The sequence below is a fragment of the Ranitomeya imitator genome, chromosome 5 (genome assembly GCF_032444005.1).
Source record: "Ranitomeya imitator isolate aRanImi1 chromosome 5, aRanImi1.pri, whole genome shotgun sequence".
Taxonomy (NCBI): Eukaryota; Metazoa; Chordata; class Amphibia; order Anura; family Dendrobatidae; genus Ranitomeya; species Ranitomeya imitator.
In genome coordinates, this window is record NC_091286.1 from 15,356,964 (window position 1) to 15,429,052 (window position 72,089).

At 44.2% G+C, this 72,089-nt stretch overlaps 1 protein-coding gene and 1 long non-coding RNA gene across 2 annotated transcripts; both read left to right on the forward strand.

Annotated features, from left to right (window-relative positions):
* The first annotated feature begins 10,582 nt into the window (after nucleotides 1-10,582).
* On the forward strand, nucleotides 10,583-22,781 carry LOC138637636 (processed variable antigen-like). Its single transcript, XM_069726475.1, has 4 exons — nucleotides 10,583-11,039; nucleotides 11,193-11,288; nucleotides 13,283-13,345; nucleotides 22,756-22,781. The coding sequence occupies exons 1-4, from the start codon at nucleotides 10,583-10,585 to the stop codon at nucleotides 22,779-22,781; spliced, it is 642 nt and encodes a 213-aa protein (XP_069582576.1).
* Nucleotides 22,782-25,334: 2,553 nt separating this feature from the next.
* LOC138681086 (uncharacterized) lies at nucleotides 25,335-27,048 on the forward strand. Its single transcript, XR_011321885.1, has 3 exons — nucleotides 25,335-25,664; nucleotides 25,762-25,912; nucleotides 26,342-27,048. It is a non-coding gene; the product is annotated as an uncharacterized lncRNA (long non-coding RNA).
* Nucleotides 27,049-72,089: the final 45,041 nt, after the last annotated feature.

Sequence of the window (72,089 nt, forward strand, 5' to 3'; positions counted from 1 at the left end):
GTACAAAAGCCTAACCATGACATATAAAGCCATCCACAACCTGTCTCCTCCATACATCTGTGACCTCGTCTCCCGGTACTTTCCTGCACGCAACCTCCGATCCTCACAAGATCTCCTTCTCTACTCCCCTATTATCTCCTCTTCCCACAATCGCATACAAGATTTCTCTCGTGCATCCCCCCTACTCTGGAATGCTCTACCACAACATATCAGACTCTCGCCTACCATCGAAACCTTCAAAAAGAACCTGAAGACCCACCTCTTCCGACAAGCCTACAACCTGCAGTAACCACCGATTGACCAAACCGCTGCACGGCCAGCTCTACCCTCACCTACTGTATCCTCACCCATCCCTTGTAGATTGTGAGCCCTCGCGGGCAGGGTCCTCTCTCCTCCTGTACCAGTTGTGACTTGTATTTTTCAAGATTATTGTACTTGTTTTATTATGTATACCCCTCCTCACATGTAAAGCGCCATGGAATAAATGGCGCTATAATAATAAATAATAATAATAATAATAATATAGTCCTCCATACAGTATAATGGGTCCCACATAGCCCTCTATACAGTATAATGGCCCCCACACAGCCGCCATACAATATAATGACCCCATATAGTCCTCCATACAGTATAATGGGTCCCACATAGCCCTCTATACAGTATAATGGCCCACACACAGCCCTCCATACAATATAATGGCCCCATACAGTATAATGGGTCCCACATAGCCCTCTATACAGTATAATGGCCCCCACACAGCCCTCCATACAATATAATGGCCCCATACAGTATAATGGGTCTCACATAGTCCTTTATTCAGTATAATTTCCCCCCTACAGCCCTACATACAGTATAATGGCCCCCACATAGTCCTCCATACAGTATAATGGGTCCCACATAGCCCTCTATACAGTATAATGGCCCACACATAGTCCTCCATACAGTATAATGAGCCCCACACAGTCCTCTATACAGTACAATGGGCCTCACATGGTTCCTGGCTTCAAATATAATCAACCTGAGGGTCAGACTTGGCCCACGGGCCAGAGATTTGACACGTGTGGTTTAGGGTGACTGCACACTCTGCAGGCCTATGGAAATGCTGCTAGAATGTGAAGAAGATATTAGTTACTTTGGAGAAGTCCTTGATGTCAGTCCTGCCTATCTTGGACGTGCAGCACGTGCAGATTCTTTGCTGAGTGTCGTCTTCCTCTTGGCCTGGAAATTGTGGGGTCGGTGCTCACGCGGCTCCACCAGTGTAATGTCCTGACTCCTGACATGTTCAATGATATTTCATGTAGTCAAGGTGAATGCAGACGCCGCTCACGTATTAGGAAACTGTGCGCGCTGCATTTTCCTAAAGTAATTCTATTATAAGCGCCGGTAAAAGGGAATCTGCATTTAGCTGATGGTCTTGACAGGGACGTGGACCTTTCGCCTAACGTCTGCTCATGGTGGCGGCTTTTCTAATCGTAGTTATTATCAGGGTTCCAGGGAAATGGTCGCGTCGTTCCAGTTTATACATAGAAACCATAAAGGGGCTGTTCACATTTAATCTTTTGCACCAACACTCAACGACATATTAAAAGAAAAGTCCACCTTCAATATTACCGCATATCAGACTGATTGCAGGGTCTGATGAAACAATCTGCTGACAAGAGGGATCACGATGCTTCTCCAATTGTTGCGTCTCTGGAAGTCCCAGGACCCCGTAATAATTGTATAATGACCATTCTGCAACTTTCTAATCTACTTTGTGTTTCCATTTCTCACCTGTTTTCAAGATCTTTGTTTTCTGCCAATAACTAGTTACATTTATTGTTTCTATTCAGCAAAGCCCGTGTGTCCCGGATAAGGTATCACAGCTGAGGGTTTGTTACAATTATTTCTGGTCTCGACAATCCATCGAGAGCCGTCGCATCGGCAGCAGAATTCTCTCTCTTTTCCTCATAGCTTGTTACTTTTAACTGCACTGATACATTGTATCATCCTGAAGTCCAGACTCTTTGTATCATAGATGATTGGATACAACGGTGACAAACCCTCAGCTGTGAAAGGTATCAGGTCCGGACAGATGCATTGCAACAATCGATTTGTGCTTCTGATGTGATCACAGACAATTGTCTGCACTGGATACGATTGTACCAAGTATTATGTTCCGGCCGTCATCCTCGGACTGCAAACAATAAGGCCCCGATTCACCGTCTGTGGGTTTTTAAGTCACTTTTTGGTCTTAACATATTACTCTCCGTTCTCATTATTGTGAAAAACGCGAAGCAAAAAGGAAAAGTGACTTTCAAAAATGTAAACGATGACTTGCATTATTGTATTTGTACCTTTTGTTGTATATTTTTTGCTGTTTTTTGCCTTAATTCTGTCCCCAGTTCTTCTGTTGATTTGTGACTTTTTAGAGTCTATATCCTTTTTTATTCGCCTGTTTGTTTTTTTCATATTCACCATTGTGGGCAGAGTTTTGCTTTTCTCCTGATTCAACATTTGCACCTTTTTGTTTTTAAACAAAAATTGTCTCCAATGCACCTCAGCTCCCTGGAATTATTTTATGGACTTCAGAAAAATTTGCCCAATTTTGTGACATTTTGAGAAAGTCACAATTTTTTGTAAAAAAAAAAAAAGTCACACCAAAGTTTGAAGACAGAAATTCATTTAGTTTCATCTGTTCTCCCCTCTGCTGTATGTCGCCCATACACAGCACACGCAGACATGAGGGATTCCTGCTCTACTTTTTCTTTATAGCACATGCTCAGAAGCACCAGCGGTATGTAGAACATTATACACCAGCATTGAATAGTGTAGCTGAAAAGGCAGCATTGGGAAGCAATAAAACTCTAGAAAGCAAAAGCATAGAGGACAGTATACTAGTGTACTGAGCAGTTTCACTGTGAATCCAACACTAGGATGAGCTAAAACACTTACCAGCAGCAGCATGGAGGTCACTACGCAGCAATACTGACAAGTATAGCTATAACTTGAGCTCTGGGGTGAGATAAAACCAAATGCAGCGAAATGGATGATTTTATGATGCATTATTGAGCAGTGTAAATGTGAATCCAACACTGGGGAAAAAAACTTAATAGAAAGCAGCAGCGCAGAGGACATTACACAACAGTGCTAAGTATCAGCCTTTAAAATAGCAGTACTAGAAAGAGGCAACAAGGAGGATATCACATAGCAATGCTGAGCAGTCTAGCTGTGAATCCTGCTCTGGGATGAGACAAAAACTTACTAGAAAGCAGAAGCTGCATGCAGGTCACTATGCAGCAATGCTGACAAATATAGCTATAACTTGAGCTCTGGGGTGAGATTAAACACATAATAAAATGCAGCAGCATGGATGATTTCATAATGCATAACTGAGCAGGGTAAATGTGAATCCAACACTGCGGAGAAATCACTCAATAGAACGCAGCAGCACAAAGGATATTACACAAAGTAATAAGTATCAGTGTTTAATACAGCAGTACTGGAAAGATGCAACAAGAAGGACATCGCATAGCAATGCTGAGCAGTCTAGCTGTGAATCCTGCTCTGGGATTAGACAAACATTTACTATTAGGCAGAAGCTGCATTAAGGTCATTATACAGCAATACTGAGCAGTTTAGCTGAAACTGGAGTTCTGTGGATAGATACACACTTAACAGAAAGCAGCAGCATGGAGGACATTATGCAGCAGTAGTATGCAGTGTAGCAGTGCATCCAGCTCCAGGGAGAAGTAGAAGAGGGCTGTACTGTAAACGTCTCTGTTTCTCTGTTGCTCTGCTCATCTTGTCTACATTGACTTTATTCAGTTTTGTTTAAAATTTATGTATTTTAGTGGCGTTTTAGGATCAACGATGAGTTCTGCAAGCGGGAGAAGAAAAGGAGGCTCATAAGTGAAGATAGAAGCAGATTTATCAGATAAGATTTATTACCATTTCTAAAGTTTCTTGTACATTTGATCGATGCTTCTTGCTGAAACGACAGTGGCCGTTTGTACTGACGGTCCTCCGGTACGGAGCTTGGCGATGTCTGCAGTGCAGTTATGGGTTAAGCCAATGCAATAAGGAAATGAAAGGTTTTTCCGCTACTTTTATTCTGTTTTGTTAAGCAGCACTTCACAAAAATGGATGGACGGTAAAGAATGTTTTGCTCCAGATTGTATTGTATTGTACAAAGGCCTTAAGCTCCGCTCTTTATTTGTTTGTTTGTTGTTTTTTTCACCCTCCATCGTTGGCCAAATACAACAGCCCCGGCCCCCGTAGAGCGACAAACACACAAAGCTTTGCAGCAACCTGCGCTTGGCTCCGTCTGAAAGGCCGGCTATAAAACACTGCCAGATCTGGCCATCAATATTTGTCGTGGCCTCAGGGTCACACGGATCACATTGCGCTGCGGACGATATATATGTGGCATATTAACAGCGCTCGTATAACTTTGACACGGGGGACAGAACAATAGACTGCGGCCTCCGCCAATGGAAACGTTTTCTCTTGGAAGTTCCATTTAAAAAAAGAGCTTTTACCGGCACTTCATCCATCTAAAGGCGAATGACAAGTACAAGCAACCGGAATGCGGGTGATTAATCTGCTTTGTTTACTGCAAATTGAAAGTGTAGCTGAAAAATGGAAGGTCAAGTAAATAGTGTACGGAGGGGAAGCAGTCAGCGCAGCCCGAGACGGAAGACTACGGCAGGTGAGCGAGCCAGGACCGGGTCAACAGAGTTAGATTCCTGGCCACGGCTCAGGTGGACTCCAGGCACTTGTAAGACAGATGGGTTCTTACAGCTAATATCAAGGGATAAATCAGAAACCGGAGCCAAAAAGTTGCTACTTTTCAACGTTAAAGGAAAACGCTCGCACTTTATAATCTTTAAAATGGTTGCTCTCGTTTTAACAAACGTTGCATAGATCAATAGTACAAGTAAACAGAAGAAACTTTGTAATAATACTCGCTAATATATAGTTTTCTCCACTTATGAGCCCCTTTTCGTCACCCCACATTTAAGGCTTAAAATCATCATCCCCTCTGAAATATGCTACAAACTTTCCTGCTCAAGACAATAGACTACCAACTCATTAAGAGATCGAATGACAACTGCCCCACAAACCTACGAAGAGATGGGGATGAAGGAGAAGAGTGTGAGAGAGAAGCAGAGAGTCACACGGAGACAGTGCAGCTGTTTTCTATTTCTATTCTAGGTTATTTTTATCTTACTGCGGATCATATGTTCACAGCTACACTGCACAGTGATTATTTACAACGCCCTCTGTGCTAGATGCGCAGATACACTGCTAAGAACTAAGAACTGAAGCATTATGTCCTCTGTGCTGGTACTACCTTTTACAAAATGTTCTATCCCGATGCAAAGATGGATTCACATCTACCATGCTCATTTCTGCTGTGTAATGAGCATGGTAGATGTGCCATACAATGGCATGGTAATGTCCTCTATGCTGATGCTCTCTGGGAAGTATATTATTTTACCCAAGGCTGTATTTACAACTACATCACTTAGTACTGGTGTATAATATCCTCCATGCTGTTGATATTTCGGCACATGTGCTACATGCAAGACAGACAGTAGAGCAGGAGTCTCTCGTATCTCTGTCTGCTGTGTATGAAAGACATCATTACAGATAGTTTCTACCCACCAGCTGAGAGACAACTGAAAATTAGAGACAGAAAAACTGGGAAAACTGCAGGATGCAAGTCATATAATGGCCAGAGAGAGACTTGTGCACACAGGACAGAGTGTCCTGAAAAGTTACCTGACAACCTTCACAGAGTTGTTCTATACAGCTTTAATCCACAGAGTAGATCTTAAATGCGTAATCACTAGAGATTGGGCTGTTAAGGCACCGCTGATCACAATAAAGGTTTCAAAGTCCCGTGCTGATCAAGCAGTCGTGAGCATGTGCGACCCCCGACTCCTGTAGACAAGGAATCAAGAAGTGGTCACTGGAACTGGGATTAAATAGGTAAGTTTTGCTTTTTTATCATTTTATACTATTTTCACTCCTTAACTTACTTTTGAAAAACTCTGGACTAGGGTTGGGTGAATCAAATCATAAAGTTCGTGGTCCATATCGAACATCTAGTGTCCGTGCACAGATCCCGAACACGGACGTCTTCCTGAAGTCTTATAGACACCTTTCCATTACTAATCCCTCGGCTTGATGTCAGCTGACATTGCAAAGCTGATATCAACCCCACAAATATTACCTCACTTGCCACCGCACCAGGGCATCTAATTTGTGTGACTTTTCTGTTGTGGCTTCAGGGTGCTATTTTTAGGCTGCGGATGGCCAATATCCACAGCCCCTTCACAGTCTCAGAAAACCAGCTTCATGTTGTCTGCTTTGGCTTGGCTGGTTATCAAAAATTGGGGTGACCCCATGACATTTTTTTTAATTGTTTATTTAAATAAACTGGAGCTGCAATTGAATTTATAGCATCTTGTTCTCATGCTACGCAGTGCCAGTACCGGACTGATAAACGACTGCAAGTCTGGCATTCATCAGTCCTGCACTCGAGTCACTGTTATACCCGGTGGCTGAGAACTTAGGTAACTTCAGAGCCACCGGGTCTCCCGGCATCTGCGAAGCCCAGAAACCTCATGGGAAACTTTGAGGGACACTTTATGGTTTCTGGTGGTTTCAGCTGCTGGAACACCTGAAGGCTGTGAACTAAGGTTACTTTGGGTATGTATTTTACTTTTCTTGTTAAAAGCTATGGACCACTCTGTTTTTATTAACCAGCCAAGATAAAGCTGACAGATACAGCCCACAGCTGTTTGCTTTACCTTGGCTGGTTATCAAAAATTATTTATTTAAATACACTGGAGCTGCACCTGAGTTCATAGCAGCTGGTTCTGATGCTATGCAGCACCAGTGCCGGACTGATAAACGACTGCGGGTCCGGCACTCGACTCTCCGGCATTCAACAGTGCTGCACTTGAGTTAAACCCAGTGGCTGTGAACTCAGGTAACCTCAGAGCCACTGGATCTCCTGGCAGCTGTGAGGTCCGGACACCTAGTGGGAAATTTTGAGGGACACTTTAAGTTTACTTGTGTTTTCAGCTGCAGGAACACCTAGAGGCTATGAACTAAGGTTGTATTTCATGTGCATTTAATTTTACTTGTTAATAAATTTAAAAAATGGTGTGGTGTCACTTTACTTTCTTAACCAGCTGAGTGAAAGCCAAAGGCTGGGGGCTGTTGTTATTATTCTGGGAAGGGGCCAATAGCCATGAAGGTTCCAAGGCTATTAATATCAGCTCACAGATGTTTGCTTAGCCTTTACTAGCTATTTTAGGGGAGACCCCCCAAAAATGATGTGCGGTCCAACCTACAATCACTAACCAGCAAAGGTCAAACAGACAGCTGCGGACTGATATTAGTAGTAGTGATGAGCGAATATACTCGTTACTCGAGATTTCTCGAGCACGCTCGGGGGTCCTCCGAGTATTTTTTAGTGCTTGGAGATTTATTTTTTCTTGCCGCAGCTGAATGATTTACATCTGTTAGCCACCATAAGTACGTGTGGGGGTTCCCTAGCAACCAGGCAACCCCCACATGTACTTATGCTGGCTAACAGATGTAAATCTCCAAGCACTAAAAATACTCAGAGGACCCCTGAGTGAGCGTGAGTATATTCGCTCATCACTAATTAGTAGCCTAGAAAGAGGCAAAGGATATTGGCCCCCTCTCAGATTATTTACTGATTTGTGACCTCTGTTCAACCTTACAGAGTCTAGTTTTTCAGGATTATATGGAAAATAGCATAGACAAACAACTTATTAAAACAAAACTTTTACTAGTGATACAATAAAATTCTAAGAAGATATTTGACCACCAATGACATAAATTAGATGCATTTTTTGCATGTATTGTTCAATAGCACTGTATGCCATCAATAATCTATGGAAAACAACATAAAAATAAGAACTTGCATGTGATTTTAAAATGAAAAAAAAATGCTTATAGCTCACCCATTTGAGCCAATGGGCCTCCGACTGTCACATTCCAGGGAAGTGACCCGTGAACTGTTGTGCCGCTTGTATTTGTTTCCACCCTGACAAGGGCAGTACCCAAGTTGGCTCTATAATAAAACCCCACATAAAATGTATCTTCAGGGGAGTGTTAATTGTATAAAGGGAAAAGAAGAAAAGTGAGGCATATTGCACATTGCCCCTTTTTATAGTAAAGTGCTGAGTGACAAAAGTTTTGTATATCCTCTGTAGGAGTATCTTACAGTGGACAGTGTTTCCTAAAGAAGCACAGAGTGCTACATCTTTTTCTTTGAAAACAAAGAGGAGATTAGGAACATCAGCCCTCATCTGCCCCAGAAATGACGTATCCATAAGATGCGCCAATTCTGGTGCTCAGCTTCGCTCATTCCATTGAACTCTGGTTTCCTTTTGATGTCACCGCTTGGCACTGGAGCGGTGTTCTCAGGCTCCGCTCAGTGTCTACTGGATTCACGGTTGATCCTGCCATCATACTACCTCTCAGCCATGCAATCCAGATGAAGCTGAATTGTCCTCTTCGTGGGACAAATGGATTGTTGTCGTAAAGGTAAGGAATATATTTTACCACTGGTCACAGCTGCTGGCTCGCATGCTGTGTCATCTGTTTGACAATGTGGGAACGCAGCGCTCTTGCCAGCGGTAAAGAACTTACCGCTGATCACAGCCAATGTTTCTCGTGCTGTCACACAGCGTGGGAAACACCTGATGCTTGGGTCTCCGTTCACTTGAAAGGGGTTTGAGTTTGGGTCCCGTTCTGGAACCTGAACCAAACTTTTTTTTTAAATGTTTGGCTGAACCTGCTGATCTAAAAACATCCATGGGTCCGCCCATCTTTACTCTGGACCATACCTTTATGTCCATGTGCCAACACGGTACCATGATCCCAAGTAAAGTCAAGCTAAAAGGGAATTCTAGACATCAAATATGACATACTAGCAAAACTGTTAACAGGCTGCAATTCACAATGGAAACACTTACTGCATAGACACATATAGCATAAACATCTCCTGACCGAGTATCAAATTATAGGGTTTTTCTTTGCATTTGTTTTCGATGTTGGTTAATTCATATCACGTTTGATGATCCAAAACCAAGAACTAACATTTATGTTTTTGGTCCCTTATCTGAGCATTATCATCACCTCCACCAAATCTACTGATTTAGGCTACTTTCACACTAGCGCCGGATTCGGACCGTCGCATTGCGTCGGGCCGAGATTCCGACGCTAGCGTTTGATGCGCCGCACAACGGGTGCAGCGGATGCATTTCTCCGGCGCATCCGCTGCCCCATTGTGAGATGCGGGAAGGTTGGGGCGGAGTTCCGGCTGCGCATGCGCGGTCGGAAAAAGCAGTCCGTCGGCAGCAAAAAACGTTACATTTAACTTTTTTGCTCCCGGCGGTCCGCCACAACACTGCGCAACCGTCGCACGACGGTTGCGACATGTGTCAATACGTCGCAATGTGTCGCTAATGTTAATCTAAACGACTCATTGCGACGTATTAAAAAAAACGCCAGTGTGAAAGTAGCCTTATTTGTGACGTTCGGTGCCCTGAGGTTTTCCTCCCCTGGGTTGCTCTGCTATGTTAATATTTCTTCACTTTTCTACATCAGTCCATCAGACATCTGGTGTGGATTCGTAGCGCGGCTACGAGGAGAAGAGCTGGGATTTATGATATTACTGTTACTTTGCCGGCAGTGTAATGTATGTACATATAAATGTGTCTGCGCGGTGCCGGTATTGTGCGCAACGCTTAATGCATTTCATGTTTGTGTTGTGAGAACCGACAATATTTATACAAAGCCTGAAAATGAAAACGGCGCCAAAACATCAGGGGTAAACGATGCCGCCAATAATAGCAGCTACCCGCTGTCTGAGTGCCGCTGCCTCTTCTGTTACAATGTATTTACAGAGATACAAATAATAAATGTTCAGTAAAACCAATACATGTGTTAAAACCTCTCGCGTCTCATCTTTATTTCATTACGCTGCTATATATTTTGTCTGAGCAGGCGGAGAAGTCACAGATGCCGCATTCTTTAAATTGCAGGCATGAAGTGAGCAGTCGCGCCACACAAGCTGCGCAGGAGCACTGCAGTAATGCCATAGCCGGTCAGTAGCTACCTGCTTCCTCACCAATGTCTTATTTGAGCTACATATCCCAGCATGCATTGGTTTTCTAATTAACCCTTTCTTGCACATTGATGTCGTGGCACATCGAAGGTCTCAGATCCAGATGAGCCAATTCGATTTGCTAGCTTTTCTCAAATTCGATTTATGACAAATTTATAGGACACAAATTGAATTGCTGTTAAAAGATGTTTATGAAGCTCTGAGAGCTCTCTGTATCCAAGAGCATAAGATGAAGGGGTTAAAAAAAAACACCATTATACTCACTTTTCTTTCACCTGCTCTGGTGCTCCAGCTCCCCACCTGGGTCCTGTTTTGGCTCATTTCCTCCCTCTGACTCCAGCCTTCTCTTCTAGCTTCACTTTTTGGTGTTTCTGATGCTAACTAGACCTCACACAATGTCACTCTGTGGCATCATGATGTCACATGATTCTAGTGAAGACCATAAGTATAAGGTCTGAAGAAGGAAGAGAAAACCAGATCAAGAGTAAGGAAGCGGAGGAAAGTAAAGGAGTGGAGGAGAGTAAGGAAGTGGAGGAGAGTAAGGAAGTGGAAGAGAGTAAGGGAGCGGATGAGAGTAAGGGAGCGGAGGAGAGTAAGGAAGCGGAGGAGAGAAAGGGAGCGGAGGAGTTTAAGGGTGCGGTTGAGAGTAAGGAAGTGGAGGAAAGAAAGGAAGCCAAAAAGAGTAAGGGAGCCAAGGAGAGAATGGAAGTGGAGGAGAGTAAGGAAGAAGAGGAGAGTAAGGATGCAGAGGAGAGTAAGGAAGCGGAGGAGAGTAAGGAAGTGGAGGAGAGTAAGGATATGGAGGAGAGTAAGGAAGCAAAGGAGAGTAAAGAAGCAGAAAAGAATAAGGGAGCGGAGGAGAGTAAGGATGCGGAGGAGAGTAAGGAAGCGGATTAGTGTAAGGAAGCGAAAGAGTCAGGGAGCAGAGGAGAGAAAGGAAGCAGAGGAGAGTAAGGAAGCAGAGGAGAGTAAGGAAGCGGAGGAGAGTAAGGGAGTGGAGGAGAGTAGATAGTTGAGGAGAGTAAGGAAGCAGAGGAGAGTAAGGAAGCGGAGAAAAGTAAGGAAGCGGAGGAGAGTAAGGGAGCAGAGGAGAGTAAGGAAGCGGAGGAGAGTAAGGGAACTGAGGAGAGTAAGTGAGCAGAGGTGGAGAAGGAAGCGGAGAAGAGTAAGGAAGCAGAGGAGAGTAAGTGAGCAGAGGTGGAGAAGGAAGCGGAGAAGAGTAAGGAAGCAGAGGAGAGTAAGGAAGTGGAGGAGAGTAAGGAAGCAGAGGAGAGTAAGGGAACTGAGGAGAGTAAGGGAACTGAGGAGAGTAAGTGAGCAGAGGTGGAGAAGGAAGCGGAGAAGAGTAAGGAAGCAGAGGAGAGTAAGTGAGCAGAGGTGGAGAAGGAAGCGGAGAAGAGTAAGGAAGCTGTGGAGAATAAGGAAGTGGAGGAGAGTAAGGGAGCAGAGGACCCGACAGGGAGCTGCAGTGCCAGGACAGGTGAGAGGCAATATGTTTTTTACATTTTTTAAGTCCATGAAAAGAATAAAACAACATGGGCGCCAGCATGCCGATATTTTGCTTGACTGGAGCAAATCAAATTGCAAAAAATTCAGGTTCTTGTGAATCTATATTTTTGTGAAATTTGAAGCAAATTCAATTTTTCTCAAATTGTTTCATCCGTGTTTAGTGTTTGGTAGTTGGCACATTTTGACATGTTGCTCTGCAATGGTGGTCATGTGAGAGCTGTAATAGCAGGTGTAGCTGAAGATCGCTGTGGTCTCATGACTATGACAGGCAGCCATGACATTGTATGAACATAAACAGACATGGACTGGCCTACAGGTGAGCAGGGGAATTCTCTGGTAGGCCCATGTGAAGGAGTACTGATGAGGAGTGTGGGGCAGATTTATATTATGTAGAACTCCCTGCCTGCAAATAATAATGCCAGGTAGGGTTGGCGGAAATTCACAGAGGCCGGGCCACATGAGGCTGTCACACCTTGACACGATCTGTTTCCTCTTGTGTCAAGATTATAGAAAGTGTAAAGCTTCTGGTCTTCAGCTAACAAGTTAATAAAGTGACAAACTATTCAGAATTTATTATGAACATAAATTATAAAAAATAATTTTCTTAACAATTGCTTTACATTTTAAAACTATTATTATTATTATTATTCCAAGAAATAGCCCTTTAAGAATTAAAAACTGTAGAATTAAAAACTGGTTCTTCTGGTCCAAAAACGCCCCCAATTAGAGTTAAGCGTAAGGATTTGCAGGAACTTGTCCTGGTGGCCAAGATGGTAGTCCATGGATGCTGAACCTCCTTCTACCTCCCAGCAGTCACAGCTTTACACCATGTTCATTTTGCCATAGTATTGATGTCATACTCGGCCACAAATTCGGAAGAGGCTCCAGGATGCCGACAGGTAGGAGAAGGCTTTCAAGGTCATGGACACTAAATTAGAGTCCTTGAAATCTTTTTGCTCAACTCTACCACCAATATCTCACAACAGCCTGTGCCAATCTTCAATGTTATCAGACCAACGGCAGACGACAAGAATTCAGCACTTTATGTTGCAGTATATTATATTTTTCCTCTTCTCGTGAAGCTCCACACGTTATAAAGAAAAGTTATGAAATGAATCAGAAGATTATTAGATAACGGACTTTCTCGAAATCTGTGGAGCTTCAGAGGTCTCCAATCCCACCAGGATGACATGTCAATAAACTCCGAGATGAAAAATTTTGTGTCTGGGATGATCCAATAGATCATGATCTTCTCCTTCACCCTACATCTCCAGGTTTTGCTTTCTTGTACATCAGACGCCTAAATAATAAGACTAAAACAAGCCGCTCACAAACAAGACTCCGATTATCTCCAGCTCTGTATGTAGCAGTACATTCTATTTTTCCCTCTTCTTTCGATCCCAGTTCTCTTGTCCGCACCCAGATCTTGAATTTTTATGGGAGGCGGTAAATTTGGCAATGGAGACACATAATGGCTGACTCCCCGGCACCACCGGCACATTCAGGGACTTCTGGGCAGACTTGAGCTTTTCTAAGTAACTAAACCTCAGTGAGTGAGAAGCACTGACCTCAGGATTATGTTAATAATTGTATTTGTCTTACATCTTCTTCTAGAAGCTTTCGTCATCTGGCAAAGGGCTCAGGAGTGCGAAGCTTTAGGGTTTGGATTTCAGGCAGGTGAGTGTAAAGGAAAAGAAATGGAATAGGATTCATTTTAGTTTTGTAGCTTTATGAACACAATAATAAAAAACATATATATGAGAGATCATCTGTCTGTCATGTTAGAAACCTCTACCCTATGGGGCCTCATGATGTTCCATAGACAGATAATATTGATAAAGAAGGAGTGACCGTGGAGAGTCTCAATGCCGATCTTTGCGACAGCAGGGAAAAAAAGAGGAAGGAAAATCCACCGCTCTAAAAAAAAAGTGACATTTTGCAAAGTAATTTTATTGATTAGCATTTTTACATGAGGTGAATCAGATGGGGTACATAAGCAACAAAATAAAGGACTTTTCGACCAGTCCCAGAAACGCCAAACATTTGAATGTGAACTCCCAAGGGAACGAAAGCGCGCGTCAGGTGTATCATCGGTGTCTCTGCCTGCAGCCCCTTTCCCCCTGCAGATACGCTCCTTCCGGATGTGCTGCTACCCAGGGTGCATGCACCACGTGCAGGTTCCCAGGCACTGTGCCTAGGGCGCGCGTGTGCACAATTCCTCTTTCTTAAAGGGGCCACGCTCGTTTCTATAAAGTGTCCTAGTCCTGGAGTAGCACCTGGATCACCTCCCTTTTCTCTCCTCGGATCTCGGTGTTGTACGCTGCTGCGTTTCCATGGTCAGATTAGGCGAGGCTCTAAATCATGCCCCTCCAGGTCTTTCTTGGGCTTCAGCACAGTGGTACCACCACCCAGCCTGTTACATCGGGGCGGTCCCTTGGGAGTTCACATTCGCACAAGCACCTTTGTATGGGCAGGTCTCTCTGACTGTGAGTGTGATATATGCAGTATATATACATTGGATTGGGATTGAATCCTAGTGATTGACTGGCAAATACTCTATGATAGCAGTGATTGGAGCTCTGGTAGACGCACATGCACTTTATTTCTTGTGTGTACAATAGGTGGTTCCTTATATCATACAGTGATACTAGTCACCCGGTTATTGGACCAAGCTTTGAATTTTCACACGTGATGTTATTTTGACTCTTGCTGCCCATTTATGACTCTGTTGTTTATCTAACTCCTCCCGAGGTAGCCTTCTTTTCTCTTTCATGTTCACCTCTTTTTTTTATCATGTTTACATTTTTGTGACTAATAAATGATTTCTACTTTATTACATTCGTGAGGTCAGCACTCTATTTTTTCCTATCGTTGAATATTAAGATAAGGGAGTTTCTTCTAATACGATCCATTAATACAAATTAGATAAGATTCTATGACATCTACATAATGAGACTATCTTCAGCCTATCATTTTTTTTATAAATTTTTCATTGCATTATCTGGAATGTTCATATGACGATGGTTATGGATATATAGATTTATTCCACTGGCCCTTATGTTTAATCACAGTAATGTATAATCCTTTTTATGTTCAGATATGGAGATCATTTATATTTTGTCCCCAATTCTTGTATATTCTGTATTATATACTATATTGTATTTTTAGATATTCTGCGTCCCGGGATGGGATGAAACGTCCTTTATTTTGTCGGTTATGTTCCGCATCTGATTCACCTTATGTATATTTTCTAATCAATAAAATTACTTTGAAAATTATTAATTTTTGAGATTGCGGTGGATTTTACTTCCTATGTGCATTGGGACTACAACCCACTCCTCCGAAATTTTTAGTGCAGACCATTTTTTAATATTGAGTCAGCATGGGGAGAAAAGGCACCAGCGGAAGTGTCTGGAGAAGGTCAGATGAGTCTGGAAGAGACAGTAGAGTCTGTAGAGTTTGTAGGAACCCAGGGGGATATAGAAGTCTAAAGAATGACTGATGAGTCCTTAAAGGAAAGAGTTGTCAGCAGGAGAAAGAGGAGTAAGGGGAAGGGCACCTTAGAGGAGACAGCAGAGTTAGCAGGTAACTAAGGAGTCTGGAGGGGACAGAGATAGTGCAGAGCAAGAGAGAGGAGTCCTGAGTGGTGTAAGGGTGTGTTGGGGTCAAGCCATGCCCTGCATCCCTTCCTGGTAAAGCGGGTATGTGTTACGTATAAGATGGTGTATTATGTGATAATGCTTTATTGTGTAGTAAGATGCTTTATGATGTATGTTGGGTACAGCCGGGACCAGCTGCTTCGAAAGCATCACCAAACCAGGGATTCAAGCTTCAGGAGGCTAATTTGCATATTCCAGGTGCCTTCTGGGAGAAGCGAAGTCTCCCTAAGCTAGAAGATCGTTGGGTACAGCCGGGACCAGCTGCTTCGAAAGCATCACCAAACCAGGGATTCAAGCTTCAGGAGGCTAATTTGCATATTCCAGGTGCCTTCTGGGAGAAGCGAAGTCTCCCTAAGCTAGAAGATCGTTGGGTACAGCCGGGACCAGCTGCTTCGAAAGCATCACCAAACCAGGGATTCAAGCTTCAGGAGGCTAATTTGCATATTCCAGGTGCCTTCTGGGAGAAGCGAAGTCTCCCTAAGCTAGAAGATCGTTGGGTACAGCCGGGACCAGCTGCTTCGAAAGCATCACCAAACCAGGGATTCAAGCTTCAGGAGGCTAATTTGCATATTCCAGGTGCCTTCTGGGAGAAGCGAAGTCTCCCTAAGCTAGAAGATCGTTGGGTACAGCCGGGACCAGCTGCTTCGAAAGCATCACCAAACCAGGGATTCAAGCTTCAGGAGGCTAATTTGCATATTCCAGGTGCCTTCTGGGAGAAGCGAAGTCTCCCTAAGCTAGAAGATCGTTGGGTACAGCCGGGACCAGCTGCTTCGAAAGCATCACCAAACCAGGGATTCAAGCTTCAGGAGGCTAATTTGCATATTCCAGGTGCCTTCTGGGAGAAGCGAAGTCTCCCTAAGCTAGAAGATCGTTGGGTACAGCCGGGACCAGCTGCTTCGAAAGCATCACCAAACCAGGGATTCAAGCTTCAGGAGGCTAATTTGCATATTCCAGGTGCCTTCTGGGAGAAGCGAAGTCTCCCTAAGCTAGAAGATCGTTGGGTACAGCCGGGACCAGCTGCTTCGAAAGCATCACCAAACCAGGGATTCAAGCTTCAGGAGGCTAATTTGCATATTCCAGGTGCCTTCTGGGAGAAGCGAAGTCTCCCTAAGCTAGAAGATCGTTGGGTACAGCCGGGACCAGCTGCTTCGAAAGCATCACCAAACCAGGGATTCAAGCTTCAGGAGGCTAATTTGCATATTCCAGGTGCCTTCTGGGAGAAGCGAAGTCTCCCTAAGCTAGAAGATCGTTGGGTACAGCCGGGACCAGCTGCTTCGAAAGCATCACCAAACCAGGGATTCAAGCTTCAGGAGGCTAATTTGCATATTCCAGGTGCCTTCTGGGAGAAGCGAAGTCTCCCTAAGCTAGAAGATCGTTGGGTACAGCCGGGACCAGCTGCTTCGAAAGCATCACCAAACCAGGGATTCAAGCTTCAGGAGGCTAATTTGCATATTCCAGGTGCCTTCTGGGAGAAGCGAAGTCTCCCTAAGCTAGAAGATCGTTGGGTACAGCCGGGACCAGCTGCTTCGAAAGCATCACCAAACCAGGGATTCAAGCTTCAGGAGGCTAATTTGCATATTCCAGGTGCCTTCTGGGAGAAGCGAAGTCTCCCTAAGCTAGAAGATCGTTGGGTACAGCCGGGACCAGCTGCTTCGAAAGCATCACCAAACCGCGCGCCGTAAGAATTTTTGCCTGTAGGACATTATTGCAAGAGAGCTTGGCTGAGTAGATTACACAAGAAGGAAAACACACAGCAAGTCAGCAGGATCTAGGAGCAACATAGCAGATGTGACAACCTACATGGTGAGCTGCAGCATGTGCTACATGTTCACAGATCGACGAGAAGAAGAATCCAATTTCACCTGTCAGAAGTGTAGACTAGTGGCCCTTTTAGAAGAAAAGGTGCGGGGTCTGGAAGAAAGAATAGCAACTTTGAAACTCATCAAAGAGAATGAAGACTTTCTAGACAGAACAGAAGCATCTCTACTGGTCACAGAAGGTGAAAAAAGTGTCAGAGAACCTCCAAAAGCAGATGAGTGGAAGCATGTAACCAAAAGAAGCAAGAAGACCATGGAGAAATCACCAACCACACAACTGAAGAACCGATATCAAATCTTTGTAGAGGATGAAGATGGCACACCTAAGAATGAAGCAATACCAGCAAGCAAAAAAGAAAAGGGCACACAGCAACAAGTGACAGCAAAAAGTACAGCCAAGAAGCAACGAAGAGTGGTGGTGGTGGGAGACTCACTACTGAGAGGCACAGAAGCAGCCATCTGCAGACCGGACATAACTGCAAGAGAAGTATGCTGCCTTCCAGGTGCGATGATCAAGGATGTGACCGATAGGATACCAAAGCTCTTCAGCTCCAAGGACGTCCACCCATTTCTTCTGATACATGTTGGCACCAATGACACGGCAAGGAAGGACCTACCGACAATCTGCAAGGACTTTGAAGAGTTGGGGAAGAAAGTAAAGGAACTGGATGCACAGGTAGTTTTTTCTTCTATCCTTCCAGTAGATGGGCATGGCACCAGGAGATGGAACAGGATCCTTGATGCAAACAACTGGCTAAGACGATGGTGCAGACAACAAGGATTCGGATTCCTGGACCACGGTGTGAATTACTTGTACGATGGACTCCTCGCCAGAGACGGACTACACCTCAACAAACCTGGGAAACACACATTCGCCAGAAGACTCGCTACACTCATCAGGAGGGCGTTAAACTAGAAGAAGAGGGGACGGGAAGAAAAACATTAGGCTCGAACAAAGACGACCCAGGAAAACATACTCAGAAGGGAGGTAAGAACATTTCTAAAACAATCCACAGTGAGGAGATTGGAACAAAACAAAATCCTCTAAACTGCATGCTCGCAAACGCCAGAAGCCTGACAAACAAGATGGAAGAACTAGAAGCAGAAATATCTACAGGTAACTTTGACATAGTGGGAATAACCGAGACATGGTTAGATGAAAGCTATGACTGGGCAGTTAACTTACAGGGTTACAGTCTGTTTAGAAAGGATCGTAAAAATCGGAGAGGAGGAGGGGTTTGTCTCTATGTAAAGTCTTGTCTAAAGTCCACTTTAAGGGAGGATATTAGCGAAGGGAATGAGGATGTCGAGTCCATATGGGTTGAAATTCATGGAGGGAAAAATGGTAACAAAATTCTCATTGGGGTCTGTTACAAACCCCCAAATATAACAGAAACCATGGAAAGTCTACTTCTAAAGCAGATAGATGAAGCGGCAACCCATAATGAGGTCCTGGTTATGGGGGACTTTAACTACCCGGATATTAACTGGGAAACAGAAACCTGTGAAACCCGTAAAGGCAACAGGTTTCTGCTAATAACCAAGAAAAATTATCTTTCACAATTGGTGCAGAATCCAACCAGAGGAGCAGCACTTTTAGACCTAATACTATCTAATAGACCTGACAGAATAACAAATCTGCAGGTGGTTGGGCATTTAGGAAATAGCGACCACAATATTGTGCAGTTTCACCTGTCTTTCACTAGGGGGACTTGTCAGGGAGTCACAAAAACATTGAACTTTAGGAAGGCAAAGTTTGAACAGCTTAGAGATGCCCTTAATCTGGTAGACTGGGACAATATCCTCAGAAATGAGAATACAGATAATAAATGGGAAATGTTTAAGAACATCCTAAATAGGCAGTGTAAGCGGTTTATACCTTGTGGGAATAAAAGGACTAGAAATAGGAAAAACCCAATGTGGCTAAACAAAGAAGTAAGGCAGGCAATTAACAGTAAAAAGAAAGCATTTGCACTACTGGGGGCGGCACGGTGGCTTAGTGGTTAGCACTGCAGCCTTGCAGCGCTGGAGTCCTGGGTTCGAATCCCACCAAGGACAACATCTGCAAAGAGTTTGTATGTTCTCTCCGTGTTTGCGTGGGTTTCCTCCGGGCACTCCGGTTTCCTCCCACATTCCAAAGACATACTGATAGGGAATTTCGATTGTGAGCCCCATCGGGGACAGTGATGATAATGTGTGAAAAAATGTAAAGCGCTGCAGAATATGTTAGCGCTATATAAAAATAAAGATTATTATTATTATTATTACTAAAGCAGGATGGCACCATTGAAGCTCTAAAAAACTATAGGGAGAAAAATACTTTATCTAAAAAACTAATTAAAGCTGCCAAAAAGGAAACAGAGAAGCACATTGCTAAGGAGAGTAAAACTAATCCCAAACTGTTCTTCAACTATATCAATAGTAAAAGAATAAAAACTGAAAATGTAGGCCCCTTAAAAAATAGTGAGGAAAGAATGGTTGTAGATGACGAGGAAAAAGCTAACATATTAAACACCTTCTTCTCCACGGTATTCACGGTGGAAAATGAAATGCTAGGTGAAATCCCAAGAAACAATGAAAACCCTATATTAAGGGTCACCAATCTAACCCAAGAAGAGGTGCGAAACCGGCTAAATAAGATTAAAACAGATAAATCTCCGGGTCCGGATGGCATACACCCACGAGTACTAAGAGAACTAAGAAATGTAATAGATAAACCATTATTTCTTATTTTTAGTGACTCTATAGCGACAGGGTCTGTTCCGCAGGACTGGCGCATAGCAAATGTGGTGCCAATATTCAAAAAGGGCTCTAAAAGTGAACCTGGAAATTATAGGCCAGTAAGTCTAACCTCTATTGTTGGTAAAATATTTGAAGGGTTTCTGAGGGATGTTATTCTGGATTATCTCAATGAGAATAACTGTTTAACTCCATATCAGCATGGGTTTATGAGAAATCGCTCCCGTCAAACCAATCTAATCAGTTTTTATGAAGAGGTAAGCTATAGACTGGACCACGGTGAGTCATTGGACGTGGTATATCTCGATTTTTCCAAAGCGTTTGATACCGTGCCGCACAAGAGGTTGGTACACAAAATGAGAATGCTTGGTCTGGGGGAAAATGTGTGTAAATGGGTTAGTAACTGGCTTAGTGATAGAAAGCAGAGGGTGGTTATAAATGGTATAGTCTCTAACTGGGTCGCTGTGACCAGTGGGGTACCGCAGGGGTCAGTATTGGGACCTGTTCTCTTCAACATATTCATTAATGATCTGGTAGAAGGTTTACACAGTAAAATATCGATATTTGCAGATGATACAAAACTATGTAAAGCAGTTAATACAAGAGAAGATAGTATTCTGCTACAGATGGATCTGGATAAGTTGGAAACTTGGGCTGAAAGGTGGCAGATGAGGTTTAACAATGATAAATGTAAGGTTATACACATGGGAAGAGGGAATCAATATCACCATTACACACTGAACGGGAAACCACTGGGTAAATCTGACAGGGAGAAGGACTTGGGGATCCTAGTTAATGATAAACTTACCTGGAGCAGCCAGTGCCAGGCAGCAGCTGCCAAGGCAAACAGGATCATGGGGTGCATTAAAAGAGGTCTGGATACACATGATGAGAGCATTATACTGCCTCTGTACAAATCCCTAGTTAGACCGCACATGGAGTACTGTGTCCAGTTTTGGGCACCGGTGCTCAGGAAGGATATAATGGAACTAGAGAGAGTACAAAGGAGGGCAACAAAATTAATAAAGGGGATGGGAGAACTACAATACCCAGATAGATTAGCGAAATTAGGATTATTTAGTCTAGAAAAAAGACGACTGAGGGGCGATCTAATAACCATGTATAAGTATATAAGGGGACAATACAAATATCTCGCTGAGGATCTGTTTATACCAAGGAAGGTGACGGGCACAAGGGGGCATTCTTTGCGTCTGGAGGAGAGAAGGTTTTTCCACCAACATAGAAGAGGATTCTTTACTGTTAGGGCAGTGAGAATCTGGAATTGCTTGCCTGAGGAGGTGGTGATGGCGAACTCAGTCGAGGGGTTCAAGAGAGGCCTGGATGTCTTCCTGGAGCAGAACAATATTGTATCATACAATTATTAGGTTCTGTAGAAGGACGTAGATCTGGGGATTTATTATGATGGAATATAGGCTGAACTGGATGGACAAATGTCTTTTTTCGGCCTTACTAACTATGTTACTATGTTACTATGTTACTATGTGTAATGAGTAGTCATGCATCTTTATGGACCAGGGATAGAGTTAGGAAAATACAGTATAGGGTGAGAGTAATAGTAACGGTAGTATAGGGTTTAGTACAGTGAGGGGCACTGTAGATTAGGAGATTAGATAAGGTTAGGATAAGAACTGGTTAAGGAAATAGGGGATTTCCAAGTTAGGAGGGGCCAGAGTAGTGTTAGTTGAGACACTTCCTGGTTTTAGTCAGGCTATATTCACACGTTGCGGTTTTTACCGCGGAACCGCAGCGATTTTGCCGCTGCGGGTCCGCTGCAGTTTCCACAGCGTTTACATTTACATGTAAACCTATGGAAACCGCAAACCGCTGTGCACATGCTGCGGGAAAAACCGCGCAGAAACGCAGCGGTTTTCATTCCACAGCATGTCACTTCTTTTTGCGGAACTGCAGCGGTTCTGCACCCATTGACCTCCATTGTGAGGGTCAAACCCGCAGTAAAACCCGCAGATGAAAAAATATCTGCAGGTTTTCTGCGGTTTTGTGGTGCAGAAACCGCTACAGCCGGAAGTGCGGGGAAGCAGGAGGAAGTGCGTGGGCGGAAGTGCGTGGGCGGAGTGTGGCTGTCATGATGGAGGCATATCGTCGCATGGGGATCGATGTCGGTCGCTTGATCGATTTGGTATGTATGTGTATATGTGTGTCCCCATGCGACGATAGTGCCACCCAATTGTGTTAAATCACCGTATGGGACTACTACTCCCATCCGATATTAGGATGGGAGAGTTGTCCCTGTGTCCGGCGACTTTAGCACAATTGTACGGTAAAACAAAACACATCACACATCACACACAATACACACACAATAAACGTGACATACATGACACACAGTACATAAAACATAGAGTATATACTCACCAACACCACACTTGTAGGCGAAGCCCTCGTCCATAGAAAAAAATCCAAAAATAATAAACCAAATCCATACTCCCTGTCCGCAGAATCCATAAAACGATTGTCCCACGACGATCGGCTGCTCTCCGGCGATACACTGCCAGGAGCGGAGCTCCTAGCAGTGTATCGCGTACTGTCCCGGAGCTCAATGGCGCCGGCGTCTCGGTTACCGGCAGTACAGCTGCGTTGAACTTTCCCACGCAGCACTGCCGGTAAGCGAGAGTGCCGGGGTCAATGACCGCCGGTAAACTCGCTCGCGCATGCGCAGTAACACACCGACAGGAACTATGGCTCCTGTCAGTGTGTTGCTGCAGCCATGGAGAGCAGACACATCTCTGGATGTGTCTGTTCTCCATGGAAGATCTTCGTGGGACCCTCGATGGATTTCTGCGGACAGGGCCAGGGAGTATGAATTTGTTTTTTTGTTTTGCTTTTTTTTCAGGTCGAGGGTCTTCAGGACGGATTTAAGCGTGCAATAAATTATGGTCAAAAAGTGTGTGTCTTTTTTTTAACCCTTTCATTGGCTTAATAATGGATAGGCGTCTTATTGACGCCTCTCCATTATTAACCGGGCTTAATGCAATAGCAAGGTGGCATTAACCCCTTATTACCCCATATCCCACCGCTACACGGGAGTGGGAAGAGAGGGGCTAAGTGCCGGAATTGGCGCATCTTTTTGATGCGCCTTTTCCGGGGCGGCTGCGGGCTTATATTTGTAGCCAGGGGGAGGGCAAAAATCTATGGCCCCTTTCCTAGGCTATGAATATAAGCCCACGGCTGTCTGCGTAGCCTTTCTGGCCTAAAATATAGGGGGACCCCAACACTTTTTTTTTTTGGGGCCCCCTATATTTTAGGGCCAGAAAGGCTACGCAGACAGCTGTGGGTTAATATTCATAGCCTGGGAACAGCCATGGGTATTTTAACCCCTTCCCGGGCCTCAAATATTGGCCCACGGCTGTCTGCCTAGCCTTTCTGGCCTAAAAATATAGGGGGACCCCAAAACTTTTTTTTTTTGGGGCCCCCTATATTTTAGGGCCAGAAAGGCTACGCAGACAGCTGTGGGTTAATATTCATAGCCTGGGAACAGCCATGGGTATTTTAACCCCTTCCCGGGCCTCAAATATTGGCCCACGGCTGTCTGCCTAGCCTTTCTGGCCTAAAAATATAGGGGGACCCTATGTATTTTTTTTAGGGGGTCCACATATATTATAGTAACCCTTTAATAGGATTAATAATGGATAGGCGTCTTATTGACGCCTCTCCATTATTAACCGTGCTTAATGCCACCTTACAATAGCAACCCTATCATTAACCCTAGGATCCCTTTAGGGTTAGGGTTAGGATCCCTTTAGGGTTAGGGTTAGGGGTAGGGTTAGGATCCCTTTAGGGGTAGGGTTAGGGTTAGGATCCCTTTAGGGTTAGGGTTAGGGTTAGGATCCCTTTAGGGGTAGGGGTAGGGTTAGGGTTAGGGTTAGGATCCCTTTAGGGTTAGGGTTAGGATCCCTTTAGGGTTAGGGTTAGGGGTAGGGGTAGGGGTAGGGTTAGGATCCCTTTAGGGTTAGGGGTAGGGTTAGGATCCCTTTAGGGGTAGGGGTAGGGTTAGGATCCCTTTAGGGGTAGGGTTAGGGGTAGGATCCCTTTAGGGTTAGGGTTAGGATCCCTTTAGGGTTAGGGGTAGGGTTAGGATCCCTTTAGGGGTAGGGTTAGGGGTAGGATCCCTTTAGGGTTAGGGTTAGGATCCCTTTAGGGGTAGGGTTAGGATCCCTTTAGGGTTAGGGGTAGGGTTAGGGTCCCTTTAGGGTTAGGGGTAGGGTTAGGATCCTTTTAGGGGTAGGGTTAGGGGTAGGATCCCTTTAGGGTTAGGGTTAGGATCCCTTTAGGGTTAGGGGTAGGGTTAGGATCCCTTTAGGGGTAGGGGTAGGGTTAGGATCCCTTTAGGGGTAGGGTTAGGGGTAGGATCCCTTTAGGGGTAGGGTTAGGGTTAGGATCCCTTTAGGGTTAGGGGTAGGGTTAGGATCCCTTTAGGGGTAGGGGTAGGGTTAGGATCCCTGTAGGGGTAGGGTTAGGATCCCTTTAGGGGTAGGGTTAGGGGTAGGATCCCTTTAGGGGTAGGGTTAGGGGTAGGATCCCTTTAGGGTTAGGGTTAGGATCCCTTTAGGGGTAGGGTTAGGATCCCTTTAGGGGTAGGGTTAGGGGTAGGATCCCTTTAGGGTTAGGGTGCCCACGGCTGTCTGCCTAGCCTTTCAGGCCTAAAAATATAGGGGGACCCTACGTATTTTTATTTTGGAGGGATGTCCGTGTGTCTGCTTTTGTGTCTGTGTCCTTGCATTGCAACAATTTTTTCAATGTTAACACTATGACAGAAAAAATGCACACGGATGGCACACAGACAACATCCGTGTGCGGTACGTGTTTACACGGACCCATTGACTTTAATGGGTCCGTGTAATCCGTGCGCTCCCACAAACACTGACATGTCTCCGTGTTTTGAAAACGGACACACGGTCCTTGAAAACACGCTGACATCTGTAGAGATACATTGATTTTAAAGTGTCTACGTGAGTCAGTGTCTCAGGTACGTGATAAAACTGTCACCTCACGTACCGGAGCCACTGACGTGTGAAATGCAATGTCAAATTTTTAAACATTTGTGCTGTAAGGAAACCTCTTAACTCCAACATGGAAGTTGAGCTTAGCCCACCGGCATCAGGGGCTTATCTACCCATTCTGGTATACTGTAGATAAGCCCCCGATGTATCCTCAAAGATGATTAAAAGAGGTTAGATTATACTCACCCAGGGTCGGTACCGGTCCAATGAGCGTGGCGGTCTGGTACAGCCCCTCCCATCTTCTTATGATGACGTCCTCTTGTATTCACGCTGTGGCTCATCTCCCTGGTGAGGGCACAGCAACGTACTGCAGTAATGCAACGTAATGCCCTCAACAGGGCAGACAAAGTACGCCTGCGCAGGAGCCGCAGTGTGAATACAAGAGGACGTCATAACAACAAGATGGGAGAGGATGGACCGGACAGCAACGCCCATCGGTCCGTTACCGCCCCTGTGTCACTATAATCTAACCTCTTTTGATCATCTTAGAGGAAACATGGAGGGCTTATCTACAGTTCCCATTTTGGGGGTGACAGGTTCCCTTTTAGATTACTTATCATTTGGATATAGTATGTAATGACACTATTCTATTCATTGTAGGTTCGCGATATACCTTGTATATGGGATGCCGCTGATGTGTCCTACAAGGACAAATATTTCCGAGACCATTGCTGGACCAAGATTGTGAGGGACCTCTATCCGGAGTGGGATTCCCTGTCCATTGCAAACCAATTGGAAATTGGTAATTATATTGTTACCGATTATTATTAATATTATTATTATTAGAGTTTATGATACATTTACTTTGAAAAATATATATATATTTTTTTGTTTCTTAGAAAAAAATGTCAAGCAGAGATGGAGGTCAGTTCGTGACCGGTACAATAAATTCATCAATACATGTGACCGGAGTGGATCTTCTCCAAGTCGAATAACCTTTCCTTTTTACGATGAACTGCAGTTCCTGCTCACAAGCCGGACTTTGCGGAGGTAGGTTATAAACCACTAATATATATGTAGCCTCATCAATGTTGCCATGTGGTGTAGCACAGTTGACTGCGTATTGAACCCTGTGTCCTGCCGCAGCGTTCAATACACAGCATCCAGAATTTATACCATAGTGAAGAGAGCATTTTCCAAAATCCTGTCTGCGCTATCATTCCAAAGATGGAGTTGTGATAGCTATGGCACTACACCGTGTCTATTTATCTTGTGTTGGCACTTTGACTGCGCAAGATAACTAGCACATTGTTTGGCTAGCATGTTGTGATAACGCATGTGTTAAATCAAAACATGCATTATCAGCACACATGCAAAAAAATTAACTGCGTTTAGGAGTAATCGGCCTTTATGCTGTTCCTAAAATGTTGCTCCTCCGCAGCGGTCATGATTAATAATTTTTTTCCTTTTCTCACACAGGACTGAGGGAAACCTTTCCAACCCGCCTCCTGTGGATGACCACTCCGAAGATGGAGCAGGCACTGATGGAGCAGGCACTTCCTCGGGAGCGGGAGGGACAATTTTTCCATCTCTTACCACAGCTTCTGCTGAGGCCGCATGTCCAGCAGCTGCTGCAGGCACATCAACTGCAGCAGCTGTTGGATCATCTGGTTCGTCAGAAGCTGTGGTAACAGAGAAGAGAGCTCCCTATCTGGTGGCAGGAGAGTCCATTAAAAAAAAAAAAAAATGAGGATAAAACTGAGAAGATGGCCAGTGACACACTTGATTTACTGAAACAATCCTCAAGTGAGGACCAGTGTGACTTTTTTGCATTGACCATTGCCCGAAAGGCACGCTCACTGCCACCGGATAGGCAGTCTCTCTTCATGTCTCTGTGCCAAACATCCCTCACCGCTCTGGAGGACCCTGCTCCAATTGAGTCATACGAGAATGTTTTGACGGGGGTTTTCGGACTCTTTCGCCCACGACCGAAACCCAGTGAACCGCACTATAGAGTGTCTTCCTACACCCAACCGGCACAGAATTTTTCTGGAGGAGGAAACACAAGCCTGGGACCATCAGCAAGTCAATCTTTCATGACTGACACAAGTAGCTCATATGGGTGTTCCCAGGAATACACCTACTTGCATTAAGATGCAATTGTTTTTGAAAAAGTTAGTTCAGTTTTTCATATTGAAAAATTTTTTCTCAAGTGTTTGGAAAAATTTAGTTGCTTGTTAAATAAATTAATGTTGATCAAATGTCATCTCTGATTTTTAGATACTTTACATACTTAGCTGACAGGTGTACGGTGTCATGGCTATATGGGGGCTGGACTATGGGATGGACATAGTGTGATGGCTGTATGCGCACTGGACAATGGGATGGAGAATAATTCTTAGTTAAGAATTTTATATATACAATACTTATTCAATCCAAAAACAACCAAATTAAAATAAGAATTTTTTTATTAACCATAAATAAAAATTACAAATTATTTTGTTCCCCAAAAAAATACAACAAACAAAATTGAATATCGATGTTGAATTCTCTCCTGTGGCCAAAAATCTGCAAAGAAACAAAAATGAATATTAGAAATGTCACACAAAAATACAATAAAACATGTCAGCAGTTATGGGCGCTATAATATGTGTTCAGCCCCTTTCATGTTTTATCTAAAGTATTCTATAATGCTGCCCTTAGTAACACGGCACAACACAAGGGTATCAATAAATAAACCACCAGTCACATCAGAAGGGACTTGCAGGTCCGTGTCCAGCCACTCCAATGTTTAGCCAACGACACCACCCTCCTACTTCCTTCAACGCACTAATCCGGCCTGTTGAGGGCAGAAGTAAGTCCTGCAGTGAGCGAAGGCAAGAAAAGGAGACAGGCCCAGCGCATGCACATCTGCGCACTTTGCTCTATCCTCATCAGGACCAGAAAGTACATCTGCGCAGAAGAGAGGTATCGCAAGAAGGGAGGCGCACAAACTGGACACAGCAAGATGGGATAACATTACAAAACACACACACGGGTATGATGTATCTCCACTGACCCAGGGCCCAAATTATAGAATTCTGTAGATAAGGCATAAAATACAGTGGGCACATCTGGTAGCACACAAAAATGTTTACATTTTCCTGGCGTGTTATAAACATGATATTTCCGGTAAAGCATTTGCCCGTAAAGTATTTGCCCGTAAAGCAGAGCACAGTGGTGATGTCACCGCTCTGCTTTCCGTCCAGCGCACTTACTGCAGGGAAGCTGACGCTGCGGGACGCGACAGGAATGGATTTTTTTTTACAATTATACAATGGTAACTAGGGTAAACATCGGGTTACTAAGCATGGCCCTGCGCTTAGTAACCCGATGTTTACCCTGGTTACTCGGGGACTTCGGCATCATTGGTCACTGGAGAGCGGTCTGTGTGACAGCTCTCCAACGACCACACAGCGACGCTGCAGCGATGGACATCGTTGTCTAGATCGCTGCAGCGTCGCTAAATGTGACGGTACCTTTATTAGTTTGTCAGTGTCTCCGAGACATGTGAAAACTTTCATCACACATACCGGACACACGGACATGTGAAAGAGCCCTAATAACATTCAACCCAAAAATTATTTACTTACCGCAAGGTGATGAGCAGCCTTTCCTCAGCAGAGATGGCCTTCCTCATAAAAGTGTCTTGCAGTGTGAGATGGGGGGAAACTATTGCCAGAAGTCGGTCGAACGCCAGGATTGGCAGACGGCAAAATGAAACAAACTTTTCCGGGTATCTGAAAATGTAAAAAAAAAAAAAATTGTTACATAACATATCATAACATTTGTGGAAAAACATTACTTTGTATTTTCATGAATTTCTACTTACTTCCGCAAATCATTATAAAGCACATAAAAGTGGCCTTTTTGTGTACGTTCTGCAACAAGCGGGTGCACCCACAGTCTTTTCCGTCTTCTCTCCTGCTGCTGCCTCTAAAATAAAAAAAAATACATTTTTTTTACAACACAACACTGTGAAAATTAAGAAAAATCAAGATGTCGGTAAAGCGCTGTAGAATATGTGTAGCGTAAAAAAAAAAAAAAAATGCACTTCAGCTTACCTGCTGTCTATGCATATTCAAGATTTGCAGCAGCAACCCCAGCATAAGTATCCGGTGCGGCCTGCGGACGTGTACCTGCGGCATATTTTGGTAACTTCCACTCATGTTTGCACAAAATGGAGGATGAAAGAAGAAGGGGATGGACAAGGAAATGACATCATTATTTTTTTTTTTTTGTAACTGAAGTTTGTCAAGTTTCCAGAGCTTTATTTAGGTTAAAAACGCAGACAATCTGCACTAAAAAACGCACTAAAAAACGCACTGAAAAACGCACCAAAAACGCACCAAAAACGCACCTGCGTTTTCTGCCATGAGCTGCAGATTTTAGTGCAGAAAAAAAAGCTGGAAAATCTGCAATGTGTGCACATAGCCTAAGAGAGTTGGATGGAGAACAGTAAGGTTGATTCAGGGACAAGTTTAAGAAGAAGAGTCCAGCATTTCAGGGCCTCAGAGATGGAAGTCCCATGAGTATGAGGGAACAGGAGCAGCATGAGAGTGGCAGTGACTAGGTTCAGTGGGAAATCCCGGAACGTCCGACTCATACGGTCTGGAAAAGGTTTGGAAGAGCCACCCTTTATTTCTCCCTTGGAGGGAAAATGGGTGGGGACCCCCACGCAAGAACTAGTTTGGCTAGTGGGTAGCTGTGGTACCGGAGGGTACATTACCGGAACAAGGATTGCCAGGAGAGCAAGGGACATCACAGAGGAAAGGATCTATGATCAGTGAGAATTACCGTGCAATGTCAGTGACTGAACTGAATTTGCTGAGTAAAGTTGTTTTGTCAAAAATGGACTTGGACTCTGTCAATGAGAGTGTGATGACACCAAGAACTGGGACCGGGCAAACTGAGGAGAACTCCAATCTAAAAGTGAGTGACTTGCATTGCACACAAATCACATAGATGGGAAATTGTGTTTTCTTTGTGGGGTGCCAGGGTGTGCCGAAACAGCAGCCCCTTGCCATGACTACCACCCACCCTGGCCATCTCACAGTGGGGCAGAAGTGGCAGGAGGGACACAGAGGAGACAGCAGAGGCAAGAGGTAACTGAGCAGTCTGGAGGGGACAGAGATTTCAAGAGCAGGGCAGAGGAGTCCTGAGTGGGACAGAAGTGGCAAGAGGGATGCAGAGGAGAAAGGAGGGGGAAGAGAAGCCCAGAGAGGCGTCTGGAGGGGACAGAGAAGTCTGGAGGGACACATGATAATCTAAAGGCAAATAAGAGACTGGAGGAGGACAGAGGTGTTTTGAGGACACTGGGGAGTGGTACAGAAAAATAGGTGCACAGAGATGTCTGTAGGGGACAGAAGAATGTTTAGGTGACACAGGTGTCTCAAGAAAGAAAAAGGAGTCTGTAAATGGGAAGAGGAGTTTGAGAAGAAGGGGCGGCATGGTGGCTCAGTGGTTAGCACTGCAGCCTTGCAGCGCTGGAGCCCTGGGTTCAAACCCCACCAAGGACAACATTTGCAAAGAGTTTGTATGTTCTCTCCGTGTTTGCGTAGGTTTCCTCCGGGCACTCCGGTTTCCTCCCACATTCCAAAGACATACTGATAGGGAATTCAGATTGTGAGCCCCATCGGGGACAGTGATGATAATGTGTGCAAAATGTAAAGCGCTGCGGAATATGTTAACGCTATATAAAAATAAAGATTATTATTATTAGAAGACAGAGAATTCTGCATTAAACAGAAGAGTCTTGAGGAGAATAAAGAGGATTTGGGAGAACAGAGAAAATTGGAGAACACAGAGGAGATTGGAGGGGACAGAGTGAAGTTTAGGTGACAGAAGGGTCCAGAAGGGGACCAGGAAGTCCAGAAATTACAGAGATATCTGGAGAGGACAAAGGATCTGGAGGATGCTTAGGTAGATGGATAATCAGATTTTAATTCTCTTTATTTATTTCTCTGATGGATTTGTAGGATTTCCCTTTTTTTCTCTGATGTGTTGCTCACACAAATACCAGGTGATATACTATGATGCTATAACTGTCCGCTTGTCTTCAAGACCGTCACTTCTCAGGTGATATACAAGGACACTATAACTGTCGGCTCATCTTCACTGTCGTCACTGTCCAGGTGATATACTATGACACTATAACTGTCTGCTCGTCTTCGCTGTCATCACTTCCCAGGCTATATACTATGACGCTATAACTGTCTGCTCATCTTCTCTGTCGCCACTTCCCAGGTTATATACTATGACACTATAACTGTCTGCTCATCTTCTCTGTCGCCACTTCCCAGGTTATATACTATGACACTATAACTGTCTGCTCATCTTCTCTGTCGCCACTTCCCAGATGATATACTATGATGCTATAATTGTCTGCTCATCTTCACTGTCGTCACTTCCCAGGTGATATACTATGATGCTATAACGGTCTGCTCGTCTTCACTGTCATCACTTCCCAGGTTATATACTATGACGCTATAACTGCCTGCTCGTCTTCACTGTCGTCACTTCCCAGGTGATATACTATGACGCTATAACTGCCTGCTCGTCTTCACTGTCGTCACTTCCCAGGTGATATACTATGACGCTATAACTGCCTGCTCGTCTTCACTGTCGTCACTGTCCAGGTGATATACTATGACACTATAACGGTCTGCTCGTCTTCGCTGTCATCACTTCCCAGGCTATATACTATGACGCTATAACTGTCTGCTCATCTTCTCTGTCGTCACTTCCCAGGTGATATACTATGACACTATAACTGTCTGCTCATCTTCTCTGTCGCCACTTCCCAGGTGATATACTATGATGCTATAATTGTCTGCTCATCTTCACTGTCGTCACTTCCCAGGTGATATACTATGATGCTATAACGGTCTGCTCGTCTTCACTGTCATCACTTCCCAGGTTATATACTATGACGCTATAACTGCCTGCTCGTCTTCACTGTCGTCACTTCCCAGGTTATATACTATGACGCTATAACTGCCTGCTCGTCTTCACTGTCGTCACTTCCCAGGTGATATACTATGACGCTATAACTGCCTGCTCGTCTTCACTGTCGTCACTTCCCAGGTGATATACTATGACGCTATAACTGTCTGCTCGTCTTCACTGTCTTCACTTCCCAGGTGATATACTATGACGCAATAACTGCCTGCTCGTCTTCACTGTCACCACTTCCCAGGTTATATACTATGATGCTATAACTGCCTGGTCGTCTTCACTGTCGTCACTTCCCAGGTGATATACTATGATGCTATAACTGCCTGCTCGTCTTCACTGTCGTCACTTCCCAGGTTATATACTATGATGCTATAACTGTCCGCTCATCTTTACTGTCGGTAACTTTAGATCAGTGCTCCCCAACTCTGATCCTCAAGAACCACCAACAGGTCAGGTATTCAGGATATCCTTAGTATTGCACAAGTGATGGAATTCTTGCCTTTCCAGGTAATGTAATTACGGTATCACCTGGGCAATGCTAAGGAAATCCTGAAAACATGACCTGGTGGTGGCTCTTGGGGAATGGCGTTGGGGAACACTGCTTTAGATTGTTGCCCTCAGCACATTTGGCAGCAGATCAGCAGTAACTTTCAGCACATTTATGGATCTCTCTTTTCCAGTGACTGTCTGATCCCAGCGTCGTCTTTGGATGCTAAATGTTCTGACTCCCCGGAATAGCTTAGTATGCAAATAGCTGAGAAACACATCAGCATCTTCTGGGCTCTGCTGTATTTGCACATTTTATTTTTTGCAAAGAAAACTAACCACATAATAGACCTGAAATGCATATTCAATGATTTAATAGAAATCTAATGAATCATTATGCCGGGTGGATGTCACTGAGGTGGTAATGGACTCATTATGCGAGTATACGGCAGAGAGTTCTAAACCTTCAACTGTATACTCAAGACACAGCCACATTTATTTATTTCATTTCTTAATGTTCAGCAATAATTCACAGACGTATCTCGGGGATTCAGAAGTTTGGACGTTCTACTTTGCTTTTCTAATAAAGTGAAAAATGGTGCTTTAAGGGGAATTCCACTTTTAGTAACCTCCTTGCCAGGATCATTATTAATGAGGTGACCATGACCTGTGAATCTGGGAAAAAAATGAAAAATTGTAATTATTTGATCTCGAACACTCTGGTGACTTGTGACTGTTTCAACTGTTGGACTTTCATTGACTTCTTGACATGAGAATTTTGGTTATGGGGCTGGCATTGATGTAATCAACATATCATCCAGTAGGAAAAACTTGCAGAAAACTGGTGATCTTTACAATGAGCAGTACAAAAAATATATATATATATATATTTATAAAGGTCTAAAAACAATGCGTTTCGAGGTATCTACATATTACGATAAAAGACAAAGAGTATGAATAGCTCAGGGTGATAAGTTTTAAATAGAACAAAAGGCAGCACAATCAGCTGGAATTAGTGTATGTACAGTAGATACTGGCGAGTAGATGTGATACACAGACAAATGATTAATGCAACATGTTCCCCCGAAAAAATAGAAAAAAGAAGGATATTCGATACACTGAGACACAGGCATAAATCAATAATTCAATACAAAGTATCGTAATTATAGAATCTGTTGGTTTCCAGGTGACACCGATGCTAGAAAATGATTGGTGATAACAAACAATCACCAACCAATCAGGTGGTAGGAGGCAGTGTGATGTAAACACTGGCCATCTTGACAAAGGAGTTGCACATGCGCGTCAACAAGAGGTTGCATGCACTGGAAGGATCCCACCAAAATCACTATAACAAGAACGATTCCACTCAAAACATCACAAATGGCAACTCCAGTCCTTCAGATATTATTATTATTATTATTTATTGTTATAGCGCCAAATATTCCATGGCGCTTTACATGTGAGGAGGGGTGAACATAATAAAAACAAGTACAATAATCTTAAACAATACAAGTCACAACTGGTACAGGAGGAGAGAGGACCCTGCCCGCGAGGGCTCACAATCTACAAGGGATGGGTGAGGATACAGGAGGAGAGAGGACCCTGCCTGCGAAGGCTCACAATCTACAAGGGATGGGTGAGGATACAGTAGGTGAGGATAAAGCTGGTCGTGCAGCGGTTTGGTCGATCGGTTATTACTGCAGGTTGTAGGCTTGTCGGAAGAGGTGGGTCTTCAGGTTCTTTTTGAAGGTTTCGATGGTAGGCGAGAGTCTGATGTGTTGAGGTAGAGGGTTCCAGAGTAGGGGGGGATACGCGAGAGAAATCTTGTATACGATTGTGGGAAGAGGAGATAATAGGGGAGTAGAGAAGGAGATCTTGTGAGGATCGGAGGTTGCGTGTAGGTAAGTACCGGGAGACGAGGTCACAGATGTATGGAGGAGACAGGTTGTGGATGGCTTTGTATGTCATGGTTAGGGTTTTGTACTGGAGTCTCTGGGTAATGGGGAGCCAGTGAAGGGATTGACAGAGGGGAGAGGCCAAGGAATAGCGGGGGGACAGGTGGATTAGTCGGGTAGCAGAGTTTAGAATAGATTGGAGGGGTGCAAGAGTGTTAGAAGGGAGGCCACAGAGCAGGAGGTTGCAGTAGTCAAGGCGAGAGATGATGAGGGCATGGACTAGGCTTTTTGCAGATTCTTGGTTGAGGAATGAACGGATTCGTGAAATATTTATGTGAGATATTGTATATGGCAAATAATTTGTAAAAGTTTTGGTGGCATGAGTTTTTGAGTCATGGACATTGAAATGTCAATGGTGTTTCATTTTTGCCAGCAGAAGTGATCTCCACTTTATGAACTTCCACTAATGACTTTTCTATGTGGCATTGTTACGGTGTTCTGTCAGTGATCACCTTGCAGATCTAAAAATGGCTACGACGTATAGACTTAGTAAATTTATCCCCGTTTACCAGATCGGAGGCATTTGCTCTGCTTGCCACCCTTTAACCCCTGTAAAGGGATCTGAACTTATACAGGGGTCCCTAGGTTGGCACCACAGAGTCAACTGATGGTCTATGGTGCAGGTTCACCGAAGTAGTCAGGTACTAGTGTCAGAACCAGTCAAGGTTCAAAATCAGAAAGCAGAAACGAGCCGAGGTCGTATTACCTGATGAAGATATTGTTATGCTATCAAAATACATTGTGGAGTTCGAAGGGTTAATAAGGATTTGTTAACCAGATTGCTGTCCCTATAATTATCCCTTATCTCAGTGTTCCATAGACCGCTACAACTTTTTCTCCTTCATCATTCTATATGCCTCCTCCTGAGGGTTTGCAGCAGGAGCAGATACGAGCATAGTCAATTCCATTGAGAAGCTTAAGGACCTGCGGTGCCCGGGCAATGCTGGATCCACACTTCCCAACTTAAGGACCTGCGGTGATGCGTATCCCTGTTGTGAATTCTGTGGCTAAGCTCCCTCCTGTGGTCGTGAGTGGTACTTCGGCTGGTTCTGTCTATGAGCTTCCTTTGGTGGATGAGAGTGGTACTGCGGCTTCTGAGTTTCCTTCCTCAGGTGATGAGGTTAAGTCGTTAGGTGCTGCTCTATTTAACTCCACCTAGTGCTTTGATCCTGGCCTCCAGTCAATGTTCTAGTATTGGTCTTGCTTTCTCCTGGATCGTTCCTGTGGCTTGTCTATCCTGCATAAGCTAAGTTTTGCTTGTGTTATTTTTGTTTGCTATTTTTTCTGTCCAGCTTGCTATATCGGTTTTTCTTGCTTGCTGGAAGCTCTGGGACGCAGAGGGAGCACCTCCGTACCGTTAGTCGGTGCGGAGGGTCTTTTTGCCCCCTCTGCGTGGTTGTTTGTAGGGTTTTGTGTTGACCGCAAAGCAATCTTTCCTATCTTTGGTCTGTTCAGTAAGTTGGGCCTCACTTTGCTAAATCTATTTAATCTCTGCGTTTGTATTTTCATCTCAACTCACAGTCATTATATGTGGGGGGCTGCCTTTTCCTTTGGGGTATTTCTCTGAGGCAAGCTAGGCTTATTTTTCTTTCTTAGGGCTAGCTAGTTTCTCTGGCTGTGCTGGAGGCGCATAGGACTGGTCAGGAGCGCTCCACGGCTACCTCTAGTGTGGTTGGATAGGATTAGGGATTGCGGTCAGCAGAGTTCCCACGTCTCAGAGCTCGTCCTATGTTTTTGGTAATTGTCAGGTCACTTTGTGTGCTCTGAACTTCAAGGTCCATTGTGGTTCTGAATTACCTGTTCATAACAGTACTGGAGGCCCAAAGTACTAATGCTTCTCAATAGAGGGAAAAGAGAAGTTCTGAGACCATTTTTTTTTCTTTGCACTGTGTTCTGTCTTTCTTTTCCCCTTTACATCAGGGTGGTTCAGAACACAGGTGTGGACATGGACATTCAGGGTCTGTTCTCTTTGATGGATAATCTCGCTATAAATGTACAGAATATTCAAGATTTAGTGGTTCAGAATCCTATGTTAGAACCTAAAATTCCTATTCCTGACTTATTTTCAGGAGATAGAGCTAAGTTTTTGAATTTTAAAAATAATTGTAAACTATTTCTGGCTTTGAAACCCCGCTCCTCTGGTGACCCAGTTCAACAAGTTAAGATCATTATTTCTTTATTACGTGGCCACCCTCAAGACTGGGCATTTTCCCTTGCGCCAGGAGATCCTGCATTATGTAATATTGATGCGTTTTTTCTGGCGCTCGGATTGCTTTATGATGAACCTAATTCAGTGGATCAGGCAGAGAAAAAATTGCTGGCTCTGTGTCAGGGTCAGGATGAGATAGAGATTTATTGTCAGAAGTTTAGAAAGTGGTCCGTGCTCACTCAATGGAATGAATGTGCGCTGGCAGCTATTTTCAGAAAGGGTCTCTCTGAAGCCCTTAAGGATGTCATGGTGGGATTTCCTATGCCTTCTGGTCTGAATGAGTCTATGTCTTTGGCCATTCAGATCGGTCGACGCTTGCGTGAGCGTAAATCTGTGCACCATTTGGCGGTATTATCTGAGCATAAACCTGAGCCTATGCAGTGCGATAGGACTTTGACCAGAGCTGAAAGGCAAGAACACAGACGTCAGAATGGGCTGTGTTTCTACTGTGGTGATTCCACTCATGCTAGCTCCGATTGTCCTAAGCGCACTAAGCGGTTCGCTAGGTCTGCCACCATTGGTACGGTACAGTCGAAATTTCTTTTGACCGTTACTTTGATCTGCTCTTTGTCTTCCTATTCTGTCATGGCATTTGTGGATTCAGGCGCTGCCCTGAATTTGATGGACTTGGAGTTTGCTAGGCGCTGTGGGTTTGTCTTGGAGCCCTTGCAGTGTCCTATTCCATTGAGAGGAATTGATGCTACGCCTTTGGCCAAGAATAAGCCTCAGTATTGGACCCAGCTGACCATGTGCATGGCTCCTGCGCACCAGGAGGATATTCGCTTTTTGGTGTTGCAGAATCTGCATGATGTGGTCGTGTTGGGGTTGCCATGGCTACAAGTCCATAACCCAGTATTAGATTGGAAATCAATGTCTGTGTCCAGCTGGGGTTGTCAGGGGGTACATGGTGATGTTCCATTTCTGTCTATTTCATCATCCACCCCTTCTGAGGTCCCAGAGTTCTTGTCTGATTACCGGGATGTATTCGATGAGCCCAAGTCCAATGCCCTACCTCCGCATAGGGATTGTGATTGTGCTATCGATTTGATTCCTGGTAGTAAGTTTCCTAAGGGTCGACTGTTTAATTTATCTGTACCTGAGTGTGACGGGGTGTACGGCAGAGCAAGAAGGGACAACAGGCCGAGGGACGATTCATCAGATTTATTATCAAGAACGCTGGAACAACACATGCAGGTAGATTTACAGAGTCCACAATTAGTCCAACAGAACAGGTTTGGGGCACCTCCCGATAATCCTTGTGCCAGGTAACAAAGCAATAGTCCACAATTAGTCTAAGGGATCCCAAAACAATCTCACGAACGACGAGATATGTCCTCAGCTCAAGTCTCGCCCCGTTCGCTTCCGCAGTCCCAGATGGGTGTGGGGTCTTGCCTCAGCTAAGAATCCCCACTCCTTCTCCTTCAAGGATCAACTCACATCTGATCTCAAAATAAGAATGGATTGTCTGAGCTCCTGGGATCCGCCCATGAAGGGGGTAGGGGTTACACCTTCTATTCAATGGTTGGGTCCACCAGAAGATTCTAGACTGGTGGGCTCCAGGCAGTCTATGTAATATGTACATTTGACTAGCCACCTGCTGTGAGAAAGAATGGCTATTCCTCCACTAGTGATGTTGACAAAGCTTAATTACATTAGAGCTTAGGGCTGCAAGTATTGGGGGAAGGAGACATTGTTACAGGTGAACTCCCAGCCAAGAAAATACATAAATTACAGCTAATAGAAACCAGAGAACAGTTACATACATCAAATGGCATATTATTCAAATACAGGGCAGGGCAAAAGTACAGATCATGACAATCCCTTCCCCTCCCAATTTGTGTACGTACCAGGGACCTCTACAGGTCACTGGTTAAGTATACACAGGCAGAGCGTAACTTACATGTGGCTTCATGCAGCCACAAATTGGCATCTTAGCTCTCCCACATCATTGCCCAGGAGAACATCTGCAGGCAGACCACCCATCACCCCAACCACACATCGCCTGACCCCAAAACCAAAGTTCAGATCCACAGTGGCTGTGGGAATAGTCCTCCATTGTCCACCAGCCAGTTCAATGACAATCCCAGGTCCTCGATGGATTGCCTCAGGCCGAACCACTCGGGGATCAGCCAGTGTGAGGAAAGCCCCTGAGTCACAAAATCCAATAAGTCTCTGTCCATCCAGCACGACCTCCTGCAAGTGCTTACCTCGATGAGCAGAAGTCGTCATAGCTGCAGGTCGCACACCATAAACTCCTAGTGGTGCAACATGGGTGGGTGAGGCACTAGGCCAGTCCTCACGTAGTGGTGACACGTCGTCCTTCATGGCACTTGGGTGTACATAATTAATAATACGACTGGGTACAGGATTAATCCTCATTTGAACAGCTGGGCAGGAGGCTTGCAGATGCCCCGGCTGTCCACATCGATAGCATCTCTGCTGGGTCTCACTCCATCCAAGGCGTCCTCTTGGGCGAGGGGTAAGGGAACCTGGAGGCCGGCCCCCACTTGAAGGTGCTGTAGGGTTTTGAGGACGACTCCTCCATGGGCTGGCTGGGCATGAGGCCTGCAGATGCCCCAGATGCCCACAACCATAACACCTGCGCTCTGCTACTTCCTCTCCTCGTCGTATTCCAGAATACGCAGTAGAAGCAACTGGAGGCACATTTACACGAGTATCAGCATGAGGTGGTGGCTTAGAGGAACGGGGAACAATGGGGACAGAAGAACAGGGGGCCACCGGTGTTGTGGAGCTGGTAGGCCTCTCTTCATCCTCCAACAGAATCCTCCACTGAGGCTTGATGGTGAGAGCCTCATCAGCTAGTGCTGCAGCTTTCTCCACAGTGGCTGGTCTCCTCTCACACACCCATTCCCGGATCTCAGCAGGGCACTTGAAGTAAAACTGCTCTTTTAAGATAACCTGGAGGAAGGTCTCCCAGGTTAAGGCCTCCTCTGCCTCCAGCCAGCGATGACATATTTGTTTGAGTCTGTGGGCATACATCTTGAAAGACACTTCCTCATCACAGGCTAAAGTACGGAACTGAGTCCTGTAAGTGTCTGGGGTAACAGCATAATGTTCTAGAATAGTCTGTTTAATCTCCGCATACTCACAGTTTCCCTGAGGGTCCATAGCTCTATAGGCTGCGGCAGCTCCACCCTCTAAGAGCCCCACCAGATGTCGGACTCGGTCCCTTTCCGGGACTTCCATTAATAGACACTGATGCTCAAAGTCCTGGAAGAAGCCCTCAATGTCGCCTGCAGCCTCATTAAAAGGTTTGAAGTCTTTGCGGGACATTCTGGGGAGTTCCCTCATGGTGGGTGCTGGGGTTAGAGTCTGTCTGGAGCTTCTAGCTGCTTCCAAAGCGATCTGCCTCTCCAGCAATGCCATCTCCTGAGCTTTGTGAATGGCCTCCCTCTCCCTCTCCTGAGCTCTGTGAATGGCCTCCCTCTTATCGTCCATGGTGGCCTCTTCTCCCAGCAATGCCAACTCCTCCTCGTACCACACAACCCACTGACTCCTTTGGGCATTTACCTCCGGCTGCAGTCTTTCCTCCATTTGCTGTGAGGATCCTTCCTCAGCGTCATCTTGCAGGCGAACTCCTTCCAAAGCCTCAATGAGCTGCTCCTTGGAGAGTCCTTTAAAACGGACTCCTACTTCCCGGGCCTTTGATTGTAGGCTCCCCAAACTCCAGTTCTTGTACTCTGTGGTGCTGGTTCTCGATGTTGATGGGCCGTTGTCCTCCATTCCTTCTGCTCTGATCCCACTGCTTGCCACCAGTTTGTGACGGGGTGTACGGCAGAGCAAGAAGGGACAACAGGCCGAGGGATGATTCAACAGATTTATTATCAAGAACGCTGGAACAACACATGCAGGTAGATCTACAGAGTCCACAATTAGTCCAACAGAACAGGTTCGGGGCACCTCCCGATAATCCTTGTGCCAGGTAACAAAGCAATAGTCCACAATTAGTCCAAGGGATCCCAAAACAATCTCACGAACGACGAGATATGTCCTCAGCTCAAGTCTCGCCCCGTTCGCTTCCGCAGTCCCAGATGGGCGTGGGGTCTTGCCTCAGCTAAGAATCTCCACTCCTTCTCCTTCAAGGATCAACTCACATCTGATCTCAAAATAAGAATGGATTGTCTGAGCTCCTGGGATCCGCCCATGAAGGGGGTAGGGGTTACACCTTCTATTCAATGGTTGGGTCCACCAGAAGATTCTAGACTGGTGGGCTCCAGGCAGTCTATGTAATATGTACATTTGACTAGCCACCTGCTGTGAGGAAGAATGCTATTCCTCCACTAGTGATGTTGACAAAGCTTAATTACATTAGAGCTTAGGGCTGCAAGTATTGGGGGAAGGAGACATTGTTACAGGTGAACTCCCAGCCAAGAAAATACATAAATTACAGCTAATAGAAACCAGAGAACAGTTACATACATCAAATGGCATATTATTCAAATACAGGGCAGGGCAAAAGTACAGATCATGACACTGAGCACGCCGCTATGCGGAGTTACGTGATGGAGTCTTTGGAGAAGGGTCATATTCGCCCGTCATCGTCGCCATTGGGAGCGGGGTTCTTTTTTGTGGCCAAGAAGGATGGTTCGCTGAGACCTTGTATTGATTACCGCCTTCTAAATAAAATTACGGTCAAATTTCAGTACCCCTTGCCGCTGCTGTCTGATTTGTTTGCTCGGATTAAGGGGGCTAGTTGGTTCACCAAGATAGATCTTCGTGGTGCATATAATCTTGTGCGTATTAAACGGGGCGATGAATGGAAAACAGCATTTAATACGCCCGAAGGCCATTTTGAGTACCTGTTTATGCCATTCGGGCTTTCTAATGCTCCATCAGTGTTTCAGTCCTTTATGCATGACATCTTCCGAGAGTACCTGGATAAAGTCCTGATTGTATACTTGGATGATATTTTGGTCTTCTCGGATGATTGGGAGTCTCACGTGAAGCAGGTCAGAATGGTGTTCCAGGTCCTGCGTGCTAATTCTTTGTTTGTGAAGGGGTCAAAGTGTCTCTTTGGTGTTCAGAAGGTTTCATTTTTGGGGTTCATGTTTTCTCCTTCTACTATCGAGATGGACCCTGTTAAAGTTCAGGCCATTTATGATTGGACTCAGCCAACATCTCTGAAGAGTCTGCAGAAGTTCCTGGGCTTTGCTAATTTTTATCGTCGCTTCATCAATAATTTTTCTAGTATTGCTAAACCGTTGACTGATTTAACCAAGAAGGGTGCTGATGTGGTCAATTGGTCTTCTGCTGCTGTGGAAGCTTTTCAGGAGTTGAAGCGTCGTTTTTCTTCTGCCCCTGTGTTGTGCCAACCAGATGTTTCGCTTCCGTTCCAGGTCGAGGTTGATGCTTCTGAAATTGGAGCAGGGGCTGTTTTGTCGCAGAGAAGTTCTGATTGCTCGGTGATGAAACCATGCACCTTCTTTTCCAGGAAATTTTCGCCTGCTGAGCGAAATTATGATGTTGGCAATCGAGAGTTGCTAGCCATGAAGTGGGCATTCGAGGAGTGGCGTCATTGGCTTGAAGGAGCTAAGCATCGCGTGGTGGTCTTGACTGATCACAAGAACTTGACTTATCTCGAGTCTGCCAAACGGTTGAATCCTAGACAGGCTTGTTGGTCGCTGTTTTTCTCCCGTTTTGACTTTGTGGTTTCGTACCTTCCGGGCTCTAAAAATGTGAAGGCGGATGCCCTGTCTAGGAGTTTTGTGCCCGATTCTCCGGGTTTGCCTGAGCCGGCGGGTGTTCTCAAAGAGGGGGTAATTTTGTCTGCCATCTCCCCTGATTTGCGGCGGGTGTTGCAAAAATTTCAGGCTAATAGACCTGACCGTTGCCCAGCGGAGAAACTGTTTGTCCCTGATAGGTGGACGAATAAAGTTATCTCTGAGGTTCATTGTTCGGTGTTGGCTGGTCATCCTGGAATCTTTGGTACCAGAGATTTGGTGGCTAGATCCTTTTGGTGGCCGTCTCTGTCGCGGGATGTGCGTTCTTTCGTGCAGTCCTGTGGGATTTGTGCTCGGGCTAAGCCCTGCTGCTCTCGTGCCAGTGGGTTGCTTTTGCCCTTGCCGGTCCCGAAGAGGCCTTGGACACATATCTCTATGGATTTTATTTTGGATCTCCCCGTCTCTCAAAGAATGTCGGTCATTTGGGTGGTTTGTGATCGCTTCTCTAAGATGGTCCATTTGGTGCCCTTGTCTAAATTGCCTTCCTCCTCTGATTTGGTGCCATTGTTTTTCCAGCATGTGGTTCGTTTACATGGCATTCCAGAGAACATCGTTTCTGACAGAGGTACCCAGTTTGTTTCGAGGTTTTGGCGAGCCTTTTGTGGTAGGATGGGCATTGATTTGTCTTTTTCCTCGGCTTTCCATCCTCAGACAAATGGCCAGACTGAACGAACCAATCAGACCTTGGAAACATATCTGAGATGTTTTGTTTCTGCTGATCAGGATGATTGGGTGTCCTTTTTGCCTTTGGCTGAGTTCGCCCTTAATAATCGGGCCAGCTCGTCTACTTTGGTTTCGCCATTTTTCTGCAATTCTGGGTTCCACCCTCATTTGTCTTCAGGGCAGGTTGAGTCTTCGGACTGTCCTGGTGTGGATACTGTGGTGGATAGGTTGCAGCAGATTTGGACTCATGTAGTGGACAATTTGACTTTGTCCCAGGAGAAGGCTCAACGTTTCGCTAACCGCAGGCGCTGTGTGGGTCCCTGACTTCGTGTTGGGGATTTGGTTTGGTTGTCATCTCGTTATATTCCTATGAAGGTTTCCTCTCCTAAGTTTAAGCCTCGTTTCATTGGTCCATATAGGATTTCTGAGGTTCTTAATCCTGTGTCTTTTCGTTTGACTCTTCCAGCTTCTTTTTCCATCCATAACGTGTTCCATAGGTCATTGTTGTGGAGATACGTGGCACCTGTGGTTCCATCTATTGATCTTCCTGCTCCGGTTTTGGTTGAAGGGGAGTTGGAGTATATAGTGGAGAAGATTTTGGATTCTCGTGTTTCGAGACGGAAACTCCAGTATCTGGTTAAGTGGAAAGGTTATGGTCAGGAAGATAATTCCTGGGTCTTTGCCTCTGATGTCCATGCTGCCGATCTGGTTCATGCCTTTCATGTGGCTCATCCTGGTCGGCCTGGGGGCTCTGGTGAGGGTTCGGTGACCCCTCCTCAAGGGGGGGGTACTGTTGTGAATTCTGTGGCCAAGCTCCCTCCTGTGGTCGTGAGTGGTACTTCGGCTGGTTCTGTCTATGAGCTTCCTTTGGTGGATGAGAGTGGTACTGCGGCTTCTGAGTTTCCTTCCTCAGGTGATGAGGTTAAGTCGTTAGGTGCTGCTCTATTTAACTCCACCTAGTGCTTTGATCCTGGCCTCCAGTCAATGTTCTAGTATTGGTCTTGCTTTCTCCTGGATCGTTCCTGTGGCCTGTCTATCCTGCATAAGCTAAGTTTTGCTTGTGTTATTTTTGTTTGCTATTTTTTCTGTCCAGCTTGCAATATTGGTTTTTCTTGCTTGCTGGAAGCTCTGGGATGCAAAGGGAGCACCTCCGTACCGTTAGTCGGTGCGGAGGGTCTTTTTGCCCCCTCTGCGTGGTTGTTTGTAGGGTTTTGTGTTGACCGCAAAGCAATCTTTCCTATCTTCGGTCTGTTCAGTATGTTGGGCCTCACTTTGCTAAATCTATTTAATCTCTGCGTTTGTATTTTCATCTCAACTCACAGTCATTATATGTGGGGGGCTGCCTTTTCCTTTGGGGTATTTCTCTGAGGCAAGCTAGGCTTATTTTTCTTTCTTAGGGCTAGCTAGTTTCTCTGGCTGTGCTCGAGGCGCATAGGACTGGTCAGGAGCGCTCCACGGCTACTTCTAGTGTGGTTGGATAGGATTAGGGATTGCGGTCAGCAGATTTCCCACGTCTCAGAGCTCGTCCTATGTTTTTGGTAATTGTCAGGTCACTTTGTGTGCTCTGAACTTCAAGGTCCATTGTGGTTCTGAATTACCTGTTCATAACATATCCCGTTCCCTGATCACGTGACCAGAACCTGGAAGTGCTGACCAGCAGCGTCGGTGCACAGCAGTCTCCAACGGTTTTCAGGGATCATCCCTTCAAGCACAATCTGGGGTTGTGCAGGGGTGCCCCATTAGGTGAGTGGCCATTTGGCCCCTGTTTGATAATCCACTTAATCACCAGGTTTTACACATTTTGCGCTCCTTGTTTATTGACCTCATTAGAGGGAGGAAAATAAGAATACAACCAAGCTAAGCAGGAGCTGAAAACACAGGCCTGAACCAGAGTAGATAAACATATAACTGGCAGTGGGAGTCAGCGGTTCAGGAGATTAAATAGAAGACAGTTCCACCCAGGACTCACAGAAAGGAGCAATCTAAACAGCCTGGAATTAACCCCACATTTCCCTGACAAAGAACAAGGGGCACATTTTCATGCAAAATACTCACCTAAATTAAACCAAGCAAGAGATAGAGTATTAGAAAATTATCTAGCAAGACTTGACAATCTGCGACTGAGAGAAGTTTGCTGCTTCTTCGGACTGTCTCACTTCGTTTGAAGCTATCAAACTTTACTACGGCCTTAATAAATTTGCTCTGTCATGTTTTCTTACAGTTTCAAGTGCTGCCAGGTTCCGATCTTCGCACATTATGTCCTTTCTTTTGCAATTAAAAGTAGAGCAACTTGGTGGCCACCGGGGAATGCACAGCCGCGATCATAAGACGGAACTATGACAATTAAATTCCGTGTTCTGGAAGCCACAAAGCTTTATTCCTCGGACTTTTTGTTTTCTAAACGATTGTTCAAAGAGAAATAATCCTTTTTAGACTTTAACGCGCTTTCAACATGAAGGGGATTTATACAAAGTTATGTAGAAAGTAGACATTTAATGCGGAGAGAACTGAAAAAAGGCCGAGGTTGGAAAGCGGAGAATATGAATATGTATAGTCACACCGCCGAACGTCAGGGCAGAGGATTCCGGCTGTGCAGTCTCTGCGCCAGCTCATAAAACAATATGTCAGATACCACGGAGGCAAACAAGACACCTGAGCGGAGCAATCACAGGGGTAACGACACCTCAAAACCAAGAAGAACCTGCGTCTACACTGATGAGGAGCAACAACTCCGAAAAAGAACTGTCTACAAATAGTCTCCAAGGGAATACTAACTGGAGAAAACAAATAACAGTATTTTTTTTATTTTTCTTCCATTTTTTTGGTTGTGAGGGTTTTTTCTTGGGAGCAGCCTGTGGACAATAGGATTTTGCAGTCTGGAGACGTTCATTGACTTCTATAGGAGAGTGTTGTGAGCATGCTGTGCTATCTGCGCAGAGAGGAAGAGGGAGGGAGCTGTGACACCACCTAATATATTCTATGGGGAGTGACCCCTCCAGCATCAAATGTGCTCTGGACTAGTCTGATGCGGTGTGTCTCCTTTTTTTCATTGATTACCAAAAATGAATTTCATCTAGAATTCATCTAGACCAGAGCTGGGCAAAGAGCGATCAGTGGGCAACATATGGCTTTCTAGCTGCTTCAGTCCGGCCCCTGGATTGAGAGCGCCGAAACGCTGAAACAGTGGCCCACGGGCTGCACCTCGACCGCCGCCAGTTCATTGCAGAGAGTCCGTGCACCAGAGGTTGGAGCAGAGTGCCCGGGGTACGGAACCAAAGAGAGTGTTGTTTTTTTTTTAATTTGTGTGTGGGATGGTTGCATGTATATAGGAGGCTATGTAAGGGCTCATACTGTATATAGGAGGCTATGTGGGGCTCATACTGTATATAGGAGGCTATGTGGGGCTCATACTGTATATAGGAGGCTATGTAAGGGCTCATACTGTATATAGGAGGCTATGTAAGGGCTCATACTGTATATAGGAGGCTATGTGGGGCTCATAGTGTATATAGGAGGCTATGTAAGGGCTCATACTGTATATAGGAGGCTATGTAAGGGCTCATACTGTATATAGGAGGCTATGTGGGGGCTCATACTGTATATAGGAGGCTATGTAAGGGCTCATACTGTATATAGGAGGCTATGTAAGGGCTCATACTGTATATAGGAGGCTATGTGAGGGCTCATACTGTATATAGGAGGCTATGTGAGGGCTCAAACTGTATATAGCAGGCTATGTGAGGGCTCATACTGTATATAGGAGGCTATGTGGGGCTCATACTGTATATAGGAGGCTATGTGGGGCTCATAGTGTATATAGGAGGCTATGTAAGGGCTCATACTGTATATAGGAGGCTATGTGGGGCTCATACTGTATATAGGAGGCTATGTGGGGCTCATACTGTATATAGGAGGCTATGTAAGGGCTCATACTGTATATAGGAGGCTATGTGGGGGCTCATACTGTATATAGGAGGCTATGTGGGGCTCATACCGTATATAGGAGGCTATGTGGGGCTCATACCGTATATAGGAGGCTATGTGAGGGCTCATACTGTATATAGGAGGCTATGTAAGGGCTCATACTGTATATAGGAGGCTATGTGAGGGCTCATACCGTATATAGGAGGCTATGTGGGGCTCATACCGTATATAGGAGGCTATGTGGGGCTCATACCGTATATAGGAGGCTATGTGGTGCTCATACCATATATAGGAGGCTATGTGAGGGCTCATACCGTATATAGGAGACTATGTGGGGCTCATACTGTATATAGGAGGCTATGTAAGGGCTCATACTGTATATAGGAGGCTATGTGGGGGTTAATCTGTATATAGGAGGCTATGTGAGGGCTCATACCGTATATAGGAGGCTATGTGGGGGCTCATACCGTATATAGGAGGCTATGTGGGGCTCATACCGTATATAGGAGGCTATGTGAGGGCTCATACTGTATATAGGAGGCTATGTGGGGCTCATACTGTATATAGGAGGCTATGTAAGGGCTCATACTGTATATAGGAGGCTATGTGAGGGCTCATACTGTATACATGAGGCTATGTGGGGCTCAATCTCTATCCAAAGAGGCTTTGTGGGGCTCATACTGTATATAGGAGGCTATGTGAGGGCTCATACTGTATATAGGAGGCTATGTGAAGGCTCATACTGTATATAGGAGGCTATATGAGGGCTCATACTGTATATAGGAGGCTATGTAAGGGCTCATACTGTATATAGGAGGCTATGTAAGGGCTCATACTGTATATAGGAGGCTATGTGAGGGCTCATACTGTATATAGGAGGCTATGTGAGGGCTCATACTGTATATAGGAGGCTATGTGAGGGCTCATACTGTATATAGGAGGCTATGTGAGGGCTCATACTGTATATAGGAGGCTATGTCGGGCTCATACTGTATATAGGAGGCTATGTGGGGCTCATACTGTATATAGGAAGCTATGTGGGGCTCATACTGTATATAGGAGGCTATGTGAGGGCTCATACTGTATATAGGAGGCTATGTGAGGGCTCATACTGTATACATGAGGCTATGTGGGGCTCAATCTCTATCCAAAGAGGCTTTGTGGGGCTCATACTGTATATAGGAGGCTATGTGAGGGCTCATACTGTATATAGGAGGCTATGTGAAGGCTCATACTGTATATAGGAGGCTATATGAGGGCTCATACTGTATATAGGAGGCTATGTAAGGGCTCATACTGTATATAGGAGGCTATGTGAGGGCTCATACTGTATATAGGAGGCTATATGAGGGCTCATACTGTATATAGGAGGCTATGTGAGGGCTCATACTGTATACATGAGGCTATATGAGGGCTCATACTGTATATAGGAGGCTATGTGAGGGCTCATACTGTATACATGAGGCTATGTGGGGCTCAATCTCTATCCAAAGAGGCTATGTGGGGCTCATACTGTATATAGGAGGCTATGTGGGGGCTCATACTGTATATAGATAGGCTATGTGGGTGCTCACATTGTATATAGGAGACTACATGGGTTCTCATACTGTATGTAGAGGCTATGTGGGGCTCATACTTTATATAGGAGGCTATGTGGGAGCTCATATTGTATATAGAGAAGCTATGTGGGGGCTCATATTATATACAGAGAGGCTATGTTGGGGCTTATGCTGTATATAAGATGCTTTGTGGGGGCTAATATTTTATATAGAAAGGCTATGTGGGGCCCACACTGTATATAAAGAGGCAATGTGAGGGCTCATATTGTATATAGGAGGCTATGTGGGGTCTCATACTCTGGTTAGGAGGATATGTGGGGGCTCACAATCTACAGTATATAGAGAGGCTATGTGGGGGCTAATTCTGTACATAGGGGCAATGTGGGGTTTCATACTGTATATAGAGCAGGGGTGTCAAACTGCATTCCTCGAGGGCTGCAAACAGGTCATGTTTTCAGGATTTCCTTGTACTGCACAGGTGATTATTTAATCACCAACTCATTATTTGTGTAGGTGATTAAATTATCACCTGTGCAGTACAAGGAAATCCTGAAAACATGACCTGTTTGCAGCCCTCGAGGAATGCAGTTTGACACCCCTGATATAGAGGAGCTATGTGGTGGCTCACAATGTATACAGGGGGTTTGTGAGGGCTCATACTATAAATAAATAGGCTATGGGGGCTCATACTGTTTGTAGGGGGCTGTGTGTTTGTGCTTACTGCATAAAGGGGGCTTTGTGTGGGGTCATACATATATAAGGTATATTGGTATACTTAGTTCTGCTCAATATTAACCCCTTCACCCCACAATTCTGACCACTGCCACTTTATGTGGTAATAACTCTGGCACACTTCAAATGGATCCCAGTGATTCTGAGATTATTTTTTCATGACGTACTGTACTACGTGATAGTGGTAACTTTTTTTTTTATATAGCTTTTTTTGTGAAAAAAATGGGAAATTTGGCGGAAATTTTGAACATATTGCAATTTACAAACTCTTAGTTTTTATCCCCTTAAACCAGAGCATTATGTCACACAAAATGGTTATTAAATAACATTTCCCACATGTCTATTTTATATCACCACCATTTTTGAAACATTATTTTTTTTGTTATGAAGTTAGAAGGGTTAAAGGTTGGCCAGCGATTTCTAATTTTTCCATCAAAGTTAACAAAACCATTTTTTAGAGACCACATCATCACATTTCAAGTGACTTTGAGCTAATTATATGAAAGATAATGCTCAAAAGTGACATCATTCTAAAAACTTTACCGTTCAGGTGCTTCACAAGAATAAATGGAATGTGGAAGGAAAAACTTAACATTTACATTTTTTTCACAAAAAATTTAATTTAGACCCACATTTTTTTAATTTCACAAGGGTAATAAAAGAAAATGGACCCCAATTTTTTTGTGCAATTTCTTCAATCTAGATGTGTGGTGAACCACCTTGAACCCAAGGTGTTTCACAAAAATGTACAACATTGAGCTGTGAAAATAAAAAATCACTTTTTTTCCACAAAAAAGTTTTTTAGCCCCATATTTTATATTTTCACAAAAATAACAGGAGAAAAGGGACCCCCAAAAATTGCTGTGCAATTTCTCCTCACAACACTGATACCCCATATGTGGGGAAAAACTATTGTTTGGGCGCATGGCAGGGCTCAGAAGATAAAGAGCACCATTTGACTTTTTGAAAGAAAAATTAGGTGGAATCATTTGCGGATCCCATGTCTCATTTGGAGAGCCCCTGACATGCCTAAACAGTGGAAACCCTCGACAATTGACCTCAATTTGGAAACTAGACCACTCAATGAATGTGTCTAGATATGTGGTGAGCACTTTGCTTCCTCGGGTGCTTCACAGAAGCTTATAACGTAAAGCCGAGAAAATGAAAAAAAAAAATCAAAATTTTCCCACAAAAATGTTCTTTTAGCCCTAAATTTTGCAATTTCCCAAGGGTAACAGTAGAAAATGAACCATACAATTTTTTGGGAAATTTCTCCTGAGTACGCCAATACCCAATATGTGGAGGAAAACTACTGTTTGGGCTCACAGCAGGGCTAGACTTTTTGAACACAAAATTTGATTAAATCATTGGCGGACACCATGTTACATTCAGAAAGCCCCTGATGTGCCCAAACAGAGGAAACCACCGACAAGTGACAAAGTGCCCTAAAGGAATGTATTCAGATGTGTGATGAGCACCTTGAACCCCAAGGTGCTTCACAGAAGTTTATAAATTTCAGTGAAGCACCTTGGGGTGAAAATAAAAAAATCATATTTTCCCCACAAAAATGTTATTTCAGCCCCATTTTTTTATTTTCACAAGAAAACAGGGGAAATTGCATTATTCGATTTGTTGTGCAATTTCTCCTGAGTATGACGATACCCGACATGTGGGGAAAAACTACTTTTGAGGCACAGTGCAAAGCTCAGAAGGGAAGAAGTGCCATATTGGAGTTCAGATTTTGCTGGAATAGTTTGCGGGTGCCCTGTCACATTGGCAGAGCCCCTGAGGTGCCAGAACAGCAGAAACCCCCTATAGGTGATGTCATATTATAAACTACACCTCTCAATGAATTAATCTACGGGTGCAGTGATCATATTGACACCACGTGTGTCTCACAGAAATGTATACCATTGGGTGAAGAAAGAATGATTACATTTTACAGCTAAAATGTTGATTTAGCCCCAGATTTTTTATTTTTATAGGGCCAATAGGAAAAAATGGACCTTACAATAGGTTGTAAAATTTCTCCTGAGTGCGCCAATTCCCTTCATGTAATCGGGAACTAGTTCTGAGGCACAGTGCAAAGCTCAGATGGAAGGAGCACCATAGTATAGTGCAAAATTTACTGTTATGGTTTGGGGGTGCCATGACCAACTGGAAGAGCCACTAAGGTGCCAGAACAACAGAAACCTCCTATAAGTGGCCCTATTGAATGCATCTAGGGATCCAGTGATCATATTGACACTATAAGTATGTCACAGAATTTTATACCATTGGACAGTGAAGAAAAAATAATTATATTTTTGCCACAAAAATGTAATTTTAGCCCCAGATTTTGCATTTTCACAAATGAGATGGCTAAAAACTGCACCAAAATTTGTTGCACAATTCTCTTACACAGATCTGCGCTCCCAGCTCCTCTGACATGACCACTTAACCCCCCTTCATATATAACATACTTAACCTTCCAGGCGCTGGATCCAGGATTCCAGTATGATCTTTGATCACGCAACACGTAATGTACGTTTATATTTTCTTATTCGGAAAGAAAAGTTTTTGAAAGCAAATCTCCCGGTTTCTTAAGGTGCAGTCACATTCTTTGCAATATTAGTTTTACCGTAAAAAAAAAAACAAAGTTGTGACTCCGGAGGGAGAGACGCTGGTAGTTTTCTGCATTGTTCAAATGTTTGCTATTCACCGGTCTCTATTGCTATGTACAAAGGGTAAGACTGGGCTGACAGTGGCATATAACTGGGAATGAAAAATACATCATCTTTGCAGCAAAAGCGGAATAAGGTCACCCCTGATAACACTTCATGGAGGTCATCTGATGCTCCAGGTACAGAGTGAAGAGGAGACACAAAATAACGTGTGAATGCCTCATTCAGAGCCGGGAATGTGAAGGAAATGTTCTGTGCACAAAGTCAAGAATGAAATATGAAATGGAGAAATAAAGGTTTATACTTGCAGATCGAGCCCTAAACCCTGCTTATATTGCTAGAAACTTCACGTAAAGTTAATAAACTTGGAAAATCTTACTTTCCCCTTCGCTAAGGTCAATCTCTCCGCACCTAATATGTAAGGATACTTTTTGGCTTTCCAGCTTTGGCATTGGTCATACTCGGAGGACAACCCAATGATACTTGATGTTCTCTTTATGTTCAATAGACAAATATTTAGAATCTGGGATCCAGAGATCATATAATAGTAAGACTATAATAAAGTTTGGGGTTCAGTGAAGGGGTTTTTGTAAAATTTCTAAGTTTCTACCTCTGTCTACCGTAAGAAACGAATCGGCTCTTCCTCATATGTTTGCTAAGGAATTTTGTAAGTTGTTGGAATCTAATAGACTCTACCAAATGTCACATCTATTTCTACAGGCCAATATCTCCACCCAATTTCATCTGGATACAAGGGGCATTTTTTTTTCGGAATTTTGACTTGTATTTTGTCTCGAGTTGGGTTTGATTTTTGTGGTTTAATCATTTTTGTATCTGAGAATTTAAATTATCTAACGAGCCTCTAAAGAGGCTGAAATATAAAAAAAATTCCCCGGAGTGCACCCCAGGATGAAATCAGACAGGAGAGTTATTTATTAAAGGCTGTAGACCATGCGCTCACCTACTGAACTTGTGCACTATGCAAAGTTACTACACAAACACTTTCCCCAAGTGTTTCGCATGGTTTTTGATCTTGCTTCCTCAGGAGGTATGCTCAAAGGCTTTTAGTCAACTCTTTATTATTGACCTTGTGGATGGGTTCGAGAATAAAGTCAGTCTTTGCTGACGACACCAAACTATGTAGGAAATTATTTTTTACCTTGACTTTACAATATTAAAAAAAGACCTGGATAAGTCGTCTGATGGGCAAACACTCGGCCGATGGAGTGTATTGTAGATAAATGTAGAGTAATGCTCCAAGGACGGAGTAATCCTATTGCTGTATATACATTAGATGGGAGAATAATCGGGACCACAGAACAGGAGAAGGACGGGGGATTCTGGTTACAAGTAAGCTGAGCAGCAGCGCTCAATGTCCGGCAGCAGCCGCAAAAGCAAACAAAATTTTAGGGTGTATAAAAAGAGAGATAAAATCCCACGATCCCAAAGTATTATTACCACTTTATAAATCACTGGTGAGGCCACATCTGGAATATGGGATCAAGTTTTTGGCTCCACATTTTACAAAGGATACTCAGAAGTTAGAATCAGTTCAAAGATGGCAACTAGATTATTACGCGGGATGGAGGCCGCTCATACGAGGAGAGGATGGAAAAGTTGGGCTTGTTTAGCTTAGAAAAAAGATGCCTCACAGGGAATCTCATTTACATGTATAATTCTATGTGTGGTCAGTACAAAACACTGGCACAACTTGTTCCATCCAAGGACTGTCCTGAGGACTAGAGGGCACTTGTTACTGGTGGAAAAAAAGGCGATTCCTGAAGCTAAACAGGAAAGGGTTCTTTACAGTTAGAGCAGTCAGACTGTGCAATGCCGACCACAATAATGGCCGTGACTATAACAGCTCTTATACAAGGGCCGGACGATTTCCTCGGTACACAGAACATTGTGGGTTTAAGTTAAATTAGTGACAAATTGGTAGAGAAAGGTTGAACTTGATGGGCCGGGGTCTTTTTTCAGCCTATGTAACTATGCAACACTGACAAAGTCTACATAAAAACATTGTAACGAGCTTGTAAATTCAGCTGTGTATTGAATTGTGGCTCGATAGTTTTTCGTTTCTAGAGATTGTCCTCTACTTCTTGGAGGGCTCATATGGGCTTCAGTATGAAGGCAGAATATCGCCACACGTGAGATCCCGCATGAACACTAGAAGGGCAAAGATAAAAGCTTCATATTCTCAACCTAGAGTATTATGACATTTTCCCCTGATCCATCGTCCCTAAAACTCTCTCTTGTATAATAACTTGAAAATAGTAGCATATCGCGAATACCAGCAGACCACGCAGCCGCTATGGGGCCCATGCGTCGGGGGGCCAGGTGCCAATGCCAACCCCATGACCGCCACCATCGGTTTGGTGTCACACATGTATCTGCATCCTGGAGATACAATTCAAAACAATGATGGAGCAGTGAGCAGCCAGCCATCCTCCATCATCCGCTCCGAGTCTTAGCACCGTGGGAGCGATGACGTCACTACATTGCACCCGCTATGCTGCAGAGTCTGGAGCAGCAGGAAAGCACAAAGATGCTAATCTCAAACGCAGACTTTCCAGTGTCAGTGACGCAGACATTTTACTTCTCAATTAACAAATGAGTCCTTTTCGTTTTTTCCTCTTGGCTTGAAAGGTCCTGGAATGAGAGATGCCACATGACCAACTTTAAAAAACTTTAAAAAACAACAACGTGATTTTGCGCTACTTTGTCAGGATTGTTTACGCTATATGCGCCGTTATGTGGCCGCCCAGTGGTTTGGATGTGAATTGCCACCTGTCTTTCGTTAGTATGGATTTGTATCATGGGAAGTTGAATCTAATTGGAGAAAAGACGAAGGAGGAAACTTCTACATCATTCCAAGTGGCGGAGGTTGTTAGACTCCCGAGGAGAAGAGGGGACTGGAATAGGTTAATATTGAGAAGAAATGGAAATAAACATACGGCCCCCACATGTCTGAATAAACAGGTTTACGCCGGCCTCATCGAATAAATCGATTTTCTTGAGTTCCATGGTATGATGGCGATTAATACCTTGAAAACTTGCGATGCGTCGGTTCATCCTCGGGACCCTCCTGCTGATCGCGGCTGCTGTAATAGCTTATGATTAGCACTCGGACCCCCGCTGGGACTGATGTATATACGCTCTCTTTTCTGCTTCAGCAGATTTTTTGTGGATGCCTTATGTTGTAAACTCATACTCCCCACTGGGAACAACATTCCAAGTTCTCAATAATGATATATTGTAGCCAAATAGTGATGTGCCGCAGAGATACAACGTATACATGATTTTAGGATGTGAAGTCGGCATGTTTCTTGCTTAAGATAAAAGATTGAATCAGTCTCTTTAATCCAGAGTTAACAAGCATGAACATCCTGCATGAGAACGGCGGGCTCCATATACTGGCATCCTTCCACACTGGCAGCCCACAATGTGGGAGTACTTAGGGGGGTGAGAGTTAAAAATGGTTTCCTAGGAGGTGATTCTATCTAAAAAAAAAAGTTGTCCAGAATTGACTCCATTCAATCGTCCACGACCTTCCATAGTCATCACTAACTGCACCTAATATATGGGTGCAAATGGATGTTGTACCCAAGAGTAGCTGCTAAGCCTGATGCCATGGTGGTAACCCAAAATCCTTCAGAAGGTAAGTAACTATGTGACAAACATCAAGGCATACTTAGAGAGAAGACATGTTGTACAGGAGATCAACAAGACAAATATAAGTAGTTTATCAAAGGATATTTATTCATGAACAGTCTGGTAAGCACACAAAACAATTAAAAACTATTAAAAAACACACAGAGGTACCCGTGATATCGGGAACCACAGAAAACCCTAGCCCACAGACAACAATACTAAATATGGTGGCACCTGAGAGATCTAAAATACATAATAGAGCGTTTCTGGTGGAATATTAGGAGTTTGGAGGAATACAAAAAGGTGGGGATTTGTTGTGAATTCTGTGGCAGAGTTCACTCCTGTGGTCACAAGTGGTACTTCGGCTGATTCTCTCTGGGAGCTTCCGTTTGTGGAGGAAAGTGGTACTGCAGCTTCTGAGTTTCCTCCCTCAGGTGATCTGGTGAGCTCGTTAGCTTCTTCTCTACTTAACTCCACCTGATGCTTTGATCTATGCTTCCTGTCAATGTTTCAGTGTGGGACTTGTTTTTTCCCTGGATCATTCCTGTGGCCTGCTGCTCTGCAAAGCTAAGTTTTGCTTATGTTATTTTGTTGCTATTTTTCTGTCCAGCTTGCTTTATTGGTTTTTCTCGCCTGCTGGAAGCTCTGAGACGCAGAGGGACCACCTCCGTACCGTTAGTCGGTGCGGAGGGTCTTTTTGTCCCCTCTGCGTGGTTTTTTATAGGTTTTTGTGCTGACCGCAAAGTTATCTTCCCTATCCTCGTTCTGTTCAGCTAGTCGGGCCTCACTTTGCTAAATCTGTTTCATCTCTATGTTTGTGTTTTCATCTTACTCACAGTCATTATATGTGGGGGGCTGCCTTTTCCTTTGGGGAATTTCTCTGAGGCAAGGTAGGCTTATTTTTCTATTTTCAGGATTAGCTAGTTTCTCAGGCTGTGACGAGGCGCCTAAGTTCTGGTCAGGAGCGCTCCACGGCTACCTTTAGTGTGGTTTGATAGGCTTAGGGATTGCGGTCTGCAGAGTTCCCACGTCTCAGAGCTCGTTCTATTATTTTGGGTTATTGTCAGTTCACTGTATGTGCTCTGACCTCCATGTCCATTGTGATTCTGAATTGCCTTTCATAACAGTACAGGAAGCCAAAAGTGCTAATGATTCTCAATAGAGGGAAAAAAAGAAGTTCTGAGACCATTTTTTTTTCTTTGCACTGTGTTTTGTCTTTTTTTCCCCTAGACATTTGGGTGGTTCAGGACACAGGTGTAGCAATGGACATTAAAGGTCTGTCTTCATGTGTGGATCAGCTCACGGCAAGAGTTCAAAATATTCAAGATTTTGTGGTCCAGAATTCTATGTTAGAACCGAGAATTCCTATTCCTGATTTGTTTTTTGGAGATAGAACTAAATTTCTGAGTTTCAAAAATAATTGTAAACTATTTCTGGCTTTGAAACCTCGCTCTTCTGGTGACCCAATTCAACAGGTTAGGATCGTCATTTCCTTTTTGCGCGGCGACCCTCAGGACTGGGCGTTTTCTCTTGCGTCAGGAGATCCTGCATTGAGTAATATCGATGCGTTTTTCCTGGCGCTTGGGTTGCTGTACGATGAGCCTAATTCAGTGGATCAGGCAGAAAAAAATTTGCTGGCTCTTTGTCAGGCTCAGGATGAGATAGAGGTATATTGTCAGAAATTTAGAAAGTGGTCAGTGCTCACTCAATGGAATGAATCTGCGCTGGCAGCAATATTCAGAAAGGGTCTCTCTGAAGCCCTTAAGGATGTCATGGTGGGATTTCCTATGCCTGCTGGTTTGAATGAGTCTATGTCTTTGGCCATTCAGATCGGTCGACGCTTGCGTGAGCGTAAACCTGTGCACCATTTGGCGGTATTACCTGAGCATAAACCTGAGCCTATGCAGTGTGATAGGACCTTGACCAGAGTTGAACGGCAAGAACATAGACGTCTGAATGGTCTGTGTTTCTACTGTGGTGATTCCACTCATGCTATCTCTGATTGTCCTAAGCGCACTAAGCGGTTCGCTAGGTCTGCCACCATTGGTACTGTACAGTCAAAATTTCTTCTGTCCGTTACCTTGATATGCTCTTTGTCATCATATTCTGTCATGGCATTTGTGGATTCAGGCGCTGCCCTGAATTTGATGGACTTGGAATATGCTAAGCGTTGTGGGTTTTTCTTGGAGCCCTTGCAGTGTCCTATTCCATTGAAGGTTTCCTCTCCTAAGTTTAAACCTCGTTTTATTGGTCCGTATAGGATTTCTGAGGTTCTTAATCCTGTGTCTTTTCGTCTGACCCTTCCAGATTCTTTTTCCATACATAACGTATTCCATAGGTCATTGTTGCGGAGATACGTGGCACCTATGGTTCCATCTGTTGAGCCTCCTGCCCCGGTTTTGGTGGAGGGGGAATTGGAGTATATTGTGGAGAAGATTTTGGATTCTCGTGTTTCAAGACGGAAACTCCAGTATCTGGTTAAATGGAAGGGTTATGCTCAGGAGGATAATTCCTGGGTTCTTGCCTCTGATGTCCATGCTCCCGATCTTGTTCGTGCCTTTCATGTGGCTCATCCTGGTCGGCCTGGGGGCTCTGGTGAGGGTTCGGTGACCCCTCCTCAAGGGGGGGGTACTGTTGTGAATTCTGTGGCAGAGTTCACTCCTGTGGTCACAAGTGGTACTTCGGCTGATTCTCTCTGGGATCTTCCGTTTGTGGAGGAAAGTGGTACTGCAGCTTCTGAGTTTCCTCCCTCAGGTGATCTGGTGAGCTCGTTAGCTTCTTCTCTACTTAACTCCACCTGATGCTTTGATCTATGCTTCCTGTCAATGTTTCAGTGTGGGACTTGTTTTTTCCCTGGATCATTCCTGTGGCCTGCTGCTCTGCAAAGCTAAGTTTTGCTTATGTTATTTTGTTGCTATTTTTCTGTCCAGCTTGCTTTATTGGTTTTTCTCGCCTGCTGGAAGCTCTGAGACGCAGAGGGACCACCTCCGTACCGTTAGTCGGTGCGGAGGGTCTTTTTGTCCCCTCTGCATGGTTTTTTATAGGTTTTTGTGCTGACCGCAAAGTTATCTTCCCTATCCTCGTTCTGTTCAGCTAGTCGGGCCTCACTTTGCTAAATCTGTTTCATCTCTATGTTTGTGTTTTCATCTTACTCACAGTCATTATATGTGGGGGGCTGCCTTTTCCTTTGGGGAATTTCTCTGAGGCAAAGTAGGCTTATTTTTCTATCTTCAGGATTAGCTAGTTTCTCAGGCTGTGACGAGGCGCCTAGGTTCTGGTCAGGAGCGCTCCACGGCTACCTTTAGTGTGGTTTGATAGGCTTAGGGATTGCGGTCTGCAGAGTTCCCACGTCTCAGAGCTCGTTCTTTTATTTTGGGTTATTGTCAGTTCACTGTATGTGCTCTGACCTCCATGTCCATTGTGATTCTGAATTGCCTTTCATAACAGGGATTATACCCCGGGGTTTGCGCATCCAAATTTTTCCCTCTTGGGAGGTGACCCCCGACTTTCAAACAGTCTGGGAAGGGGGATTAGCTAAGTGCTCTATAATTCTGATTGAGATGCTGATTGAGCATGATCAGGCACTTCTGAAAAAGACCAAGGAAGACATAAAAAACTGTGAAAGTAAACTCTGTAACTTTGACAAAAATACCCTAGTTATTCCTTTTCAAGAAAAATTAAAATTGACTATAGACCAGTTTGAAAAGGATATTATTGCCAGGAAACGACATAAATTTCAGAGGGACAAAATGGACTTTAATAAAGGGAAAGCTTATAGATGGGTGCATTATGGCAATAAACGCCAACCTCTCCGAGACCCTATTAGAATCGATGATACTACCCCAAGAATTGAACCATCTTCAAGTGATTTTTTGTCCTCAGACCCCAGCGACGCCAAAGGCGCCGTAGGAGGGGTAGAAGAAAGAAATACAGGTACCCACAGGAAGAACGTACGGACACGGAGGAACTGGTCACCGTCATTCAGGAGGGAGACCAGATACAACAGGAGGCGATAACCACTCAAAAGGAAAATGGGGTAAATTCAGGTAATTTACAAGTCATCAATCTTTCATCATACATCTTGTCTGATTTGGAACATCAAGTATTGACCAAGGGCTTGTCCTTCTCACCCATGAGTACCCTTAACAAATTCACGCTTGTAAAGGATGTCTATTTATTTTGTCGCCAGGTTACGTTTAAATTATTATATCAACAGCCCAACCTCATAGAGTCATTTCCGGATAATGAGAAGCAAGTCTTTTTGGACCTTTTGGATCTGTTACAAGAAAATGAACAGGCGAAGTCAAGAGGCCTCTTTCCAAGACGACTTCCCTCTCAGGCCACACCTTCCTTCTCTCTCTTCCCTGCGATACAGATCTTTTTTGATAAGGTATGTAGGGATATTCATCTATTAAAGTTGGATCCTAATAAACAAAACAACTTTAGCAGGGGTGAGAGAGAAGCTTTACAGAATTTGAAAAACAACAAGGAGTTTGTGGTCAGAGAGGCAGACAAAGGGGGGAATATAGTCCTTTGGCCCCATGAACAGTATACAAGGGAGATCCTTCGTCAGTTACATGATGGGAACTGCTATGTTATCTTACCATCTGATCCCACTCCTTTTTTTAAGGATAAATTGGACTCCCTTGTGCTTAAAGCACTGGATGGGCAGATTATCACCAAAAAGGAAGCGGATTTCTTGATAACTCAATCTCCGGTCGTCCCTACTTTCTATGCACTTCCTAAAGTGCACAAATCCGTGACAGAGCCACCAGGTAGGCCTATTGTGTCGGGAATCGGCAGTATTTTTGAACGCCCGTGTATATACGTGGACCATTTTTTGCAACCTTTTGTCCTTGCTTTAAGATCATACACTAGAGACTCGACACATCTGATGCAAGTCTTGGAGAATTGTGAGCTACCGGAGAATACCTACCTGGTGTGTTTGGACGTCGAAGCTCTGTATACAAGCATATCACACAATCTAGGTATGCTGGCGGTTAAATATTTCCTGGAGAAAAAAACTAAAAGGGATAGAACACATGACAACTTTCTTCTTGATTTGTTGTTCTTTATCTTAGATAAGAACTACTTTGTGTTCGACAGAAAATATTACAGACAGATCTCGGGCACCGCTATGGGTGCCCGGTGCGCGCCATCTTATGCGAATTTCTTTTTAGGATGGTGGGAGGAGACAGTTGTTTACGGCTCAGAAGCCTTTGCCAGGGGAGTACTTACCTGGCAAAGGTATATAGATGATGTTCTCTTCCTGTGGAGGGGCTCATTGGCTGGATGTAAGAATTTTATTGATGCTCTAAATGATAATTCCCTTAATGTGAGATTAACATCTGTCATTTCAGCAAATTCTGTAGATTTTCTTGACATCAAACTCTCCATCGAAAACTCTAAGATCGTCTGTAACCTTTTTCGGAAAGCAACTGCAACAAACAGCTTACTACATTACGGGAGTTTTCACCCGCAACACCTGAAAAAAGGGATCCCCAAAGGACAATTTCTCCGTTTGAGGAGAAATTGTAGTACTAATGCAGACTTTCTGGGACAAGCTAAGGATCTGACAAGGCGATTCAAACAGAGGGGCTACCCACAAAGAGTGATTTCCAAAGCATTTCAACATGCGTGTGGTCAGGATAGATCTAGCCTTCTGGAGAAAAAGGTGCGTGAACCTTTTCGATCGGTACCATTGATCACTACTTTCAACAATCAATGGTCAGACATCAGAGGCATTCTGTCAAGAAATTGGGATATTCTCATGAGAGACAAGAAAATCAGACCATTTATCTCTGACACCCCTAACCTAGTCGCCAGGAGGGCTAAGAATCTCAAAGATGACTTATGTCATAGTCACTATCATAGGCCCTCTGGGAGGTCGAACCGTGGTTCTAGGGTTGTGGGCTCATATCCCTGTGGTAACTGCAACATATGTCAATTCATTATAGCTAGCAATGTCTGTTCTGCCTCTTGTTTGCCTTTTCAGGTTCGGTCTAGGGAATACTTCAATTGCCGTTCACGAAATCTGGTATACGCTATATTCTGTGGTTGTCCCAAGTTATACGTAGGCCAAACGTCACAGGAACTTAAAAGAAGGATGCAGCAACATCTGTCCAACATTGCTATGGCTTCAAGAGATCAGAAAAGAAATAAGACCTTGTCATCTGTGGCGGCTCATTTTTTGGAGAAACATCAAGGGCTTCCTGTGGGCTTCAAGGTTATGGGCCTGGAGAGTGTATCTACAAACATCAGAGGTGGAAATGTTACAAACGCTCTCCTTCGTTGTGAGTCCAAATGGATCTATAAACTTCAGAGCTGTATTCCAAAGGGCCTCAACGAGGACCTGTTATTTACAGGCTTCTATAAACAGCTATAATATCTGCTTCAACCTGTATTTTAGATCTCTGGACTGTTTGGACTAACGAGACAGTTTTTGTTTCTTACCCCTTTGGATTTGTGTATATATATGTGGTTTTTGTCATCCACCTCTTTCCATTATAGTTTGCATGGGGCACTGTATACCTTTAGTCCACTTGGTTAAATTGGTCTAGGGTGGGCTTGAGTACCACCTTTGTCACTCTGGCCCATTGTTCATTATGAAGACAAAGTAATTACATTCTTCCTGTAGGTGTGAATAGGGCTTATGTGGCACCTGAGTAGGATAGGATGTTTTTGTTTACAATTGTATACTTACCCCTACATACCTCCTTGATGGTATGCACCAACTCTGGTATACTTATTATTAGTGACCTTGATCAACAATTCTTTGGGGTCATTTATGTATTTGATTTCTTGCTTTTGTAGGGTGTTTTTGTTGTGTTTCCTTGATAGGACACTATTCTTTGTATTTATTGATAACTGGTATTAGGTATGTCCTGCGTGCACCTTTGAATATTATTAAATTTTTCATCATTAATATCTCCTTTTTTCCATCTTCTACATACGGCCAGTGTTTTTTTTTTTTTTTTTTTTCCTTTCATATACCGGCGAAGTTTTATATGCATCGCATCATTATTTGTATTATGCCGTTCACAGAGGTGGGGGCTTCCTCTACTTAGTACCGGCGTCATTTGTGGGCGTCTATGGTGTTTCTATGTTCTCCCTATTTGATAGTGGTCACGTTAGTCCCCCCTCAGAGTCTGCGCGGGACTCGGGCACTGTTGCCCCTTTGATGTATGTATAATGCGCCGTTCTGGCCCGCCCATTGAGGTGAGGTCAGCTTTTCTGTGTAACATTCGTTTGCGCTTGCGCAGTAAATTATCTACTACGCCGGCACTAGAATGTCTCTACCTCACTACGTTGTATCGCTTACAGCGGGGAGATTAGCTTGGACTGATGTACCGGAGCTTCTCCTCTGAGTCTGTGCGGGACTCGGGCATTGTTGCCCCTTTGATGTATGCGCAATGCGCCGCTTGGCCCGCCTACTGAGGTGAGGTCATTTTCTCTGTGTAACACTCTTCTGCGCCTGCGCGGTAATTGGTCAATAATGCCGGCACTTGAATGTCTTCACCTCACTGCGTTGCACCGCCCACAGCGGTGAGCTCAGCTTGGCTCCATGCACTTGCGCAATATGCAGGCAACCACGCTGTCAGTACTTCCGGTCCTGGACCCACGGCTCCCCTCTCCAGCTGGGGGTAATCTGGTTACTTTGTAAGGTTTATATAAGGTTAGTCTTTGGGTAAGTGGACATGCCTGCCCCTGATGAAGCTGCTCGTGTGCGGCGACACGCGTAGGGCAACTTAGTCCCATGGACACTTTTTAGGACAATTTGACAGGCATCCTGACTGATAGGACGGACTGGACTGGTAACTCTGACTTGTTTTCCACTTACTATTTACTCGTTATTTGCCCCGTATGGGTCTTGCACGCATTTTTTTTTTTGGTATGTCTACTTTTTACACCTCATCTGTAGATTATTTTTCTAAGTGGAATCATTAGATCTATTGTGTGGGCAATATGTTATTTGGACCGTTATAGGTCTTCAGTCAGGTGTGTTATTGGTTTACATGATCAGTCTGCTCTTCAGGAGCAAAGAGTGTGGTTCCAGGGTTACTTTATTCTATCACCCATTTATTATATTAGGACATTGTACATGTATTTTCTTGATTATTATTCTCTCTGGAAACGCTCTATTATGTATTTTAGATCTCTCAGGTGCCACCATATTTAGTATTGTTGTCTGTGGGCTAGGGTTTTCTGTGGTTCCCGATATCACGGGTACCTCTGTGTGTTTTTTAATAGTTTTTAATTGTTTTGTGTGCTTACCAGACTGTTCATGAATAAATATCCTTTGATAAACTACTTATATTTGTCTTGTTGATCTCCTGTACAACATGTCTTCTCTCTAAGTATGCCTTTGTGTTCATTTACTTGTTGAGGGGGATTCAGGACTCCTTGACGTGTGATTTATATTTAAGGTGGTGCCCTCCATTCATATAGTTTCCATATGTGACAAACATCTGTGCAGAGATTCTATCTACAAGGGCTAGGAATAAGGACCACGAAGGGTTGGAATCAGGGATGGACATATTGTTGGTGCAATCTGTGTATCCTTACGGGGGGCCCTGGTGGTACGGGGACCTCCTCCCACCTTCAAATCAGCTTCCGTCTCAGACACATAAACAGATGAATTTTGATCAACTACAGGACTACAAAAGGTCCATGTATTGTTCTTGTAGAGGAGCCGAGGAGCCCCTATCTCTCTGTGTCATGGAGCCCCCATCTCTCTGTGTCAGCAACTGGTTGGAATCATGTTGGCCAAATCTTTCACTTTTAAAGGCATGATATTGTAGGTTTGGCCACTTTTTTCTGTGATATCTTTACCTGTATATAGTTTATCTAGAACACAATAAATTGTCTTATATAGGAGTGATGCTGGAAAACCCTTTTCCTTCTATATAGTTTATTAGAAATGCCTGGGTGCCCGCATAGCCATCTCAGCTACTACGATGCTTCCAGGACCGGACCTACGTCTTCCCTCACAATGGTCGAGCATTTGAAGAATGGAACTGCAGGGTTAGCAGTTGGGGAATTAGCCTAAGGGTCATGAGTACTGATGGGCGAACAACCCCGATGATCAGGATCGGCAGGTTGACCTGAGTTTTTTTGTAAAGTTCGAGCTCGGGGCTGGAGATGACGCGAACTTGTGTCCGAACCCCGAACCTGGACTTTACAGATATGGGATGGGGCACAGGGGCTGTAAAACAAAGCATAACATTAATAATAAACATTATAATTATACTTACCAGTCCAGCGACGCGTTCTACCGTCTCACTGTCTGCTGGACACATCTACTTCCAGGGCCGCTCATTACCTTCCGGGTTATTAATTTTCGGCCAGCGTTGGCAGTGTTTGTGCAGTGACATCAGGGTTCACTCCAGTTCATGGCTCGGAACCCTGACGTCACCGCACAAACACTGCCGGAAAAAGCCGAAGACTGCCGAGTGCAGTGAATACCGCCGGAAGTTAATGTGGATGCGGCTGGGAGACAGCGGGATGGGAGGACGCGGCGCTGGACAGGTTAGTATAATTATAAAATTTATTATTATTTTATGCTTTTATAGCCTACAGGCCCTGGACCCGAACTGTAACACGGGTTTCCCACGGGACCTTGTGACTGAACACTATGTGTCCGGTACGGGTCCAGAACTTTACAGTTCAGGTTCGCCTTTCCCTAGTCATGATGGGAAGACCGGCACCAAGTCCTTTGGCTGTGGGTTGCTCAGTTTGTGGTTGAGTTTGATCCTCCCTATGGTATCACTTATTTTCTATGGTTCCCTTTGACCTTTGATGGCTTTCTCAGGATGACTCTTCTCCAGCAAGGTACAAGATCACATTAATGTCCTACAAACAACTTCCAAGGCAGGTATTTTACGCTTTACACTTACAAACTATAAACTGTCCCCCCCAAAAAATGTCAGCACCACACCTGTATGGGCTGAGCATCATAGGTTGGGTTTTCCATGACACACAAGCTTGGAATCACCATGGAACATCCCAAAGGTTGGCTGGAGTAGTGTAAAGCCACCATCATGACAGGTTCTGACCTCAGTGGTGTTCTTAGGTTGGAAGGTCGGCAAACATAACAATCTTGAAGAATTAGAAATACCAGAGAGTTCTCAGGGAAGTCTGGCTCTAACATAAAGACGGGCACCAAAGTTTTAGGAGACGTTGACCCAGAAACATTTGCTCTGCGGTTCTAAGAAACCACAATCCTACAATTCTACATATTGCTGTTTTCTTTCCGAATTCTTTTCATTGCATACAATGTCATAAGAAATATTCGATTGCTTTGTGCTCTGGAAATTGTAATAGGCAGTGATCCTGAGTCATTTCTGTTCTGCTATGATGCCAATGCAATTATCACACTGTCATTATGCCATTGAGATAAGTGATCACCACTTGCGAGCACCCTCGCCCCGCTCCCCCACAACACACGCCGTCCACGTCCCTCAGCGGCATATATTGATGGGATCGCTACAGCTAATTGTGATTTTTTTTTATTCCTTTTTGTTTTTTATTTCTGCAGATATTTTATTATCCTTTTTGGTGAAGGTTTTGTGAATTCATTAATGATTTTTTTTTTTCTCTTGGTTATTTTGTTCCCAGTTGGTCGCGATGTAACATTTCAATAATTGATTGTTACTCGTGGATGTAAAGTCGAGGAAATATTCATCGTTATTGTAGAATTTATGTCATCGTTATACAAAAAGATTTCGATGGTGTTGGTCCAGAACATAAGGACTTGGTTAGAAGGAGGCGGAAGTCATTCATGCACAATCTTAACCTTCTTTGTGTAAGTAAAGAAGACCCCTGGGATCCACCCTTTAAGTAGATATCAAGTAATTAAGAGTCTACACTTGGGTCTCAACTCAATTAACTGAACCCAAGAGCTCTCAGGACGGGGGATGTGTTAAATTAAGTCAATAAATGTAATGGAGAGTCATTGATTGCAGTGGGCGCCCGTCATGCTCTCTATTCCAAGTTTTTACATTGTGGTTTCTCTACAAATACAAACTTCCTAACAGTGAGATCCTCACTGTGATCTGTTGGCATCATACCCCTGATATGTATTCTCCATTCTAGATCATCTATTTAGTGAAGCCTAAATATTACGCCCCCGCTGTCAATTCTCTAGTGCTCAGTTATTTTCCAAATGATGATCAGGCACACAAGCAATTCTGTGACCATTGAATCCAGTGGCTATATAAAAGTCATGGATCCCCTTAGCAGAAGTCTTAACTGGGTCTGCCGTAAAAATGAAAATGGCAAGAATATTCATTAGGGTCACAAAAGAGCATATTTCACAACTTTGCAGCCCTTACAAAGTAATTTGATCCTTATTGACGCCCCTTACTGTTCCCATGCACTAAGATATCCCTTTCATTGCCCCTATAAACAATCACGCTAATAAATATGCCTCCTCAAGACAGTAATATACACCCACAGTGAATTTCTCCATGGTACCCTTCACACTCAGAGTATAATGACCTTCAGTACCCTTCTGCAAAGTATGAAAACCCGAGAGTGAACCCAATACAGTATGATGGCCCCCATTGTCCCCCACACCCAGTATAATGACCACAACACTGCCCTCTACACAATAAGATAGCCCCCACACAGCCTTCCATACAATATAGTGGCCCTCCATACAGTATAGTGACCCCCATACAACCCTCCACGCTGCATAATGGCCCACACACATTGCAATGGCCCCCACTTGCCTTCCAGACAGTATAATGGTCCCCACACAACCCTCTACAATGTACATTGGCCCACACTCAACCATCTATACAGTATAATGGCCCCACAGATCCCTCCACAATGTATAATGGCCCGCACCCAACCATCTACACAGTATAATGGCCCCCATACAACCCTCTAAAATGTATAATGGCCCGCACCCAACCCTCTACACAGTATAATGGCCCCCACACAACCCTCCTTAATGTACATTAGCCCGTACCCAACTATCTACACAGTATCTACACAGTATAATGGCCTACACACCCTCTACAATGTACATTGGTCCCCACCCAACCATTTACAGTATAATGTCCTCGACAAAACCCTCCACAATGTATAATGGCCCGCACCCAACTATCTACACAGCATAATGGCCCACACACACAACCCTCCACAATGTATATTGGCCGGCATCCAACCATCTATACAGTATATTGGCCCCCACACAACCCTCTACAATGTATAATCGCCCCCACACAACCCTCTACAATGTATATTGGCCCGCATCCAACCCTCTATACAGTATAATGACCCACAAACAACCCTCCACAATGTATAATGGCCCGCACCCAACTATTTACACAGCATAATGGCCCTATGCACAACCCTCCACAATGTATATTGGCTGTAACCAACCATCTATACAGTATAATGGCCCCCATACAACCCTCTACAAAGTATAATTGCCCCCACACAACCCTCTACAATGTATATTGGCCCGCACCCAACCATCTATACAGTATAATGGCCCACAAACAACCCTCCACAATGTATAATGGCCCGCACCCAACCATCTACACAGCATAATGGCCCACACACAACCCTCCATAATGTATATTGGCCCGCACCCAACCATCTATACAGTATAATGGCCCCCACACAACCCTCTACAATGTATAGTGGCCCGCACCCAACCATCTATACAGAGTAATGGTCCCCACACAACCTTGTACAATGTATATTTCAAAGACATACTGATAGGGAACCTAGATTGTGAGCCGCAACGGGGACAGCGATGATAATGTGTGCAACCTGTAAAGCGCTGCGGAATATGTTAGCGCTATATAAAAATAAAGATTATTATTATTATTATATTGGCCCGCACCCAACAATCTACACAGTATGATGGTCCCCACAGAACCCTCCACAATGTATAATGGCCCTCATCCAACCATGTACACAGTATAATGGTCCCCATACAACCCTCCACAATGTATATTGGCCCACACCAAACCATCTACACAGTATGATGGTCCCCACAGAACCCTCCACAATGTATAATGGCCCGCATCCAACCATGTACACAGTATAATGGTTTCTATACAATCCTCTACAATATATATTGGCCTGCACTGAACCATCTATACAGTATAATGGTCCCCACACAACCTTGTACAATGTATATTGGCCCGCGCCCAACCCTCTACAGAGTATAATGGTCCCAACACAACCCTCCACAATGTATATTGGCCCACACCCAAGAATCTATCCAGTATAATGGTCCCCACAGAACCCTCCACAATGTATAATGGCCCTCATCCAACCATATACACAGTATAATGGTCCCCATACAACCCTCTACAATGTATATTGGCCCACACCAAACCATCTATACAGTATAATGGTCCCCACAGAACCCTCCACAATGTATAATGGCCCTCATCCAACCATGTACACAGTATAATGGTCCCCATACAACCCTCCACAATGTATATTGGCCCACACCAAACCATCTATACAGTATAATGGCCCCCACACAACCCTCTACAATGTATATTGGCCCACACCCAACCCTCTACACAGTATAATGGTCCCCATACAATCCTCCACTGTATACTGGCCCACATTCAGTATAATGGCCTCTACACAGTTATCATTGATTAACAAAAAATAAATAAATAAAATACTCACCCCTCTACATTTTCCACTGCTACAGTCACTGTAGTGTGTGGTCTGCACTCTGCACTGTTAGGCACAGAGGTCACGATATAGTGACATCATCACACCCGCTGCGCTGAGATGCCAGACGACAATGATGGCGGAAGGAGCTGACTGATCCTTATTTCTTTATTGATTTCAACTATATCTGCATCCAGGATGTAATACACATGCAATGACAGCGTCCCACCGATGGCATAGATATACTGGCCCCAATGCTATCCCCTGAAGAGGAGAACGAAACGCGTTGGGAACAGAGGGGGGCAGGGTCCACCATTGCATCTTCGAATGGAGGGTACTATTTAGAAGCAAATTCCAGATGGGTGAGATCCTTCTAATTTGCCACACATGTTCAAACAATGTTAGTCTGTAAATCCCTATGATTGGTACTGGCAGCTATAAGGCAATAGCGAAATTGAATTTCATTACTAGACTGCACCATTTGGGAAGACTTTGTTATGAACACCTAATGACGCTTGTTATGTGTTTTTTGTGCATAAGGAAGGGTTTTATATGCAAATTTGGAATGGACCGTAAAAAGGCTGAAGCAGGTTCTATCCTAGACGCTGAATAAGTGATGCTGAGATAGCTGTAATACGCGGAGTAGAGCTATTAGGGGTAACACTTTCTGCTTATAAGTGCCCATAAGAACAGGCCATTTATTTAGGAACGTTACTAACCGCTTGGTCTTTATGAGCGGATTTGATGGTTTTCCTATACAGTTAGGTCCATATATATTTGGACAGAGACAACATTTTTCTAATTCTGGTTATAGACATTACCACAATGAATTTTAAACAAAACAATTCAGATGCAGTTGAAGTTCAGACTTTCAGCTTTCATTTGAGGGTATCCACATTAAAATTGGATGAAGGGTTTAGGAGTTTCAGCTCGTTAACATGTGCCACCCTGTTTTTAAAGGGACCAAAAGTAATTGGACAATTGACTCCAGGGCTATTTCATGGGCAGGTGTGGGCAATCCCTTCGTTATGTCATTCTCAATTAAGCAGATAAAAGGCCTGGAGTTGATTTGAGGTGTGGTGCTGCATTTGGAAGGTTTTGCTGTGAAGTAAACATGCGGTAAAGGAGCTCTCCATGCAGGTGAAACAAGCCATCCTTAAGCTGCGAAAACAGAAAAAACCCTTCTGAGAAATTGCTACAATATTAGGAGTGGCAAAATCTACAGTTCGGTACATCCTGAGAAAGAAAGAAAGCACTGGTGAACTCATCAATGCAAAAAGACCTGGGCGCCCACGGAAGACAACAGTGGTGGATGATAGGAGAATAATCTCCATGGTGAAGAGAAACCCTTCACAACAGCCAACCAAGTGACCAACACTCTCCAGGAGGTCGGCGTATCAATATCCAAATCTACCATAAAGAGAAGACTGCATGAAGGTAAATACAGAGAGTTCACTGCACGATGCAGCCACTCATCAGCATCAAGAAGAAAAAGGCTAAAAAACATCTAAAAAAGCCATCACAGTTCGGGAAGAACATTATTTGGACAGATGAAACCAAGATCAACCTCTACCAGAATGATGGAAAGAGAAAAGTATGGTGAAGGCGTGGTACAGCTCATGATACAAAGCATACCACATCATCTGTAAAACATGGCAGAAGCAGTGTGATGGCGCGGGCATGCATAAACCCGGCGGAGGCAGTGTGATGGCGCGGGCATGCATGGCTGCCAGTGGCACTGGTCACTAGTGATTATTGATGATGTGACACAGGACAGAAGCAGGCGAATGAGTTCTGAGGTCTTCAGAGCCGCCATACTGTGTGCTCAGATCCAGCCAAATGCAGCCAAACTGATTGGTCGTCGTTTCATTCTACAGATGGACAATGACCCAAAACATAAAGCCAAAGCAACCCAGGAGTTTATCAAAGCAAAGAAGTGGAATATTCTTGAATGGCCAAGTCAGTCACCTGATCTCTTTTCTTTTCAATGTTCTTTTTATTGATTTAAACAGGTTTAAACGTACAATAACAAAGTGTAACAAGATATAACAGGGCAAAGGCCTTGAGTCATACTATACAGACAGGTGGTTAATCATAAATCGTGTATATATAGACTTGAGAGTGGTTAATAATAACGATGGGGAATTACATTCCAGACAGCAACCTCTCAGTGATCAATGTTATCGTAATTCAAAAATTTCGTTAGAAAACATATGGTCTGTAGTTAAGACATTGGTTATAACTTGTCCTAGATGCAGACAAGGAGTATTCCTAAAAGAATACCTAACAATAGAAAAGTAGAGATGACAGGAAAAGGGGGGGTTAGCGGGTGAAAAGAGAAGAAGGTGGTATAGATTAGGAAGGAAAGGGGGGGGGACACTCCACATCAATCTCGGATGGTCCTCAATTTGAGTCTTCAGATTCTATATATCGGTGAGCTCTATATAGGGTCCATGGACGCCACTGTTCTATAAATTTTGCCCGTGAGTGGTGAACTGAAGCAACTAGTTCGGCCATGCGATATAGTTGATCTATTTTCGCTAATAACTGGGAATGTGAGGGTACGTTCGGTGACTTCCAGTATAACGGAATCAGTAGTTTAGCAGCAGCTATGATATTGCCGATGAGAGTGGATAAGCAGGTATACTCGGACCCTATAGGGAGATTTAGCAGTGCAGTTTCGGGTGTCAGCTTCAGTGTTTTCGTCGTAACTTCCTGAATGGTCTTCTCCACTGATGACCAAAAGATTTTTATCATTGGACATGGCCACCACAGATGCATGTAGTCTCCGATCCCCTTCTCACATCTCCAGCACGTGGTTGGGGTATCTGCCTTCCAGGCCCGAATTTGCGTCTGCGATATATACCATCTTGAAATTAGTCACCTGATCTCAACCCAATTGAGCATACATTTCACTTGTTAAACACTAAACTTCAGACATAAAGGCCCACAAACAAACAGCAACTGAAAACCACCACAGTGAAGGCAGAGC

Excerpts from the sequence above, each read along its gene's own strand:
- LOC138637636 (XM_069726475.1), top strand. The coding sequence starts at position 10,583 with ATGATTCTAGTGAAGACCATAAGTATAAGGTCTGAAGAAGGAAGAGAA. Across the intron at positions 11,040-11,192 it reads GAGTAAGGATGCGGAGGAGA|AGGAGAGTAAGGAAGCGGAG; the intron begins GTAAGGAAGCGG and ends GTAAGGAAGCAG. Across the intron at positions 13,346-22,755 it reads AGGGTTTGGATTTCAGGCAG|GTCGAGGGTCTTCAGGACGG; the intron begins GTGAGTGTAAAG and ends CTTTTTTTTCAG.